This window comes from Aplidium turbinatum, chromosome 1, assembly GCF_918807975.1.
Source record: "Aplidium turbinatum chromosome 1, kaAplTurb1.1, whole genome shotgun sequence".
Classification (NCBI taxonomy): domain Eukaryota; kingdom Metazoa; phylum Chordata; class Ascidiacea; order Aplousobranchia; family Polyclinidae; genus Aplidium; species Aplidium turbinatum.
In genome coordinates, this window is record NC_137472.1 from 15399546 (window position 1) to 15471634 (window position 72089).

General features: G+C 39.0%; 2 protein-coding genes across 3 annotated transcripts; both read right to left on the minus strand.

Annotated features, from left to right (window-relative positions):
* Positions 1–22579: 22579 nt before the first annotated feature.
* Positions 22580–31363, minus strand: LOC145782234 (C-type lectin domain family 4 member F-like). The gene is made up of 4 exons (XM_082594052.1): positions 31183–31363; positions 28296–28403; positions 24543–24711; positions 22580–22867 (listed from the first exon to the last, which is right to left on the minus strand). Exons 1-4 carry the CDS (start codon positions 31361–31363, stop codon positions 22621–22623), a joined length of 705 nt encoding a protein of 234 aa, XP_082450178.1. The 3' UTR covers positions 22580–22620.
* Positions 31364–37741: 6378 nt separating this feature from the next.
* On the minus strand, positions 37742–49882 carry LOC145778829 (uncharacterized). 2 transcript variants are annotated; one of them, XM_082590417.1, is made up of 5 exons: positions 49623–49882; positions 48652–48696; positions 48419–48439; positions 43616–43784; positions 37742–38103 (listed from the first exon to the last, which is right to left on the minus strand). In XM_082590417.1, exons 1-5 carry the CDS (start codon positions 49870–49872, stop codon positions 38055–38057), a joined length of 534 nt encoding a protein of 177 aa, XP_082446543.1. In that variant the 5' UTR covers positions 49873–49882; the 3' UTR covers positions 37742–38054. The 2 variants fall into 2 exon arrangements, with proteins under 2 accessions (XP_082446543.1, XP_082446546.1); XM_082590420.1 differs by lacking the exon at positions 48419–48439.
* Between the last annotated feature and the right edge of the window lie 22207 nt (positions 49883–72089).

The following is a 72089-nucleotide window of genomic DNA, read 5'->3' on the forward strand; positions in this document are numbered from 1 at the left end:
ACTCAGCGAACCTCACAGTCGCCGAGATGCACCGAAGCTGCATCGTTATCTTCCACCATGGTCAACCTCATGTCTGCCGCTACATTCCGACACTGGGTACACTAGTTGCTTGCGATACACCGACGTGCAACAAATTTGCACAGTATTTCCAGCATTCATCTGTACAAGACGTCTACTTATAGCTTGCATCCCTTCCAAGCTGGCCACTCATTCGTGTCGTGCTCATCATCAGTCAACAGACATAAACTGAACTGCTCATCAGCACTTCTGACATTGCCTCGTTCCGAACTCAACATGCTCAAACTTATACTGTATATTCGAAAGCAGTGAGCTCATTTGTCTAATGCTGTTGCTATGGCGATCGTGATGTATTCCGAGTGCGCGTAAAGACCCAAGTTCGTTTCCATTATACAGTATTCCCTCATACGCATATAACATAACCATTACAGAAATTATCTACAGTGGCGAGTCGACCTGTGGATTGTTTGGCCACATCCTGGCACAGTCGGTCCAAACTATGGAGGGAACGGAGGAAGAGTCAACAGATCTTTTTTTTTTCTTTTTTCCTCTTCGCCCAACGTTCAGAGCTCAAGGTGGACACCACTACACCTTGCAGATTTACAATTTTCCATACAAAATAGATTTTTTACCTGACTTATCATTAATGCGTCTGCTCCGGGAGCCGTCCACACACCTAAACACTCAGCAGGCACACCATACTTACATGGAAAATACCTACCAAAGAGGTAAGGGACTTGCTCTAACTGAAGCGACCCACCGCGTTAGATGGTAATCTGTGGGTATATAAAATGATGGTTATTGGCAGCCTCAAGCTTATCTATCTCTCTCAGTTTTACTTTTGCTGATGTTGGAACAGGCTAGGAGATGGCGGGTCAAGCTCAAGAACTAGCACGATTTGGTGGCGAATAGATTTTAACTTAATTTGAGTTTGTTTGTGTGTGTGCTTCTTCTTGATGCCCGCTTGTTGATGAAAGACACTGGCGTGTTAAAAAAAGTCACTGCAGTCTGACAACTCATTTGGCGGAGAAGCCAAAAAGGGGTGGCCAGAGGAAGGTATCTTTCGCTGATTTCAGAGTCTTTTTTGGATGGGTTGCTGCAATCCTGTCATCCCAGGGCTAGTGGGACGACGGAGAGGGATGGTTAAAGATTTCCCAGCTGCAATCAATCTTCCGGCATCGGGCCGTTTCAGTAAAATGAAAGGAACGGGTTAAAATTGGGTTGTTACGCTCTTGGCTGTCTAAACTTCTAAAGATGTTCTACGACCGTACTGAGTTAGTGAGACCCACTGCTTCAATCAGTCGTCCCTACAATCAAGGACGGCTAGAAGGGCGGTTGAAGAGAGAGTCTCGATTGGTTTTTCTTTCTTCTGACCGATGCTGAGGATTTATCTTTTACCACCCCGGGTTCTGATTAGTTCACTGGATTGCACTGCTAAGCTATTAGATGGCAAATAATGCTTTATCAATCATCACATAGCAATCATAAGTGATCTCAAGGTGAATTTACAAATATTTTCAACGAAATATATAAAACAGCAACAAATCATGGATTGTAATAGCGGCAAAAATTCATATACTATATATTTTTATTTTGTTTTCCATATTTTATACATCTGCTATTGTTACATTTTTTACAGTAATTTTTTACAGTTTTTAGATAAGCAGCTTCATGGCTAAAAAATGATCAATCAATGAAAAGTTGTTTACAAAGCGTCAATACTTGAAATACAAATATTTATGACGATCAACTCAACGTTTGTTAAATGTTGTTAAATTGACAATAAAAAGGTTTTTAAGTTCAAAACCAGGCGCTAGCTTTAACTGTAATGTCTATGATTAAGGCACACTTAGATATACTTGATACGAATGAGCATCAATATTGAAGTAAACAATTATACAAACATTTTCCAAGTATATTGTGTTGGCACAAAACAGAATTGAAAAAAGTAAGTTGATTGATTCATTAAAAAGCAAGGTGTCTCTCCATCTTACAATATAAGGTTGGAAATTTTTACATTGACCCATCGGAGTAAATATTCGCAAGCGACCTGTGGAAATTTTGTAAGGCAAATCTGGGACAATTCAAACTCTATATTTCTACCGCTAACCCTGACCATTGCGCCTGCATCAGTTGATATGAACATTTTTTAAACTTAAAATAACAAACCATTGCAGTATTTCGGCTTGTGTATTTTTGAGGGTAATAATGTGATTTGCAGACACGTTTTTTTTAAAATACATTTCACCGTCTTGTCGAATCCACTTACACAATCAAAATATTTTCTGAACTAAAACCATTTGACAACTACAGTATGACAAGTTGTAAGTTATGGCAAATCATCAATCATTAAAATGCCTTGTAATGTTATAAAGCGTTAAATCGGAGGTGATAAATTGAAAATCAAAAACTCAAACTTAAAGTGGGACTTGCAATATTGACTTGACATGGTTTCATTCTGAACGTTAATCATTTGGAATAAATTATGGAAAGACAAGAATCGTGTCAATTTTCAAACGTGCTAGGCCTGCGACATGACACAGTCACGTGGCTTTAGCAGTATATATCAACGTCTATTTGAACACTTGCCAAACGCTGTCACCACTCGGCCATGTAAGCGAGACCCATTTGTAACATGATGGGGCACATAGAATTTCAGTCGTCCTGCATATTTTCGGTTATTTATTAATTAGACCCAACGCATATAGTTAACCGCTTTATTCTCGTTGTGTTTCAAGATTGTTTTTGGTGTAAGGGAGAGTGGGGCTAGTCGGAAAGTTTTTTTTTTTAAAGTGAAATTTAAAACAATTGGTGCATAACCTGACAACTTTAAGCGGCTTAAATTATCATCTATGATGTCCTCTATCATACAACCAAAAATAAGTATTGAATCAATTCAGCTTTTAATGAAAATTTAAAATAAACAAACATACAATTGATTTTTCAACTAACCCCATGCCTGGGGTTAGTTGAAAGACGTCAGTTTAATGCCCACTAATGAACTGGATACTCTTTTTTCAACCAACAAACATTTACATGGGGTTGTAAGCAAATATGTTTACTTGCTTTAAAATCAAAATGTAACACCTAATCGTCGGAAAAACATTTTTTAATAAACGCATTGTTAAAACTTGTGATGCCGCATATATAGCACTTACCAAGTTATTCAAATTAAAATTTTACAATGTATGTCTGCTTAAAACAGGTACATTGGAACTTATACTACTTATTATCGTACCACGATGATATACTCGTAACATACTACATAGTCATACCGCTATCAAAACATTTTCCAACTAACCCCACCCACTATTTTCCAATTAGCCCCATTAGCATATGACTAACTATTTTCCTAAAGTATTCAAGCATGGTGCAATAAACTAAAATTTGTTTATTTTTTAGTGTTGTAGAACACCTACAGCTGACACACACCAAAAAACTTCTTCCTATCTTTAACGATATCGACGCATGAGATGTTTTTAAATGCGCTAAAAAATTTACTTTGAAAGTAAGAAAACACAAAATTGTCAGCCAAACAAAAATACCTTGACTCAACAAATCGAAACTAACATGGATTGTGTGTTTTTATAAACTACTTCACATGTTGGCAGTAAATATTTAAAAAAGTTATGGAGAGTTAAAAAAATGATCATTTTTCAACTAACCCCGCCTTCCAACTAACCCCACTCTCCCCTAAATTCGATATTATGTAGCCAAGTTCGTTGTTATTCAATCCCATCGCTTCTCACTCAAGGCTTGGTGTGAACCATCGTAACTTAGAAAGTCAGAGCCTACGACGGCACAATTGTGTCGAGTTCCACCAACTGGTTGTCCATAGGGTCCACATAAAGCCTCACCACCAGATACACGATTGCCATTGATCCATCTCCAGGTTTTTTCTGAACTTATATCGTTCATTCCAATGTACATATCGCCCACTATGATTTTTGTAGTCTGTTATGTCCTTTACTATTGAGCTTTAATTTTTCATCACCGGAGCTGATTTTTGTCCAAAACAAGTAGTTTGAAATTTGAGGTCCAATGGACCCCAACGGTAAAACTTGCATATTTTTGTTTTCGGTAGACAGAAAGTTAAATAAATACAAGAAACGATAATTGATAGAAATTATAACTTTGTAAAAAGAAAAACTTTCCAACAATAAAAGTAGTGATTTACCGTCAACGATTTCATTCGCTATTTTTTTTAACTTTTTCTCTCTTGCACTCTTTACGAGGGTTAGAAGCACTCGACTCAACTGCAGTCACCGTCTCGCTTTGACATTTTGGTGGAGATTCTGTGTCATCTCTATAAGTTCTGCAAACAGTCACTTGCTTCCCATGAACAACAACAACTGACATACAAAGTGTCAAAGTCAAAGATAGAGAGACACATTTCATAAACATCTTCATTTTCAACTGGTACAAGTTTTCACAAAGTGTTGTTTCAACTACGTACTTTATAGTCTACTCAAAAGCAAAAAAATGTAAAAATAATTGATTATGAAGAATCTGAAAAGTATATAGGCTATCACCGAATATATGCCACACAAAAAAAGAAATTTCGTCATTCACGTCATATCCTTAATGAAAGTGCATAGCGTACAACGCTGTCTCTTATGACGAAAATCATGATCGAATGTAGCTTTGTATTCACCTTTTACATAACGTTTCAGGATGTTGGTTTGATGTGAAGTGTTGAACGCTGATGCAATGTTGCACACTTTAGTCACGACGCTTTTTACATAGTTTGACTAATTTGAGCTTGGTTCAACATGAAAAAAGTTCACTCCAGTTCACATCGTTCATTTGCTCATGACTTGATAGGGACACAATTGTGCCATTTGTGCGTTTATAACTAATGACCGCCAAACCTAAGTGGCTCATGAATACTGAGGACAAACAACAAACTGAACAAAGAAAACTGAAACAAAATACCAACCCGAAACATGCAACAATAACGTACAAAACTTAAAATAACTAGAAAAATATTTTAATACCTAAAATGACCAAGTGTGAGCATTGCATAAATTGCGTCTACTGGTAGGAATATTGATTGCGTGACTAAAATAGTAATTTGCAAGCCTGTGATGTGCCAGAATATATTGCAAAACTCTTAAACTAAATTTTTGCAATAACTTAAATGAAGGCAATGAAACGATTTAAACTTAGCCTAAACATGACACAAGCTTGCAAGGGCATCTTAAAATCTTTTACGTAGTGCCTTAAACTTTTTGCCACAAATCTATCAGTAGCCTATGTGCACTGAAGTGACTCATTATCGGAGCTGATTACCTTGTACTTTTACCTTGCTGATTACCTTATCTTGACTCATTACCTTGTATTTGAATACAAGGTAAGTGAAACCTGTATTCAAAGTTCGAACGATATTGTGACCTGGTGGCATTGGAGACAGTGAGCCAAAAAGCGACTTCAGTGAAAACTTTGCTTTCCTCGCTAGAGCGAGCGAGTGAGACCACTATCTGACCAACTTTTGCTAGCCTTTTTAGACAAATAAATAATTAGAAAGTTTAGAAAATAGCCTAAGACAGCTAGATCGGTGGCCACCCCTTGCTGGGAACCACTGATCTAGGCGAGTATTTAGCCTTTTTTCCCTCCCTAGATTTTTTTTTGGAATCAGCCTTTTCCCCTTAAGAGAATTAGCTGATTGCCACGTAGACAGGTCAGGTGAGAATAGATAGCTAGCTACAGCGAGTCTAGACAGTTCGTGACCAGCTTTTAGGGCGTGGTTAAGCCAGAAATTAGCTAAGTTTTCCTTCAGAAGGAAAATTTACAACTCTCAAAGTTGAAATTCGGTAAGTCTGTTCATTTTATTTTGATACTTACCTAACTTAACATTCTTAAAAATTCTACTTACTTGATGAACCGGGCGACTCTAAGGTCAGTGAATTTAAGTACGAAAGAGCCTTGGTAGTGCAAGCTTCAAGCCAGACCTGGCTTGATGTAAGTACTTTCATAGAATTCTTCATGGAAAGATGGAAAGGAGCTAAAAGCGGTGCGTGCCAAGAGCCTGTGGCAGCACATTTTCAACGTTACTTTCTCAGCTTCTGAGGATGAAACAAAGTCCTTGCTGATGGAACAGCTGGCGCTAGACCATCAGTCACCCGTGACCTACAATCACAAGGGAATTGATTACGTAATCAAAGCATGGCGCCCTATGCCACCATGCGACGTGATTACTTTATATCCAATGCCAGGCGAGTGGCATCTGGATTTAATCACCGATTTTGCTTGCCAAGCGAAATGGGGGAAAGTCTACCAGATGACCAAAGGTAGACATAAGCAGCACCCCACCATCTGCAACGAGTTTCTGCATGTCTACCTGCAAAACACTAATCTGGAAAACATCCCAGAAAAGGTGCAGATGTTTGGTGAATGGATCTCCATCACCAAGCCTGGGCAGAGACATTTGCCACTCTGCCAGATCTGCAAAGTCTGGAGCCACCTAACGTCAAAGTGCCCCACGAAACCGAAAAAGACCCAGACCAATCCACCTCGATACCCGGCGTCCAAGGCCGATCCACCTCGAGACCGTTGCGTCCAAGCCGAACAAAAATCGGGCGCCTACAAGAAGATCAAAACGCTCTCGGGACAGGAGCGACAAAGCCTTATGTATGGAAACCGGTTTCCTTGTAAGACGAGTGGAGAAATCCAGACCGCGTTTTGCTGCATCCAAATCAAGCAAAACGTATGTGTCAGATTCGTCGCCGACCAGGCAACAGATCGCCTGTCCTGTATGCCGATCAACAGGCTGGCACAAACCTGATTGCAATGCAAAATCAAAGTTCCGGAAAAACAGTAGGAAGAAGAAGAACCCTACCACGAGCGACGATGGCTTTACCACCGTGGCAAAGGAGGGAAACACAACCCCAAAACCTCCGTGCGCAGCATCTTCTCACCAGATGCTGAGATATTGGATAATCCCCTTTCCAACACAAAGTCCAAGACATCGACTCCAAAAGAACCCTTGCTCAAGTGGAGAACGGTTTCCCAACCAGCATCTCCCAGGACGACGAATCCCAGAGACCAAAACGGATGCCACGCCAGCTCCAAGGATGCGCCGGTCGCAGTTGACAATGACAACTCGTCAACTGACTCGGAGTCCGTTTCTTCGAGAGAGTCTCTGCGAGCTGGACTGCCCTGGACCTTTCCTCCCCATCGAAATGTCTTCAGTTCGATGGGTGAGTTCACGAACTCAGACGGCGACCCAGCCATCTACATGGTCTAGTCCAACCTCACTTTAACCTGCTTTATCTCTATCTATAATCATGTTCGCAGATACGGAGAGTGACGATTTGGACGCCGGACTGGGCAACCTCAAGGTTGGCTCAATGAACATCAACGGAAAATCCAAGAAATTGCGAGATGTCGAAAAGTTCTTTACATCTCACAGACTCTCTGTACTGGCCATACAGGAAACACACAGAACCCCCACCGATCGACTCGAGACGTGGGCTCAACGGTTATAGGTGAATTGTTTGTAAACAGTTGTTCGTAAAGCAATTGTTCGTAAACAATTGGTCGTAAAATCAATTCTTCGTAAAGCAATTCTTCGTAAAGCAATTCTTCGTAAAGCAATTCTTCGTATACATCAATTCTTTGTATAGGTGAATTATTCGTAAACAGGTGATAGGTGAATTGTTCGTGAACAATTTTTCGCAACAGCAAGGTTTGTCTTGCAATTTCCGATGAAGGTGCGTAATGCAAATTTTCCTGAATAACCAAGTTACGACGACACAAAGAAATAAGCACAATGAAAAAGCGCATTTTATGTTATTTATTGGAATACAACAATTGTCTGTGTTTAGCAATTCTTTGCTTACACTACCAATACTACTTTGAGTAACTTCGTACAAATTGTCCACGAGCCAAGTTTAGTATGAAGTATTGTGTGCAATTCCACGCAAGTAATCACAAATTTCATCATCTTGAAAGTCTTGACGCCAAGTTCGGACGACTCTAGTTAGTCTTTCTGCACTGTCCTTGTACTTCTTCTTTGGAGGGGGTCCTGCCTGGCCACTGACATACTGTTCAATGCGAACCTCATTTAGGTTTTGCTCTCGCTTGATTGCAGATATGAGCTTCCAAATATCTGGATGATTTGTAGATACCTAGAACATGAACCCTCTCTGCCATCCATCAATGCTATTATTAGTTTTGGGAAGGCCACTGAGGACGCCATCATAGCAGTTCCACATTTGAATTGTAAACATTGGAGGACGGCGCCCTTGACGACGATCTGGGCGCCCAACCCAAGTGTCTTCAAAGTAGTCAATTACTGGCTGAGCAACATCTGGTAATACATTCGCATCAATGAGAATGTCAAAGGCCCGGCTGACTTCATCAATAGGCACAAAGGCCAGAGAGGACAACATGCGCAGCCTCAGAGCAAACTCTGCACTTGTCTCGTACTGCTCCTTCAGGCCACTTGATTGTGTCTTTCTCCAAATGCACTGGCACAAATGGAAGAAACAGCCACGGTGAGTTGAAAGTGGGTACTCTCTGCTTACTGCATTAACCATGGCCATCTCAAAGTCAGTCATCTGGTCACAGCGGTAAACCATAATCTTTTCGTGGGAAAATTGTAACATAAGATTTCCGGATCCGTTCGTCTGTATGTAATGACCGAAAAAGAAACACTTTTTCGAAACGTCTATTTAAAAAGTGTATTTCTGTAAAATTAGCCGGCGGCTATCGAAAATGGGGTGCAACGCGGTACACCACTAAAAACTTGTCACTACAATCCAAACTATTTAGATAAAGACGGAAATTTCGTTCAGCTAGCAAGCACTAAGCAAAACAGTTAAATATGCGACCAACTTTCAAGCTACAATTTTACGAATCAGAGAATAATTTGCAATATTCCAAATCGCACGTAGGCAGTTATGTAACGTAATAATGATAGGCAATGATAAGTTATTCAAGCACCTGTTCAAGCCAGGCCCACACCTGCTCAAGTCTAGCTCATACCTGCTCATTGCTCTAGTTTGGCTTACACTTGTTCAAGTAATTAAAGATTTAACGATGATGTAATGTTATCCTGCAGCTGCAAATGTTTTACAGGTCTTGCAAACGATTCTGCAATCTGCTCATTTTTAGCAATAGTCCATTACGTCAGACGCCAAGATTCAGTAGACCTGAACGGTTTTATATGACGTTTGATATGAAAATTGTCCGTAACAACAGCAACAGCAGGTAACAACTCCTTGATCTTTTGCAGCAGATGAATGTATGTCCCTCTCCTTTTGTCCCCCAGCAGGGCATACACCAGAGGCACTGAAGTGTTTTCCTTCAGTCCGTGTATTGTGTAAAGCTGTTCAAACAGTGAAGGCACTGTCTTGAAGGTGCCTTCAGCATACCAGTGCTTTGAACGGGCAAGGAGCTGCAGATTTCTTTCAGTGGCAAAGAGGACCATACGGTTATCTCCAGGCCCAGAATCTTAGGCCAAGAATGTTACACCAGCAAACGTTTGCTTGTACTCTACTGAAAGCACAATGTCACGGAGAGAATGTGGGATTGCCGGGCCTGCATTTTTCTTCAATTGCACTTGGGTGACTGCCCTTTTCATGCTCTTCACACTTGGCAGTTTTGCTGCCGTGGCTTGACTGAGTCCAATAGATTTTTCTGAGACGAGGTAACTTGGGGCATCACGACTGTCTTTTGCTGCACAACGAATATTTTCCATAACCTTTGCTGCTTCGACATGACCAGCATCTCCAGCATGATTGTACTTACCTCTGGATTGTACAATGGCTGCCATAGCAGTTGTTACTCGTGCAGGACATTTCTTATTAAAATGCTCACATTTCCAATAAGTAGTTGGAGACAGTGGGAATCCAAACCCGATCAAGGCAAGACGGTCAGTGCCCACTGCCTGTCCTGATTTTTGAATTCTTGGACTCGGATCCTGGATCACGAATCACTCGGATCCTGGATCACGGATCACTCGGATCCTGGATCACGGATCACTCGGATCCTGGATCACGCGAACCGTGCTTTTGCTTACAAGGCCCGGCTGAACTTACTTCCTTTGAAATCCAAACCAAGCCATGGTCGCCCTTATAAACCTGCCATATGTCGCGCGTGTGGGACAGCAGAAGAGACTCTCCCTCATATATTGAACCACTGCCCTACCGTGATGCCTGTTGTCACGGAACGACACAATTCAGTATTGTGGGAGATCGTGAGGCATGTACCTGCCGAATGGCAACCCCTGCTTTCTATAGATAGTACGGTTCCCCAACACGTGGAAGCGGGCGGTGCTGATCTGCGCCCTGACATTGTCCTGCAACGCCCTGACGGTGTCACGGTTGTATGTGACGTCACTTGCCCGTTCGACTACGGCGCGGATTCCCTTCGAAAAGCCGCCGACAGGAAACACGACAAGTATGGCGAGTTATGTGTAAACATATTGGAAGACAGGAAGCGCCCTTGCAGAGATGCCTTGTCACTTCCGTTCGTCGTAGGCTCCCTCGGGAGCTATGCTCCATTGAGCTCTCGAGCTCTGACGGCCTTGGGTGTTCCTGATCGTGGGGTAGCAGAGGTGGTTAGAAAAGTGGCCTCCCTCTCAATCGAAGGTTTCATCCGTGTCTGGAAAGCTTGGAACGCCGGGCTCACTCGTGGAGGGGCTACGTCATAGAAAAGACGATTCCATCGATCAAAAGCTCAATTCCCCAACAACAGAAGCTCTGCAGTAAGCATCCGAGCGCGCAAGAAAGCAAACCTCAAAACCTGCCAGCAATTGTGTGACGTCATAGTATGTTTAATCCATTGTTTCATTATCAATTTATATGTAAACAATTGTCCTTTCATCAGCAAGCTGCAGCTCGATGAAGAATGCAATCATCATCAATAAAAAAAATATATATATAGTAATAGATGAATAAAGTATATATTGCATATCGTGAATGGACTTATATCATCTCGAGCTCTATCAATTACGTAATTTCATTAACAACACTGGGTCTGTATTTTCATCTTTCAATATTTTAGATTATCACACACTAACTTCTGATATGCTGCTCTTGCCCGCTCGGATCAACCTCACGTTGCTTTTAATACAACGATAAACATGATTTCCCGATCAACTCGATTCAACCTCTAAAGTTTCATCTCACTATTCTATATTTTTCCTGGTAACGTAACCTAGTCATATCTACGCTTCGATCGCTAGTCCCCCCGACCCAGCTGGGCGAACCTGCTCCAACGTCTGGCCAGTGCACATCTGTGCTCGTTGGTTCAACGTCAACACTTTTCCGGTAGGTAAAGCATACAATACATTCCCACTTATCATCTTTTTTTTACACCAATTAATTGAGCCTTTGCTCCAGATTTTTATATAATTTTCGTCTCCCACGAGTATTTAAATTATCCTTGTTGCTAAGCTTCTCTTCCCTGTGGGAGACTCCAAAGTTTATCCGCTCTGCCTAAGGGCAGACCGGGTATAGGAGTCAAACGTACCTGCGTTGCAGTCACGTGATGGAGACGTGGGCGCTGCCCGGCTTTAAAACTTCTGCCGGTACCAGTCGCCGACGACACGACGGGCTGCCCGTCGTGAGCTGACCTTTTTGCGTTTACGGAAAGTTAAGCCCGTCTCTCTGGCCCGTTCCGCCATTCTAAATTTTGCGGACGAGTCGCACAAAAATTTCGATCCACACTTTCCTTCCACAGGTACCTAGACTCCCCAGCCTGGCCCCCGCGACCTAAGATGGTGGACTTCCCTTCCGGGTGCATCGCCACCCCATAATCACGTCGCTCCCCGCTTCCGCGGGGCGTGGCAGGCCGGTTCTTTAAAGTCTTTGACCTGGCTGTGTTTATTGTGTTCTTCTCGCGTGTCAATTATTTTGTACTCGTGCGTTGTTGACCAAAATAAAACAGTTCATCATCATCGACTGATCGAACTCTCGCAAGATGTCGCACTCAAGCGTAGAGAAGATTACAATCAGGCAAAAATATGCTCCACACTCTGGATGCTCATCCAAACCACGTCTTGGAAGAACGTCGACCGGAATTCTTGCAGAAAATCAACAACTTCTACGATTATAAAGCAATCGGATCCCAAATTAGATCCAGAACCACTCGGATTAGCGATGAAGAACCCTCCAAAAGCTTTTTCAAAGCAGAGGAATAAAATTGTAAAAGTAGCTCTATTACTGAGATACACGACACAATTCTCACTAAGAAAGAAACATACTCAAAGAAGTACACAGCTTCTACCACTCTCTATGGGGTATAGAAGACGACATAAACTCTCAAGAACAAAACAATTACTTGAACATTCTTGGAGAGGCCAAAATTGAGGAAGACACAGCTGAACAAACGGAACAGCTGATCAGTCTAAAAGAAGTAAAACCGCCATCGATTCTCTCAACAAAGACTCTGCACCTGGATCCGATGGTTTCGGCGCATTATTCTACCAAAAATGCTGGCACTTCCTGAAACACGACATTTTGGAAATGCTTACAAATTGCTACCTGAGGAAAAAAATGACTCCCTCAGTGAGAAAAGCAAAAGTGAAGTTAATCTTTAAAAAAGGTGAAAAAGAAAAGCTCAAAAACTGGAGACCGATCTCTCTACTCAACACAGATTACAAGATCTTGAGTAAAATCCTCTCCAACAGACTCACACCCATGATCACCCAAACCTGATCTAGCCCAAAAAGCTCAGCAGCTCTTTCCTGAAGCTGCGATCTTGAACAACATCAAGATCCTGGGCATCTGGCTAGGAACAAACAAAACAGAACTTGACAAAATGAACTGGCAGACCGCCATAAAAAAAACACAGACGATCGCCAACATCCACAAACCAAGAAGACTCTCCCTCTATGGAAAGATCTCCATCATCAACACGCTCATGGTACCCGTCGCTCTGCATCTGAGTAGAGTACTGATGCCAACGAAACAACACATCAAAGAACTCAACAAAACAACAAAATCCTCTTCGGCTTTCTCTGGCATCCTTCACCATTCGAACAACTTCAGAGAAGCAAAACACTTCCTCCTGTCAAAGATGGAGGCATCAACACAGTAAACATACAATCAAAATTCCAAACAAGTCACATCGACAGAATCTGGCACTTCTTCTCACTAGAAGATGCCACCGAAATCTGGCACGAATGGGCCATGTTTAATTTGAGTTACAGAATGAGGCACATCAATCCTCTTTTGTTCTCCAACAGCATTCCGCATGCTCCAAATCCAAACGAAATGTATACGGACATCTTCAAGTCCTTTTGCAAACTCAAAGGCTTAAAACATGATTGGGATAATACTTCCTATAAAAACATCTACCTCAATCTCAAAACGCAAAATGAAAAGAAGATCAACACGATTAACCAACACGGGAAAAAGATTCCTTGGAACGAAATTCTTCTAAGAAATAAAGAAATCAAATTCCTCCTTCCACCTTACCTATCCTCCACGTCCTTTCGGATCGCTCATGGAGGATACAAATGGGGAGAATTTAATAGATCAATACAATCCGATAGAATAAAAAACTGCAAATTCTGCAGAAAACCTGAAGACAATGTGGCCCACGTCCTAACCAAATGCTCCTTTGAGCTAGGAATATGGGAGCGCCTGAAACAACAATATTTTGACCAAACCAACGAAGACATGGAAATAACAAAGGACGTGATCCTCTACAATCAATTCCCTGACGGACAAAAGAACAACCCGATACTCTTAACCATGATGAATGTCGCCAAACACACCATCATCCAAAAGAAGATATCTCTGGATATAGGTGACACATACATACAGGACACAAAATGGTCCACCATACAAGCCCTGTGGGTGATCATGACAAAAACAAAAGACATAACACAAAAGCATAACATTCCTTTGTCATCTGACATTTCTACTCCTTCTCAACCTCCTCCTACGGTCAGAAGAAAGAAGAACCAGTCGAGATCCTCTCTTCAACTGCCCTCTCAGTCGTCCTCGGTGGTAGGGATGACTGATTGCAGCGGTGGATCTCACTAGCACAGTACGGTCGTAGAACATCTTTGAAGAAACTTAGACAGCCAAGGGCGTAAAAACCCACCTTTAACCCGTCCCTCTCACTCATCTGCAACGGCCTGATGCCGGAAAAGTGGATGCAGCGGGAGATCTTTAACCGCCCCTTTTCGTTGTCCCACTCGCCCTGGGATGACAGGATTGCAGCGGCCCATTCCAAGATGACTCTGGGGTCAGCGAAAGCTACCCTCCCTCTGGCTGCTCCTCTCTGGCATCTCCGCCAAATGAGATGTCGGACTGCAGTGGCCCGTTTCCCACACGCAGGTGCCCTTCTTCAAGCGGGCAACAAGAAGAAACACACACACAAACAAACTCAAATAAAATTAAAATTAATTATCTACCAAAACGCGCTAGTTCTTGAGCTTGACCCGCCATCTCTTAGACTGCTCCAAGATCAGCAAGAGAAAAGATGAGACAAGTGGATCAGCTTGAGGCAGTCAATAACCAAACATTTACATCCACAGATTGCCATCTACCGCGGTGGGTCCCTTCGGTCGTAGGAAGTCCCTCGCCTCCCTGGTAGGTATCTTACATGTAAGTATGGTGTGCCTGCTGAGTGTTTGGGTGTGTGGACGGCTCCCGGAGCGGACGCACTAATGACGAGACAGGAAACAAATCCATTTCATATGGAAAATTGTAAACCTGCAAGATGTAGTGGTATCCATCTTGAACTCTGAGCGTTGCGCGAAAAAAAAAAGAAAAAAAAATACTCCTTATGATGACGTTACTTTGTATATCAAAAGCGTTGAAAAAACGTGAGAGTTATAGATATCTCAATTTTGAAAATAGCAATCTAGGTATTTGTTAAAATGTCTTGCTCACATCAACCAAAGCGGTACCTGATTACATGTTTATCTTTTTCACAATACTCTAATAAAGCTTAACGTTTTCACGATATTTCTGGAATCAAAAGTAGTTTTGACAAATTTAAAGAATACAAAAAAAAACTTTCGCTTTGTGATACAGATCTACTTCAAAATGAATACGTACAGAACATCGGAACCAAATGCCAATTCATGTTTTTACGATATTTGTTTCAGATATTATTGCATCGAGATAATGTATTTAGTTACCACTAAATAGCAAGATATCATGGTCTGATGTTGGTGAACTGCGCAGACAGAGGGTTGAACTGCCGTTTCTTGATTTTGATATTTTTTTCTTCGCAGAGGCATAGTGAGCTCAATTGATGGATTTCAGGACACAGTCAAACAAAGCGAATATCATCTATTTATTGTTTATAACACTTTTGAGGTTCGGAAAGTTCTTCGTCGTATGAGCTGTTCTTCCGGACTATATGTTTGGGCATGATGTCATCAGCCACTCGACAGTCTCGTCATCCAGGGCCTTCAGTCCAAGCGTTCCATGTGGTGGTTGATGGATTGGGCAGTCATGGACGACATGATCTACTGTTTGGTCTGTGGCGCCACACTCGCATCCCGGTGAGGGAGCCAGACCCCATCTGCACATGTCTGAACGAAAGCGACCGACGCCGGTTCGTAGGCGGTTAAGCCGGACCCACGCAAGTCTTGCGAGGGACATTCCCGGAGGGTGGGGATCGACGTCGGGTAGGAAATCACGGAGTCGGGAGGTGTTCTGATTTAATTGTTCTGATGATGCCTAGGCTACACATAGCGATCTACATACATTATACACAGTGCGATCTGGAGGCCTGACTGAAGGCTGATGTAATTTTGATTTTGAAATCTAAACTAATTTTACTTTATATCCCTTTAAAATGGTACCTTAGAGAATGAATCTTAAATCGTTGCAAAACTACTAATTTTACGTTAAAAAATGACAAATTTCCTGCAATTACCAGTGTTGCCAGATGCTGTTTGGATTTCCAGCACAAGTGCCCAAATCTAGTCAGTTATTTGAATGGTAACAATAACACAAAAGTAACTCAAAATCACACAAAACATGTAAAAAGACTATATTTATTACCTAATACTCAAACTATTAACTTGTGCTAAACATTTAGGCTACTAACAGATCGACTTTTATTCAAATTTTAAGCTTCATCTTGTCATAGGCTGTGTATAAAAATGTGTCTACACATGTCGACAAAAATATTGTTTTTTTTTATACTTTTTCAAATTACAAAATAATTTAAGATAAATGTGCGGTAACAAATCTGAATTTGAGCTGCGATTTCTTATTTACTATCACGTAAGATTTTGAGATATGATAAAAATATTGTCGTTGTTCCAAAAGTTACATAATTGACGTTTCATTTACCACCTGTAAAATTTAGGATTTGAGCTATTTTAGTCGTATTTTGTGGAAATTGAGTTATCACCAAAAATATGTTGCCCGCTGTAATGGTTGGTAGGCACTTTAACGTAATACACTGTCCGAATTCCATGACGCAATCATGTGTGACGTACATGACATCACTGGTATTTCAGTTACAATTTTCCTTATTAACTCCATTGATTGCAGTCATTAAGATTCTTCTTGCACTCAGTTCAGTTGCAGAAGAAAAAATAGTATTAGCAGAAGGTGGGAATCGAACCCACGCAATCGAAACTACTACTCCTTTGTCCTAACCCATTCGGCCACGCAGGTTGTGGGGATGCATTCAGTTAAAATTTTTTGTAAATTTCTTTGTAATTTTTCGTTAAAGACGACCAGATTATCACGTGTTGAGTCCCATGACTGAAGTCAGCTGATTTGCGTGTACGTTTTTCGCAGAGTGTACTACGTTACGTGCCTACGGTAATGGTTAATGTCTGTCCCGGGAAAATTAGATCAAAAAAACGACTTAATTTTGCTGTAGCATACTGCATAAAAATAATGGATTAGACAAATGTAAAAAAAGTTTAATTTGCATTTTCTAAAAGTCGTATTTTGCACTTAAGTAGTTCTTTCACTCAAGTCTTCAGTAATTAATAAACTTCAGTTTGAGGTCTATAGACAATAAGAGCAAGATATTAGTATTACATGATCCAACATGGAGTGTTTAAACTTCGGTTTGTGCACTTGAGAAAGGTACTTTAATGATAACTTTCCATTGAACATAATTTACGACATAATGTAATGGTTTTCATCCAGTGATCCGTGCAAGATTGTCAGATGTTCCTCCAGTGGCGGCTCGTCCATAGAAACTGCAAAACTGCAGCACCCCCTGCACATTTCAGTATTTTTTTTTTAATAATTTCACGTTTTTTCTCATGTTCTCTATAGATCCTACCGACTGGAAGTTTCATAATTTCTGGATTTTAAAAAGTATTATGATTTTTTAAGTTCTGTATTTGGCAGCTCTGAACTGCAAGCAATGCAGTTGCGATCTTATAAAAGAAAAACAAAGAGAAATTATGACGTCATATTTTGGCTGAGGTTGCTTTAAATCCTACAATTTCGAACTGCAAATTTTGCAGTTGCTGGTCACGTGGTCAAGCTAGCTACTGTTGCAAATACTTCATTGTTTTCAAGCACGATATTAAGTGGCTGCGACTGATGTTGTTACATGGTTAGACTAATGTGCTTTGCTTTCTGCACAAAAAAATAAAGCTTAGAGACTAGGTTATCACTATTGTTGTTAAATTAAATTTTGTTAAGGTTCATTGTTAACTTACGATAATAAGTTAAGGCCAAAGGTCACATGCTAAAACAACCTATTTGAACTTGTTGAACATCAGGAAATTAAGTGCTCAAATAGCCTCAGAATTCATGAAATACCACTAAAATAAGGTAAAATTTTATGGGGGTCATGCCCCCAGACCCCCCTTGCTTGGCATCGCACCTTTGGCGCTCACTCTTTCACGTATACCTCCGGTTGCAGCACCCCCTGCTATAAATACCACGAGCCGCCACTGTGTTCCTCAATACCGTCTTGACTCTTCAGTAATGCGTCATTGTCATTACGTGGTGTTATATCACTCAATGATAATGATATGCAGATAAGAAGCTACTTACTGTAAGATAAATACCATACAAGTCTAGAATCTAGATACTTGCTAGTTCAAATTTGCCTACTCATTCTTGTGTTAGCTTTACATTGACTGTGGACTCCTGAAGGTGTTGCGTAAAAGAAAAGAGTAAAAAAGTAAAAAAACATTGACCCAGCAAAATAAATATTCGCAAACGACCTGTGGAAAACGTGTGTCGCTATTCCCGGCCAATTAAAACTCCATTGTTCTATTGCTAACCCTGGTCATTGCGCCTGCATCAGTTGATATGGAAATTTTTTAAACATAAAATAACAAACTATTGCAGTATTTTGGCTTGTGTATTTTTGATGGTGATGTGATTTGCAGACACGTGTTGCAAACAGGGGCTCCAAGAAGGGGGAAAGTCGGGCAACTTTCCCCCTAGCATAACATTGTAAAGGAAAAACAAGTAGTTTTTCATTTTTTCACGTTTAAGGGGGGCCATTTTTGCCACTAAAATAATAGTGTACCAACTTAAAAAATAAACAAATTTTTGAATGAAATAGGCAGTTCCAAGTATTTTTCGATCATGGTAAATGCTACTTCAGATGTTTCTCATCAAGAACAAATTATTCTTGTATAAAGGTAGGCTATGTTAAACTGCTTTAAAACGTAAAATTTGATGCTGTCAAGTCCACTGATTTCTGCATCATTAAAGGGTTTCTTTAGTTTTAAAACCTGGTGCTGCTGCGTTTGGCTAAGTGTGTAGCTTACTATTTTTGCTTGACCAACTGAACCTTGACTTCAAAAACTGCGTTGGCCAGGCATATTCATCCAACATGTCTGGAAAGGTTAGAAATGTTCAAACAAGATTCAATTTAAGAGAAGTAAACTCTTTTTGCCTATTGTCTGCTTATGGATGTCATTGCTTAAATCTGGTTGGAGTTCATAGTGTTGTTCAGATGTCATATCATTTTTAGAGTAATAGATCGACTGTAGGCTAAGCTTGTGCCATTTTTAATTGTAACTCGGCCAGAAAGGAAATTCTAAAGAAAGCTGTCTCATCCAAGCAGCCTACTTGAGCGATTTCAAATCTATGCTTCTTTGCATTTTGTGGTTTGCAGTTCTAAACAATATTCACTCGACTCACCTATTCATACAGCGATAAAGAACTGTTCAATGGATAGCTAGATATTCTATGGATAGATGTCTGCCCGATAGCTCAGTTCGTTAGCAAGTGTGACTTCGTGAACAAAGAAGCTTCAAGATCAAGCGGCGCTATTTCAACTCTCCGAGTGTGCGCTTGAGCAACGCATTTCTGTGGACTGCTCTCAATTCAGCGGCACAAGGCTGTGCCAAAAATGAGGTAAAAATTTATTTTTTGAGGTAGGATCTTTTAACTTTCCTAAAAAACATAAATGTAAAAAAAAAATGAAAAAAATGACGTCACACGGTCGCGCTGGGCGTTTTTATGGTAACCGATAGCCATTTTTACTAAACTCGCCATAGTTTAATAACCGCTTAAAGGCAAACTAAATGAAATTTTTAAACGGGAATTAAGCATTAAAAAGCGTAAACTGAACATTTAAGAATACATTTCAAAAAAAAATTACCGAAAAAAATTTGTTTTCAATGGCGCTGGCAAGGCCCAAAGTCCAATGTTTCATTTATTTTCATTTTTTTTCAAAATGACCAAAAAGTGCAAACACAGCTTGAGAATACGTCACAAAAGACAGCAATAACAAAAGCCACGTTACAACATCTGATGTTTTAACATCAGATCTGAGGTTTTGAGCAAACTGTCTGATGTTTTGACGTTGAAATCTGATGTTTTGATGTACATACATACATAGCCTACAGTTAAATCGCCGTCAGTAACAACTGTTGCCTGATCAGCTGATTGCTCGTCTTTTGTTACGTAGACTGTACACAGTGTACAGTCGCACACTTTGCTGCTCAGGCCCATCCTGGTTTTGAAAGCTCTGACAAAAGCACGTGCGCAATGGTGGTCAGACCGCAATGGAGCAAAATTTTATTGAAAATCGTTTTATGGTAGCAAGTTAAACACAAAGAACGTGGAAAATCGCCAAGTCAGGTTTTTCCTTTAGCAACCCTTTAAGATAGAAAGTTAAAACACGCATTTAAATCTGCTGAAACATCATGTTTATATATGCTCTGAAAGTACTTTTCCCTGTAAAAAGTCTAGAAAAATAGTATTCAGCAAAAAACAAATTTTAGTCAGAAATTGCGTAAAAAGAACAGTTTAAAACAGTCCAATATAACATTTTTTTGAAAAACAAAACATTTTACTTTTCACGTCTTGCAGGCAATACTGTTTAGCGTATCAGACATTCTTACAGTTAAGATTGCGGGTTTTCGTAAGCATATAGCATAATCCAAAAACAGAATCAAGAGTAACTGAATCATGATCAGGAATGATCATGATTCAGAATGATCAGGAATGATCATGATCAGGAATGATCATGATCCAAAAATACATGCCAAAACTTTTAAGATAAGGACAGTCCAAAATAATTAAAAACTATTCGACATGCGAATTGCATAATTTGTCAGATTAACACTTAAATAATTTCACTTCAATTACCATGTAAAGAATACGCTCTTACATTCACTTTCTATTGAAACTGCTTAGCTAATCAAATGATTATTCAACCGCATACAAAGTAAATAGCTTGCAATTACAAGATTTTAGCACTGACAACAATGTTTATTCGTTTTAGGTCCATCAATAAAGAGTCTACATGAAGCAATACTTCGAAAATGTGTCTTTGGTATTTGTCACCTCAACTCCAGTTATAATCAACAACGGCAATGACTTTTTTAGTGACCTGCTCTGATGATGTCGCCAAACTTCCAAGCTTTTCTTTCACACCTTTGAAGTAAATCCTTGAAGGACCTATTAAACAGTAACGTCCAAGACCTATTATACAATGAGTTAAGGAACTTGAAGAATTAACTTTTGTACGTTTTAAAAATAAAGCTTAATTTTCTGAAGAAATGAGAGATAAAAAAGATAAAAAATGTCTAATAGGTCCGCATCTCCCCTACTACAACAAAATTGTAAAATTTAGTTTTTTGCTTATAAAATTTTTCAAGTGGTCCTACAATAAAAAGTGTTCTTAGAGCAGCTATAAACAGGCCACATCTGCAGCTTTTAATGCCACGTTCATCTTTTTATCTCCAGTGGAAACTTTCGAAACACTTTTCCAAATATTTTTTTGTTTTGAAAGTTTTTGACATAAACTGGTACCTCCAACGGTTGCGAACTGAAAACCTAATTTTAGGGCACAGAAAATTTGTAAAAAATAAAGAATTGTTTACGATTCACCACGACTCAAAACCGTGGCCACGTTTAAAACCGATTGAACAGCCTATGCATGATGTGCATTAAATCAGACGTTGCAAAATCTTTATTACTTGACGGTGTGACCCGCAACTTTGCATTGCCAAAGGTCCGAATGGATTGAATGCTTTGTTGAGCTATTTTCATTGCCTGTATTGTGTGCTTATAATTTTTTCTCCACTTATACTAAAGTTACCAGCTAAGTTAGATTTGCATCATGATTGGAACAAATAGGTTACTGGCACGTAGACTTGTCAAGGAGAGGAGACGTCATCACCGACTCAACAACAGCTCTTCCACGATTCCATTCAACAAACAGACAAAAATGGATAACAGGGTCACAGGCAAACACGCCCGCACTGCCCAAACACTACATAGGCAGGGTACTTTCAGCAGTCCTAGATGCCCACACTGCGAATCCATCATTCAGGACGTCGATCACCTGGTCAAGGATTGCCCAGTCAACAAAGTCAGTGTTGGATATGGAGCAGCATGTGTAGATGAAAATATATGGCAGTATACGACTCTATAATTTTTTCCTGGACAAAATAGTAAACAACCTTAGCAATTTTGCTGCAAGCGTAGTCAAGTGATTTTTGTTGATTTTCATATTGAAAGAAGTTTTTTTTTTCATATTGATACGTTGTTAACATCTAAACATAAATAGAATTCAATTTTACGCTGAGGAAAGTAGACCAAGTTTAGCTTAAAACATATGATGCAACGTATGATACAAATTCGTTGCTATTATTTTTGCTGAAAAAAAAATTGGGGCCCGTTTTAAAAATTCTACCAACTTGTCGAATCCACTTACAATCAAAATATTTTCTGAACTAAAACTACTTGACAGCTACAGTAACAAGTTGTCACTTATGGCAAATGATCAATCAGTAAAATGCATTGTAATGTTCAGAAGCGTTAAATGGGAGTAGATAAATTGAAAATCAACAACTCAAACTTAAAGTGTGACTTGCAATTATCGACTTGACATGGCTTCATTCTGGAGGTTAATCATTCGGAATAAATGACGGAAAGACAACAATCGTGTCAATTTTCAAACATGCTATAGGCCTGCGATATGACACAGCCACGTGGCTTTAACGTTATTTACCAACGTCTATCCGAACACTCGCTAAACGCTGTCACCACTCGGGCACGTAGTCGAGACCCATTTGTAAGATGATGCTCCACACAGAGTTTCAGTCGTCCTGTATGGTTTCAATTATTTATTAACTAGACCCAAAGCATATGGTTAACCGGTTTATTGCCGTTGTCTTTCAAGATTGATTTTGGTGTAAATTCGATATTATGCAGAAAAGTTTGTTGTTGTTCAATTCCATCGCTTCTCGCACAAGGCTTGGTATGAACCAGTGCATGAAATATCGTAGCTGCGGAAGTCAGAGCTTACAACGGCACAATTGTGTCCAGTTCCACCATCTGGTTGTCCACTGTGTCCCCATAAAGCCTCACCATCAGATACACGATTGCCATCGATCCATCTCCAGGTTCCTTCAGAACTTATATCGTTCATTCCAATGTACATATCGCCTGCTTGAAAAGCCACGTCTTTGATCGTTCTAAAAACAAAATCGAAACCTGCAGCTCACTACAACAAGCAGCATAATCCGTACGAAGGAAAACAAACAGTTTACTTTCAGATGAAAATTTTTTTATAACTTGCGTTAAAATGTTTAAGAGTAAAAGATTAAGTAATTAAACCTTTATCTTTGCAGTTCAAGGGTACTTGTAGATATTTTGCATGTATTAAGTCTGAAACACTTAGGCAGGCCAACTCCCCGAGATCGACAGAGAAAAGTTATCTTTTGGTGTTATTGCCTAAAAACGATTCCAAGTAGGGATGAATGGAGAAAACTGGCACAAGTTTTTGACCGCAATATTACTTGCTTTATTCTGTTGCAATGTTAGTATTTCTGCAAAGCAAAGCTTAAATGGAACGTGAAGCGTCATGTGTTGTGCAATGAGTTCTCACTTCACTAGTGTTAACTTTTTTAACATTAGGTTTTTTAGCTATCATTTCATGAACGTGATAATAACGGGTAGAATTAAAACAATAAGTTGCCGTCATCATGTGAGCATCTTGGGTTGAGGGTCTATCCTTTTTCAACCTCAGATTCACGATGTTTCCCGACTAAGCTGGAAGGCTACAAAAGAGTAGCCAGTTTTTTGTGTCATCATCCAAGACACGCAGACCTTTCACTCCATTAGGTGGATTGAAGATAGTGCAATCGTTGATGATGTGGTCCGCGATCTGTTCCTCAGCACCACACTCACAAGAAGAGAAAGAAGCCCTTCCCCATTGGTGCATGGTCGAGCAGAAAAGCCCGATGCCAGTACGGAGACGGTTGAGGCGCACCCACGCCTGCTTTTGTTGTGTCAGGCCGGTGAGACGGGTGTCGGCATAGGAGATGAACGAATGAAGTCTGGTGGTGGTTGACTTCCAATTAGAGTTCTAATTATGGTCCCCCCCAACTATCTACAGAGATGTTTTTTCCATCAGCTTCATTGATCAGAAGTTGAGCGGCTGGCACGAATTTTAGTTGACGGGGGTGCTCGTTTAGGGAAGCAGAGATCTTGAAGTGAAGAAGATGGTTGGACTTCATTGCCAGTTGACTGAGAGACAGAGAGAATTCTTCGTGACGAAGCTTAACAGGTTGCATGCCAGCAAGAATGGGAAGATTGTCCAATGGTGTGGATTTTTGCAGAAATGGAAAAAAAATTGTATGCCATTATTGATTGTTTTGAGGAACTCGTAATCAAAATGTATGTCCTGAGTCAGTTACTGATGATAAAGAATGGCCTAATCCTCAGTGTCCAATTTATATTCAGAATCTCTTAAAATGCCCCCCAAATGAAAAATGTTTCCTGAAATGAGTAATTCCGAGAATTTAACTCAATTTCGAGAGTTTAACTGAATGCCGAGAGTTTAATAAATATTATTTAATAAAGTGTTTTCATGATTTTAAAATAACTTTTTCAGAGATGAAATGTTGACTCTTAGCCTACAATATTTCAAATCAACAAAACAGCAAAACAACAAAATAAAAATTCAATTGGTGCACTTCTTTGTTTTGCATTTGAGGTCGCCTCAGGTCACGTTGCCCAGGCACAACAGCCAATGAATTGTGTGCACTTAAATTACGTTAAATAGTTTTGTTTAAAGAAGCTTTTAAAAGGTAATAAAATTGTTGAGAGTGTTTGAGCGAATACAGCAAATATTAATTGTAATCTCACCTTCTGTTTTCAATATCTCGAATGCCATAAACTGCTAAATCAGCTCCATTACTTTTGCAAAACCGTCTACTCGCTTCATAATTTTGAGTTTGACTCGATAATTTGTATTGATAGCCGTTGGACAATCCAATCCACCCGTCGTTTAATCTTGTCAATGGAGGTCTGGTTCCTAAATACAACAGAAAATTAAAAGACATGCTCATGGTTATAAACCACAATTAGTAGGAAATATTCTGTTATTATTTTACAGTATCATATTTTCTTGTTTTTTCTCAATCTAACCATCCTCTTGTGTACTCAAACGTACTACCTAGTGCAGCAAGTGGTCTTTCAGTATGCAACTCTGATGCAGAAGAATGTGGCTATAAATATAGACTATCAACAAATCTTGGAAGATTTGTTACAAGAAAGAGATAATTGATTGAGGCGGATGAGCTGTAAGTGAAATAATTCAAAATTATTGCAACAGAGACTTTTGGGCCATCATGTTATACTAATCATGAAACTTGGGCTTAGCTTACAGTAACATAATTCACAAAAAAATTAAGGCTTTTCAACTCTTATGCTACAGAAGTATACCAAAACAATCATGTAAAAAATTCATTACCCAAAAAAGCAACAACTACAAACAGATTTGGATTGCAAAATAGATGAGCAAACGATTTGATAGAACAACACAAGATGAAATTTGCAGGACATAATTTGAGAGGATCGACAGCTACATCAAAATGTTGTTGAAGGAATGGTGAAAGGAAAGAGGTGCAGAAGAAGAAGGAAACGAACTTGGGGAAATGATGTAAAACATTGAGCTGACTTGTCAGTCAAGCTTTGGAAGCAAAAAGATTAGCCAAAGGGAGTGACGTGGACACTGGACAGCCAACTTTCAGCTCAGAAACGACACATGATGATCATGATGATTATGTTAAAAGATGGCCGGATGAGTTGTTAGTGAAACAAATAAAAGTAATTGTAACGGATTTTTGAATTATTGAAACTGAAACTTACAAATAGTTAAAAGATTTATACAACTAAATCTAGTTTTAGAATACCTTTAATATCGTATCGAAAACTAAACCTGAACTTTGTCAGTTCAGTTTTATTTAGTTGCCGACCATAAAAGCGATAATATTAGCCTACTTGCCCTAACACTATAAGGGTCTATGAAAAATTCAAGTAAAAATATTGACAAAATAGGCTTACTATAATCTTAACAAGTGCCCGATACTGAAATAGCATACTAAGTAAAAAAGATTTATTATGTTGCAACAAAAGTTTCCTGATTAATTTGTTACTTTTCACAATTGTTACGTCAAACACGTTTTAAAAAGATAAGTTTAACCTGCTCTCGATTGACTAGGGAAAGAAGAACAGTCACCTTCACGCAGTCCCCTTTGTAAGTACCATCATAGAAATGCAAAACAAAAACTTTCGAAAGCGAATATTGCACAATACCGCTCAGCACAAGACCCCACGGGAACCGTTCTTTTCAGAGCGCGGCAGATCCACTTTCGACAAGTACCGTCGTCCCACCATCTTACAGCTGAACACTGAATGTATCACATCCAGTAAATTCAATGTCATCGAGCAGTGCTCTCATAAGAACCAAGCTGTAATCCTTCTCCAGGAGACCCATTGCATTTCCGCACACAAGCTAGTAATTCTACATTGCTCACTAGCTGGGTCTACCCAAAGCAGGAAGCATGGCCTTGCCACGTTTGTCCATGAGAGTTTGAACTGGACGCTTGCAAACTCTTCCGCCAATGAGGAAATAGAGCATTGAACATTACAACATCATCCGTGTGTACAGGTCACCATCATCACGCCTGAACCCATCATCTATATTCTATACCTACATTCCCCTCAACCAGTATCTATGCTGGTGGCTTTAACCGCCAGCACATCGACTGGGGCTACAAAATCAACAGCGACGGAAAATGCCTGGCTGCTTAGTCTGCGAACAACAACCTCGCCTTTCTTTACAACCCAAAAGATCCTGGTCCGGACGCTGGGGAACGGGCACAAACCCCGATCTGGCCATTGCAAGCATGGACACAGACATCTCTTTTCATGACAGACATGTGCTGGAGAAGTTCCCACGTTCTCAACATCGACCTTCGCTTATCACTGCCGCTAAGCTTGTCTCTCCCATCCCAAGTGCCCCAGTAAATTGATGGAATTTCAGAAAGGCCTCATAACCAATCAAACCGAGGTGGAACTATCATCACCTTCTACCGCCAACATGGATGAGGCCTATAAAGGCTTCGGCCCTTCCATCAATTCCGCAGCTAAACAAGCTATCTCTCGCGGCCGCCGAAAGAACCACACGCCGTGCTGCGATTCAGAGTGCGAAACTTTATACCGCTCCTATGGCCGTGCCTATCCAGGTGCTGCCTTTTATCTCGACCGCAACAAGACTGCTCGATCGGCTGTACTCACGGAGGCTAGAGCGATGAAAACACTTCGCTAGCCGGATAGCATGGAGTACTGTCAACAACCTTACAGGCCATTTAGCACGCTTTTCCCGCCAATGTCCCTTTACTGCCATTTGTATCGCATCACTAGTGAAAAATGGGACCTATGAAACAGGCGACGGAAAGCTTTCCAAACTTGTAAAGAAGGAAACCGTTTGATCTCTGGAAAATTCCAATACCAGACAAGGAAAGCATTCCTGGTAAATTAGTATCGGATGGGTACGCATATCTCTCCAATCAACTAAAACCTATAAGGCCCCTGGTCCGAACTTGTACTCCAAGCTGGCACTGCCATGAAGTCCTGGCTGCGCAAATTCCTGTCTTCCTGCTTATGCCAACTCAAAATCACCAAAATCTGGAAACGAACCAAAATAGTTGCAATCCCTAAGCCTCATAATCCGCAAGAGGATCCGAAGAGCTATCAGCCTATATTTCTTCGTATTTATTTTAAAATCTTTGAACGTCTTTGAATCTTTGAAAAATTGTAGCGTGATGATTTATGACGTATTACTCTTTTGCATTTGTTTGTGTGCTGATAAATCTTTGATTTCCATTTGCAAACCAATTTTGTCTTTTCGGCATCATCAAAACAAAGTTCTGTCATCATAATCAGAACTTTGAGGCTTTGTGCCCAAAATTAAAAATTTAGATTTAGTGGTCGAAAAGGCAAGGACGCCAATTTTTGTGTCCGTCTTCAGATATAACAATCTATATAATTCCCAAGACACAGTCGCATGTTCTTGTTCGATATTGGACCGGCGCCTTTTTTGAGTGTCGTAGTTTCCTGGGGCTTTCATCATTAGACTAAGCAGAAAACATAAGATCACATTGAGATTAAATATCTCAGCTAGCAAACCAATTCTTTTCACAGTGATACAACGTTTGCAGCTGTTTAACCGATGTAAAAAAGAACGAATGTATTGTCTGAGATCTCTAAAGATGCTTTTATATGATCTCTAAAGTTTGCTTCAGTTTTAAACGTTTCAACATCGAAGTGCTGTGATCGCTAGCGATACACCAACAATAGATATACGCAATTTCCATGAATTTAGTCTTCAAGTGTTCTTCTGCAAATCAACAATAATCGTAGTCCGCCTTTTTTAATGACTCTAACTTCGAACGAGCGAAAATCCTTCCGACTCCACGACTCCGACGCCACAGCCCTGATATTAACCGACGAGGCCTCACTGCAAGGTAATACTGGCATTATACGCTACTGCACAAAATTTATAAAACTACCATCGCTTAAAACGTCATAAATGCTTTGGAATTCAATACTCACGTGCAGTCGAAGTTTCATGGCTTGTGACTGCTTCAGGAAGTTTGCGCGTCACTTGCTGTATTTTCTCAGACAAATAATCAAGCCTCGTCGTGAAATTCCTGAAGAATTCTAAAACGGTTTTCAAGTTTAATTTTTTGAATAAACTATTGGTTAACTTGTGGTTTGAATATAGGCTACAGTAGGCTAGAACTCTTAATCGAATTCACAACTTGAGGTAGGCGAATGTTGAAGTAGAACACTTTAGTTATAATTTTTCAGTGTATCAGTAACTCATGCATGTGTTTGTTTGTGCTTGTAATGTACGTTCTTTCAAACGTGACCACTGCTCAACAAATCTCATTCAATCTCTGTCACCTTCTACTTGATTCCCATCGTCAAGCCATGCATGCTTACGTGCGTGCTGAAGGCAATCGAGGAATGCGTGACTCATCAATTAGCTCGTGTGCAGTGAAGCACGACACAACATTGTTTTACTTTTTTCTTCGAAATAAGAAAGTCAACTTCACCCGGGAGGGGGCAGTCATTTTCAAGCGGACCCTCCTGTAAGTAGTGCGAAAATGCAAAACAAAAACTTTCGAAACCAAACCTCGAGCCGGAACGTTCAGCAGACTTCACAGGAACCATGCTTTTCAAAGCGCGGCAATTCTACTGTCGACAAGCAAGCGTGCAGTCGTCCCACCATTTTTTAGCTATACGCTTAAGCAGGGCCATGTTAACCGCCTTCAGTGCCCTTTGGCCCGATGAGGACGACGGCGGATTAGGGGCCCACTCATTTTAGTCTGTTTAATGTTGTTTGACGGTTTAAAAAATAAAAAAATTTCTACAGAAGCCCAATGTTCAATAGCTTAATTTATGCAAAGCCGTATTTACAGTACTGTTTTTTAAACTCCCGGCTGGGGCCCACCTCTCTCTAGGGGCCCACTTAGCCTATATTTAGTTTGCGGCAGCATTATTTGGCTTGTAACTTTACATGTACGTATAACATTTGCTACGTTGTTTTTTTCATTTTTGCAAAATTTTCTCGCTAGCTTTGCTCGACCAATCACATTATGTTCACTGGAGCGGACATATTGGTCATGCATAGTTTCAAAAATAGACTTAAGGAGTACAAGTTTTTTATGTCCCAAACAAACTAATAAAATTATGAAATATTTCAAAGTAAACACTGCTCACTCAAATAACTTATTTAATTAAAAATTAAATTCATAAATTGCAATGTTAATCGAGATAGGTTTCGAGGATCAATGTGCCGTGAAAATGCTATCAATGAAGATGTCGACTGAAGACACCTCACATAGATTTTTGAAGTTTTAGTCTGCTGAAAGCCTACAGCACACTAGTCTACGTAAGCTTTTAAAAAATAATTCATTGAAATCCTTCTGTGGTCGTAAATGAAATTGTTTTTGAGATGGTAGGCTTGCTTAAAATTTTAAACTAAAACTCCTACCTCAATCCAATTTTAGTTTGATTAGCTTGGCTACATACAAGCTGTGTATCCTGATCAATAAAAAAAACTTCATTGCCCTAAAAATGCCCAAAAACTGACAAAAACAAGATTATATTTGTCCAAATTTTCTGGAGGGGGAGAAAGCCTCCCATATCTCATTTCAATTTTTACTTTTCGAGCATAAGTTTGCATTGTTGATTTATCTTACAAATTTACCTTTGTTAAAACTCTGATCCTTCTCTAACTTTTTTCTACTTCCGCTACTGCATTTTTGGCATATTAATTATTTTTTAAGTTATTAGAAAATTTAAGAGTTGTTTACACTTTGCTAAAATGATTAATGTGAATTTTTTCCCTACATTGAAAAAGTTTTTAACCCTTTTTGTCGTATTTTTAATCACCATCACTAAACATAGGGTCATTAATAGATTTCGGAGAGAGGGGGAAAAATAATGTTCACACGGCCCTGAGTTTAGGCCTCTAGGGCATCACGCCAAGCAAGATTGATGTGATCGAGTAGCTTGCTGATAACAACCGAGCTCTTGTTACCCTACGCTAAACCGCTTGCACACTGTCGTCGAACTATTTTGATCTAACATGCACAAATACGGGGTAGCAACATCAGCGATATGTGAGTGTGGCAAGGAGAAAAAAACCATAGATCAGCACCTCATCTGCAGCTGCGCCAGCTATCATGCGCTAAATGGTGTGCGTCTTCTGCGAATACTGGATGACGAATCAATTCAGTGGCTGCTCGACACCTTCTTATACATCTAGGCTAGCCCAAATCACCGCCACTACTCAGGGGTGGAAAAAGACATAACCCCACAACCCCTTGGAGTGAAGAAAGAAAGTTCTTACGAAGAAGAAGAATAAGAAAGTAGCTAGAAAACCTTGAATTAGAAGCATCTACAAGCAACCTATGCAAAACTACCAGGATTACGTTTTCAGAAAACTTTTTTGTTTCAAGGGGAAAATATTTCAACAATCAATCAATACTGGAAACATATTTCATCACCAATGTGATCAATAGAATGTAGTCTATCTACTTTTACTGTGACTTCTGAGTGAGCAAGAGATGATAAAAAAGAAGAGGAAAACCGAAAGCAAGATAGCCACATGATCAGAACAAATTAGCAACATTCGGATGACAACCGCAAAATGAAATGTTGCTGATAATTAATTTTTGAAAACCGTCTACCAACGGTGGCATGACCAGTTGGTGTGACTCGATTGAACGACTAAAGTGATAGACTAGCTGATAGAAATTTATAGTAGCATAGCAGATGTTTAAAAACATAAGTGTTTTGAAAAAAAGATTTTGACATATAGGAGAGTTAAATATATGTACAGTTTAAATAAATACAAGAAACGATAATTGATAGAAATCATAAGTTTGTGATAAGAAAAACTTTCCAAACAATAAAAGTAGTAATTTACCGTCAACGATTTCATTCACTATTTTTTCAATTTTTTCTTTCTTGCTCTCTTTGCGAGGTTTAAAAACACTTGACTCAACTACAGTTACCGTCTCGCTTTGACATTTTGGTAGAGATTCTGTGTCAGCTCTATAAGTACTGCAAACAGTCACTTGTTCCCCATGAACACCAACAACTGACATACAAAGTGTCAAAGTCAAAGATAGAGAAACACATTTCATAAACATCTTCATTTTCAACTTCTACAGGTTTTCACAAAGTGTTGTTTCAACTATGTACTTTATAGTCTACTCTAAAGCAAAAACTGTAAAAATAATTTATTATGAAGAATCTGGAAAGTATATATCACCAAATATATGCCACACAAAAAATAAATTTCGTCATTCACGTCATATCCTTAATGAAAATGCATAGCGTACAATGCTGTCTCTTATGACGAAAATCATGATCGAATGTAGCTTTGTATTTACCGTTTACATGACGTTTCAGGATGTTGGTTTGATGTAAAGTGTTGAACGCTGGTGCAATGTTGCACACTTTAGTCAAGAACTTTTTTAAATAGTTTGAGTAATTTGAGCTTGTTTCAACATGAAAAACGTTCTCTCCAGTTCACATCGTTCATTTGCTCATGGCTTGATAAGGAAACAAGTGCGCCATTTGTGCGTTTACAACTAATGGCCGCCAAACCTAAGTGGCTCATGAATACTGAGGACAAACAACAAACTGAACAAAGAAAACTGAAATAAAATACCAACCCGAAACATGCAACAATAACGTACAAAACTTGAAATAACTAGGAAAATATTTTAATACCTAAAAAGACCAAGTGTGAGCATTGCATAAATTGCGTCTACTGGTAGGAATATTAACTGAGTGACTAAAATAGTTATTTGCAAGCCTGTGATGTGCCAAAATTTATTGCAAAACCGTTAAAAACTAAATTTTTACAAAAACTTAAATGAAGGTAATGAAACGATTTAAAGTTAAACATGACACAAGCTTGCATCCCGGGTATCATAACTCTTTTATGTAGTGACTTAAACTTTTTGCCACAATTCAATCAGTATGTGCACTGAAGTGACTCATTATGATGACGTTACTTCGTATATCAAAAGCGTTGAAAAAACGTGAGAGTTATAGATATCTCAACTTTGAAAATAGCAATCTAGGTATTTGTTAAAATGTCTTGCTCACATCAACCAAAGCGGTACCTGATTACATGTTTATCTTTTTCACAATACTCTAATATAGCTTAACGTTTTCACGATATTTCTGGAATCAAAAGTAGTGTTGACAAATTTAAAGAATGCAAAAAAAAACTTTCGCTTTGTGATGCAGATCTACTTGTGATTGTGATGCAGATCTACTTCAAAATGAATACGTACAGTACATCGGAACCAAATGCCAATTCATGTTTGTACGATATTTGTTTCAGATATTATTGCATCGAGATAATGTATTTAGCTACCACTAAATAGCAAGATATCATGGTCTGATGTTGGTGAACTGCGCATACCGAGGGTTGAACTGACGTTTCTTGATTTTGATTTTTTTTTCTTCGCAGAGGCATGGTGAGCTCAATTGATGGATTTCAGGACACAGTCAAACAAAGCGAATATCATCTATTTATTGTTTATAACACTTTTGAAGTCCGGAAAGTTTAATTGTTCTGATGATGCCTAGGCTACACATAGCGATCTACATACATTATACACAGTGCGAACAGTAAGCCTGACTGAAGGTTGATGCAATTTTAATTTTAAAATTTAAACTAGTTTTACTTTATATCCCTTAAAAACGATAGCTTAGAGAATGAATCTCAAATCACTGCAAAACTCCTAATTTTACGTTAAAAAATGACAAATTTCTTGCAATTACCAGTGTTGCCAGATGCTGTTTGGATTTCCAGCACAAGTGCCCAAATCTAGTCAGTTATTTGAATGGTAACAATGGCACAAAAGTAACTCAAAATCGCACAAAACATGCACAAAATCTATATTTATTAACTACTGTAATACTCAAACTATCAACTTATATGCTAAAGATTAAAGCTACTAACAGATCGACTTTTAGTCAATTTTTAAGCTGCATCTTGTCGTAGGCTGTGTATAAAAATGTGTCTATACATGTCGACAAAAATTCTTTTTTTCTTACTTTTTCAAATTAAAAAAAATAATTCAATGTAATTTTGTGGTTGCAAATCCTCATTTGAGCTACGATTTCTTATTTGCTGTCACGTAAGATTTTTGAGATCTGATAAAAATATTGTCGTTGTTCCAAAAGTTGCATAATTGACATTTCATTTACCACCTGTAGGAATTGGCTTTAGGAATTGAGCTATTTTAATCGCATTTTGTGAAAATTAAATTATCACCAAAAATATGTTGCATATGTTGCCTACTGTAATAGTCAATGCCTTTGATTTTAAATACGACTTAATTTTGCTGTAACATACTCTGGTGTTTGCATAAAAAAATAATAGATATAACAAACAAAAAAAATTTAACTTGCTTTTTCTCAAAAGTCTTATTTTGGACTTAAGCAGTTCTTTTACTCAAATCTTCAGTCAATAAACTTCAGTTTGAGGTCTATAGACAATAAGAGCAAGATATTAGATGATCCAACATGGAGTGTTTAAACTTCGGTTTGTGCACTTGAGAAAGATACTTCAATGACAACTTTCCATTGAACATAACTTACGTCATGCAGACGTAAGTTATGTTCAATGGAACTCTGAAAGCACTTTTCCCTGTAAAAAGTCTAGAAAAATAGTATTCAGCAAAAAACAAATTTTGGTCAGAAATTGCGTAAAAAGAACAGTCTAAAACAGTCCAATATAACATTTTTTTGAAAAACAAAACATTTTACTTTTCACGTCTTGCAGGCAATACTGTTTAGCGTATCAGACATTCTTACAGTTAAGATTGCGGGTTTTCGTAAGCATATAGCATAGTCCAAAAACAGAATCAAGAGTAACTGAACCATGATCCAAAAATACATGCCAAAACGTTTAAGATAAGGAAAGTCCAAAATAATTAAAAACTATTCGACATGCGAATTGCATAATTTGTCACATTAACACTTAAATAATTTCACTTCAATTACCATGTAAAGAATACGCTCTTACATTCACTTTCTATTGAAACTGCTTAGCTAATCAAGTGATTATTCAACCGCATACAAAGTAAATAGCTTGCAATTACAAGATTTTATCACTGACAACAATGTTTTTTCGTTTTAGGTCCATCAACAAAGAGTCTACATAAAATAATACTTCGAAAATGTGTCTTTGGTATTTGTCACCTCAACTCCAGTTATAATCAACAACGGCAATGGCTTTTTTAGTGACCTGCTCTGATGATGTCGCCAAACTTCCAAGTTTTTCTTTCACACCTTTGAAATAAATCCTTGAAGGACCTATTAAACAGTAACGTCCTGGACCTATTATACAATGAGTTAAGAGACTTGAAGAATTAACTTTTGTACGTTTTAAAAATAAAGCTTACTTTTATGAAGAAATGAGAGCAAAAAAGAAAAAAATGTCTAACAGGTCCCACATATCCCCTACTACAACAAAATTGTAAAATTGAGTTTTTTGATTATGAAATTATTCAAGTAGTCCTAAAATAAAAAGTGTTCTTAGAGCAGATATAAACAGGCCACTTCTGCAGCTTTTAATGTCACGTTCACCTTTTTATCTCCAGTGGAAACTTTCAAAACACTTTTCTAAATATTTTTTTGTTTTGAAAATTTTTGATATAAACTGGTACCTCCAACGGTTGCGAACTGAAAACCTAATTTTAGGGCACACAAATTTGTAAAAAATTGTTTACGATTCACCACGACTCAAAACCGTGGCCACGCTCAAAACCGATTGAACAGCCTATGCATAATGTGCTATTGTGCATTAAATCAGACGTTGCAAAATCTTTATGACTTGACGGTGTGACCCGCAACTTTGCATTGCAAAAGGTCCGAATGGATTGAATGCTTTGTTGAGCTATTTTCATTGCCTGTATTGTGTGCTTATAATTTTTTCTCCACTTATACTAAAGTTACCAGCTACAATAAGTTAGATTTGCATCATGATTGGAACAAATAGGTTACTGGCACGTAGACTTGTCAAAGAGAGGAGACGTCATCACCGACTCAACAACAGCTCTTTCAAGATTCCATTCAACAAACAGACAAAAATGGATAACAGGGTCATCAGCAAACACGCCCGCACTGCCCAAACACTACATAGGCAGGATACTTTCAGCAGTCCTAGATCCCCACACTGCGAATCCATCATTCAGGACGTCGATCACCTGGTCAAGGATCGCCCAGTCACCAAAGTCAGTGTCGGATATGGAGCAGTATGTGCAGATGAAAATATTTGGCAGTATACGACTCTGTAACTTTTTCTGGACAAAATAGTGAACAAGCTTAGCAATTTTGCTGAAAGTGTAGTCAAGTGATTTTTGTTGATTTTCATATTGAAAGAAGTTTTTTTTTCATATTGATACGTTGTTAACATCTAAACATAAATAGAATTCAATTTCACGCTGAGGAAAGTAGACCAAGTTCAGCAACATATGATACAACGTATGATACAAATTCGTTGCTATTATTTTTGCTGAAAAAAAGAACGTGGGGCCCGTTTTACATATTGTTTCCCGACCAGTCCTGATTTCTCTCGGAGGCCCTGGTTGCAAGAGTTAAATTCTACCAACTTGTCGAATCCACTTACAATCAAAATATTTTCTGAACTTAAACTACTTGACAACTACAGTAACAAGTTGTAACTTATGGCAAATCATCAATCAGTATAAGTGGTCATCTAGGATATCTATGAACAACTAATACAAAATTGTGATGATGGTTTTGTTACATGTAGTATCTTTATTGATCTTGCTAAAGCATTTGACACTGTTGACCATGAAATCCTTTTAAAGAAACTAGATTATTATGGCATCAGAGGAAATGCTTATAATTTATTAAAGTCTTACTTAAATCACCGTTACCAGTTTGTGCAGTTTGGTACTACAAATTCTAAATATGAAGAAATCAAATGTGGTGTTCCCCAAGGCTCAGTTCTTGGTCCACTGTTGTTCATTATCTACATTAATGACCTTAATCATGCTTCTGAATTTGAGACTCGTTTGTTTGCTGATGATACACTACTATGTATTAAGGATAAAAGCCCTACTAGATTGCAAGAAAAAGTGAATTCTAACCTCCTAATGATTCAAAACTGGATGCATACAAACAAGTTAACAATTAATGTAAGCAAAACCAAATACATGTTGTTTGGGTCAAAGTTTGTCCGAGAAAATTCAAATCTAGAAATAAGTTTTCAAAATACCAGATTGCAACGCACAAACACCTACAAATACTTAGGAATAACATTTGATGAGTCGTTATCATGGAAACAGCACATCAATATAATCTCAACAAAACTTTCTCAAAGCTGTGGTGCTCTATATCGATTAAGAAAGTACGTAAATTCCCAGACATTAAGAGCAGTTTACTATGCTCTAGTTCACTCCCATCTAATGTATGGTATTATCTGTTGGGGTCGTGCGTCTAAAACGGAACTGTATCCTTTAAATCTAGTACACAATCGCATCATTCGCTGTTTAAACTTCACCAAGATTAAGGACAGAATTCCCACCAAATCTCTTTTCAATAAAAGCAACTTGCTACAAATCGAAGACATGTTTTTAATAGAAGTATGCAAGTTTGTTTATAAAAGCAATAAAGGACATCTACCGGCAATTTTTTTTGAGTACTTTCGTCCTAGTAAGGAAACTCATAACTATAATACCAGAGGTGCTAAGAAAGATATGCTTTTCAAACCAAGAATGCGTACAAAGCTTGGTCAACGCTCAATTAAATTTCTTGGAACAAACACTTGGAACAAATTACCGGAACAGCTAAGAAAATTTCAAACAATTAGTATGTTTTCTAAAAAATTAAAACTGCACTTAATGTCTGAGTATAAGTAACTGATAGCCTATAGTACCATCAAACTGCTTCTACTTATTCTCACCGTATCTCGCTAATTACTGTATATTTGCTTTTGTCTTACCAGTATGCTGTGTTGTATGTATATTGTATATGCCATTTTGTATTTTTGCATCATTTCTAGTAGTTCTGTTTTTTTTTTGTTTTTTTTGTATATCGCACTGCTAAATTTCGTATGTGTATTGTTTTTTTATGTTGTATATAATATATATCTATCAATCAAATCAATCAATATATCAATCAATCAATATTTGCGTTCAACTTCGACACCGTTCCATTTTAAATAAGCCATGACACCACTCAGGTGTGGCAGACTCGATGACCAGTTCGGTCCTTCTGTCACTCCCATCGTCATCAGCAAACAACCTAGCTCACATTGTAATCTTGTATTGTTTTGTTTTTTCGCATGTGCTGATGATGCAAAATAAAAGAACTTCTTCTTCTTCTTATTCGAACACTCGCTAAACGCTGTCACTACTCGGCCATGTAGTGGAGACCCATTTGCAACATGATGCTCCACACAGAGTTTCAGTCGTCCTGTATGGTTTCAATTATTTATTAACTAGACTCAAAGCATATGGTTAACCGATTTATTCCCCTTATCTTTCAAGATTGATTTTGGTATAAATTCGATATTACTTTTAAAGTCTATCTAGTTTATTGTTGTTCAATTCCATCGCTTCTCGCACAAAGCTCGCATTGAACCAGTGCATGAAATATCGTAGCTGAGGAAGTCAGAGCTTATAACGGCACAATTGTGTCGAGTTCCACCATCTGGTTGTCCACTGTGTCCCCATAAAGCCTCACCATCAGATACACGATTGCCATCGATCCATCTCCAGGTTCCTTCAGAACTTATATCGTTCATTCCAATGTACATATCGCCTGCTTGAAAAGCCACGATTTGATCGTCCTAAAAACAAAATCGAAACCTGCAGCTCACTACAACAAGCAGCATAATTCGTACAAAGGAAAACAAACAGCTTACCTTGACCTGAGGAAAATTTTTAATACTAACCTGCGTTAAAATGTTTAAGGGTAAAAGTTTAAGTGATTAAATTTTTATCTTTGCATTTTAAAGGTACTTGTGGACATTTTGTATGTATTATGTCTGAAGCACTAAGGCAGGCCAAATCACCGAGACCGACAGAGAAAAGCTTTCTTTTGGTGTTATTGCCTAAAAGCAATTCCAAGTAGGGATGAATGGAGAAAACTGGCACAAGTTTTAGACCGCAACTTGCTTAATTCTGTTGCAATGTTAGTATTTCTACAAAGCTTAAATGCAACGTGAAGCATCATGTTTTGTGCAATGAGTGCTCACTTCGCTGCTGTTAACTTTTTTAACATTAGGGTTGTTTAGCCATCATTTTCTAAAAGTTATAGCTTGGGTAGAATTCAAACAATGACAGTAAGTTGTCGTCGTCATGTTAGCATCTGGGGTTGAGTGTCTATCCTTTTACCACCTCATATTTACGATGTAGCCTACCCGACTAAACTGGAAGGTTACTAGAAAGCAGCCAGTGTTTTGTTTCATCATTCAAGACACGCAAACCTTCCACTCCATTAAGTGGATTGAAGATGGTGCAATCGTTGATGATGTTGTCTGCGGTCTGTTCCTCAGCACACACATTCATAAGAAGAAAGAGAAGCCATTTCTCATTGGTGCATGGTCGAGCAGGAAATCCGACACCCGTGCGAAAGCAGTTGAGGCGCACCCACACCATTTTTTGTAGTGTCAGGCCGGTGGGACGAGTGTCGGCATCGGAAATGAACAAATGAAGTCTGGTGGTGTTTGACTTCCAATTAAAGTTCTATTGGTGTTCACCCAATTATCTACAGAGATGTTTTTTCCTTCAGCTTCGTTGATCAGAAGTTAAACGGCTGGCACGAATGGGTGTCTCAATTTCATTGTCTTAATTTCAGGGGTGCTCGTTTGGGCGAGCAGAGATCTTGTAATGGAGAAGATGGCTGGACTCCAATGCCACTTGATCGAGAAACAAAGGGAATTCTTCGTGACGAAGCTTAGCAGGTTGGATGCCAGTAAGAATGGGAAAACTGTCCAATGGTGTGGATTTTTGCAGAAATGAAAAAAATTGTAGGGTCTATGCATTTATTGACTGTTTTGAAGAACTCGTAATTAAATTGTATGTCCTCAATCAGTTACTTATTGATAAAGAATGGCCTAATCCTCAGTGTCCAACTTCTATTCAGAATCTCCTAAAAAGTCCTGCTAAATGAAAAACGTTTTTTGAAATGAGTAGCCTAAGTGTGAAAGTTTAACTAAATTTCGAAAGTTTAACTGAATGCCGAGAGTTTAATAATTATTCTTTGATAAATTGTTTTTTTTTTCGCAAATGCAATCGCTAAACTAAATAGGTCATCTGGATTGTTTGAACTATTTTAATGATTTTAAAATAACTTTTTTAATGATGAAATGTTGACTCTTAGTCTGCAATGTTTTAAATCAATGTTTAAATAAACAACACAGCAAATTAACAAAATCTAAGGGGTGCACTTCTTCGTATTGCGTTTGAGGTCCCGCAGGTCAGGTAAGGTCAAGTTGCCCAGGCACAGCAGCCAATGGATTGTGTGCACTTAATGACGTTAAATACTTTTGTTTAAAGAAGCTTTAAAAGGTAATAAAATTGTTGAGAGTGTTTGAGCAAATAAAGCAAATATTGGTTGTAATTGCACAAATGCCTGCAGTTAGCATGCTTCCTTGATTACTTTTGCACTCCTTTTGTCACGTGTACTCCGCGAGGCAGTACTCTGTTCTATTCGTATCATTTCATTCTGGCAGGGTAGCGAACAACAGCTTCGTTTGTTCTAGTTCTAGTGTTGAGTTTAACAATCTTACGTTGTGTATTTTGTTGCAGAAATTGCGATTCGATCATTTTTCTTTTGTTAATACATTTAAGAAAAATAACCGTCTTTGTTCATGATCGAATCGCAATAGGATAAGGTTAATCTAAAGAAATTTGTGGAATGGTGGTGATAACATGCGCCTTTCCCAACTGTAATTTTGAAACAGCCGACGTGCCCGAAGCGGTTGCTTGTGTGGTGCTGCAAAGTCACACGTACAGTCATGCTGCTACGACGCGCAACGTTCCAGCGCCCGAAAACCTTGGTCCGAAGCTTATTCGACCTACTGTAGACATTGGAGTTTCTCCGGAAGAATGGAACGTGTTCACCAGAAGATGGAAGGCTTTCAAAGAAGGTTGCAGAATTTCTGATGAAGCAGCTTCAGCCCAGTTATTCCAATGTACCGGCCAAGCCCTAGGGGACAGCCTTCTCCAAGCTGACGCTGAAACAGTGAGTAAACCTGTAGATGACCTTTTGCTTGCAATGCGGCAACTGGCCGTTATACCTGTCGCCACAGGGGTGTTACGGACAGAGTTTATGGCTATGCACCAAATGCGCGATGAAAAATTTCGCGCTTTTGCAGCTCGTGCTCGAGGAAAAGCGGATATATGTGCATTTACTACTACATGTTCTTGCGGCCTGACAGTCAGTTATACAGATCACATGATCCGAGACACACTACTCAGTGGAATTTCTGAGAATGAGATTCGTCGCGACATGATGGGAATGGACAAAGTATTGTCGATTCCCATTAACGATATCATCGCCCTTGTCGAGAATAAAGAAATGGCTCGCAATGCGGTACCATCTCATGACGTTTCGGCAGTGTCGACTTTCAAGCGCAAGAAAATCCAAAGCCCTATTCCAAGAGACCGTGGACACATCCAGGCAGCACCCTCCTCTCCCAATTGGTCAAAACAAACTCACTGCCCTAAATGCAATAGATTATTCAATCGTTACAGAGAAGGCCCCAGAGGTTGGAACACTACGCCTTATTCACTTTGTCTCGAATGCTTTCGGTCATCTCGTCATAAAAACAAATGGGGCGCTCCTCCTAAAGATGCATCAGTCGGAGCACTCTGTGCAGCACCTACTGTACCTCAAATAGGCACATTTGCCTCAACACAAACTGACATCGTAGCCCGAGACCCAATGTGCTCAACAATTCGTGGTCCTCACTACACATTCCAAAAAGGGCATTGGACACCATCCCGCATGCGAGAACATCCCACAGTTCGGGTAGACATATCTATGGATGACTCATGTCATCATGGCAGTTACACTAGCGTGATAGCACAAGCAACAGCAATCGCAGATACTGGTGCCCAAATAAATGTATGGTCACTGAAGAACTTTGTGCAATCCGGCTTTGGACAAGAGATCCTTGTACCCGCACCAAACCTAATAGCTGCAAATCGCTCTACTATTTCCATTACAGGAGCATTTCGTGCCATCATTCGGGGTACAGCGCACGGCTGCAATGTTGAATGTCGGAGCATGATTTACATCAGTCAAGACGTTGACAAGTTATACTTATCTCATGACACACTATTGCATTTAGGTGCCCTATCCCCGAAGTTCCCAACTCTAGGGGAACATCAATGTAGCAGAAATGGCGCTGGTTACTACCATACAGGCAGATGCCGCCCATACCTTTTGCTTGCAATGGTCTGAAGTCGTTCGGGAAACAGCCGCCGATCCAAACCTTAGCAAGTTAATGGTAGCTATTGAAACGGGATTCACCTTTCCCAACACCGGTGACATTCGCCCATATCTCCCCTATCGTGACGGGTTCTTTGTTGAAGACGACGTTATTCTGTATCATGATCGTATTGTTGTACCACCATCGCTTAGGCCTAGAGTACTCTCAACGTTGCATGCTGGTCATCAAGGTGTGTCTGCCATGGAACGACGGGCACGTGCTATAGTATTTTGGCCCGGTATGACTAATGATATCCATGCTATTCGTGATTCGTGTACATCATGTAATCGTAATGCTCCATCTCAAGCAGCTCCTCCCCCGACGCCATGTGATCCCCCAGCTACACCGTTTGAGAAAATTTTTGCAGATTATTTTGACTATGGGGGCCGTCACTTTTTGGTCATTGGGGACAGATTCTCGGGGTGGTCGGATGTATTTGCCACGCCATCAGGATCGAGTGCCGCAGGAGCAGCTGCTTTGACTCAACTTTTGCGCTCGTACTTTGCCACGTTTGGTGTTCCTGAGGAAATATTTACGGATGGGGGTCCCGAATTTACTGCTGCCGTTACTGAACTCTTTCTTAAAAATTGGGGTGTGCAGCACCGCATATCGTCATCTTACTTCCCTCAATCTAATGGTCGAGCTGAGGTGGCTGTCAAAACTGTCAAACGCTTGCTCATGACTAATGTGAGTCCAAACGGAGACCTGAACAACGATTCCTTCTTACGTGCATTGTTACAGTTGCGTAACACACCTGATCCTGACTGTGATATCTCTCCAGCAGAGATCGTGTTCGGTCACCCTCTGCGCGACGCATTCGGTTTTGTAAACCGCCTAGTCAAGTTCTCCAATCGTCACATTCGTCGTACATGGCGGGATACATGGAAGGCAAAGGAAGACGCCCTTCGTCTGCGAGCTGGTCGAACCGATAAGGCGCTGTCTCAGCATACTCGTCCTTTACGTACTTTACAATGTGGAAACCGCGTATTTATCCAAAACCAAAACGGTAACTATCCTCGAAAATGGGACAAAGTGGGAATGGTTGTCGAAACGTTGCCGCATGACAAATATGTAGTGAAAGTTGACGGGTCGGGCAGAATCACAAAACGGAATCGACGTTTCTTGCGAGTAATTCCACATACTAAAGCATGTGCCGATCCCATCCCTCTTCAACCAAACATCAATGCTCACCCACAGAGCCTCCCATCATCTTCTTTTGCCCAGCCTCCTGAAATGGACTACTGCCCTGCCCACCCTCCGCATCTCGAGATAGGCCCTAGCCCAGAAATTGGAGAATCACCGATGTCGCCTCTCGATGCAGATCACAGTCCGCCTGCACTCTCCTGCCCCACACCAGCCTCAAGCCCGAAGCTTTGTGAGCCACAGCACTCACCGGAACCTCCAAAGCAGCCGCTACCTTTCGATTCAGTGGAACCAACCAAACCCACAAGTGGAGTCCCTCATATTGAAAAATCGCCTGTTTTGCGCCGTTCTACGCGGTCCCGACGGCCGGCATTGGATTTAGACGCATCCTCTGGTCAATGGGTAATCAAGGGTTCGAGCTCGTAAGTCTACAGTTTCGCCTTACGAGCTGGGGGGGATGCACAAATGCCTGCAGTTAGCATGCTTCCTTGATTACTTTTGCACTCCTTTTGTCACGTGTACTCCGCGAGGCAGTACTCTGTTCTATTCGTATCATTTCATTCTGGCAGGGTAGCGAACAACAGCTTCGTTTGTTCTAGTTCTAGTGTTGAGTTTAACAATCTTACGTTGTGTATTTTGTTGCAGAAATTGCGATTCGATCATTTTTCTTTTGTTAATACATTTAAGAAAAATAACCGTCTTTGTTCAGTAATCTCACCTTCTGATTTCAATATCTCGAATGCCATAAACTGCCAGATTAGCTCCTTTACTTTTGCAAAACCGTCTACTCGCTTCATAATTTTGAGTTTGACTCGATACTTTGTATTGATAGCCGTTGGACAATCCAATCCACCCGTCGTTTAATCTTGTCAGTGGAGGTCTGGTTGCTAAATACAACAGAAAATTAAAAGACATTCTCATTAGGGTGGCTCGTTTTTGAACTTTTTTTTTTAATTCTCCCGGAGTAGTGGGGAAATGGTGCCAATGAGTGAGAAAACAATCATGACAACATTTAAGATTCGTAACAAATTGTCTTCAGCCTTCTCATGGTGCCCAAAAATCGAAAAATGGGGTCAAAAACGCAATATTTTTCAAAAAATTTTTAGTTTGGGTAGATACAATATTGTTTAGATATATCTAAATAACCTTTAAAAAAAATTGAAGTCATTTGAACTATTTTTTCAGCTTCCTCACAGCTTCTGAAAATTTTCATTTTGCTGAAAATCTCGCATTTTTGTTTGTGGTTACATAACTATACAAACTTCGTCAGTGACGTAAATTTAAATAAAAGACGTCACATTTTTCTACCAAATTAACCCAATTTCATTAAAAAATGACGCAACAGCTCAGGGCAGGTCTATAAAGAGAAATACAATGACGTTTTATAGCTGGAAAAATGTCCAACGCAATTATGTATCATGTAACCACAAACAAAAATGCGAAATTTTCATCAAAATGAAAATTTTCAGAAGCTGTGAGGAAGTTGAAGGAATAGTTCAAATGACTCCAATGTTTTTTTTCTCAGGCGAATTAGATATATCTAAACAATATTGTATCTACCCAAACTAAAAATATTTTTGAAAAAAAATGCGTTTTGATCCCATTTTTCGATTTTTGGGCCCCATGAGGAGGCTGAAGACAATTTTTTACGAATCTCAAATTTTGTCATGAGCGTTTTCTCACTCATTGGCACCATTTCCCCACTACTCCGAGAGAATTTAAAAAAAAAGTTCAAAAACAAGCCACCCTAATGCTCATGGCTATGTACCACAATTAGCCTAGTAGGAAATATTTTGTCATTATTCTAAAGTATCATATTTTGTTATATTTTCTCAATCTGACCGTCTTCATGTGTACTCAAACGTGCTGCATAGTGCAGCAAGTGGGTCTTTAAGTATGCAACTCTGATGCAGAAGAATGTGGCTATAAATTAATACAGACTATCAACAAAATTTAGAAGATTTGATAGAAGAAAGAGATAAATGATTGAAGCAGATGAGCTTCAGTGAAATAATTAAAATAGACTTTGGGTTATCATGTTATGCTAAACCAATCATGTCATGTAAAACTTGGGCTTAGCTTGCAGCAACATGATTCACAAAAAAATAAAACTTTACAACTCTTATGCTGCAGAAGTAGGCTATACCAAAACAACCATATAAAAAACTCTTTATCCAAAGAAGCAACAACTACAAAAAGAATTGAATTGCAAAACAAATGGAAAAACGATTTGATAGCAAAACAAAACATGAAATTTGCGGGACATAATTTGAGAGGATCGACAGGTGCAGCAAAAGGTTTTTAAAGGAATTGTGAAAAGAAAGAGGTGCAGAGAAAGAAAGAAACGAGCTTGGGGAAATAATGTAAAACAGTGAGCGGACTTGTCAAGCATTGGAGAAGCAAAATGTTTAGTCAGTGTGCGTGACGTGGACAGCAGGGTGATGACTAAAAAAAAATTTTTTTGCCTGCTATGGGAATCGATAAACTTTTTTATGTGTACCAAGAATGTGAAATTTTTTTTTGAAAATTTTTAAAAAACCTCCCCCACCAATTGATATTTCTGACGTCACCTCGGTATATTTTTCTCCTTTTTTTATTCCTCATACATTGTTTAAACTTGTTACAGACTCCTTACCATACTAAAAAGGTGGCCCACAGTATGGTGAAGATTTTGAAAAAAAAATTGTCGAAAAAAGTCAAGGGGGTTCTGAGATTTTACCCTTTTCGTCATTATTTTTCGCAAAAGCGCCTCTAGCGGAAAATTTTTAATTAGTGCAACTTCAAGTATTCTTAAGCGATTTCGGTAAATTTTTTTTATCAATAAGCTTATTTTCAAAAAAATGAGTCAAAAAAGGAGTTTCAGGTGGTTTGCCTCCAAAGAGAAACAAATGAGGTCAAACTTGGAATACTAAAGTGCAAAAGTGGATCTGCTCAAGATATTTATAATGAATTGAAACAAATTTTGAATGAATATGAAGTCTGGTCCAGTATCAAAATGATTATTTGTGACACAACCGCTGTGAATACTGGTCGACTAAATGGTGTAGTGGTGAAATTACAAACAAAAATGGTTGAGATGGAACTGGATCGACCACAATATATTGGTTGTCAACACCATATACTGGACAGAATTCTGAAGAATGTCTTGGATTTTTTTGTCAGCAAACATTCCACCAAACCAACTCTGAGTTACAAGTTTATTGATGATATCTCCGAAAGATATGAAGAATTGCAGAGATATTACAGTGGAGAAGTTTGTGTCAACATCAATGAAAATCCTGGTTGGAGAGATGACTTCAAATTCTTATATGAGCTGTGTCGTTCTTTTCAATTTTATAAGGTGAGCTAAAATTTGAACATGCTGTGCTGTAAGATTACTAAAGATACATCTTCTAATAAATCAATTTAAAATTCATAATTTTACAGTTGCATCATGTTTTTCCTCAAATAAAATGGAGAAAACTACCTTCTTTGCACAATGCTAGATGGAATTCAAGAGCAATTTATACTTTAATTGCATACTTCTTGATCCCGCAATGGAGAGGAAAATTAGAAATCCCATGTCACTTTATTGCTAATGGATGGCAAGAGCAATGGTTTTCTGATCAAAGATACTCAGAGGAGGCATACCCAAAATTGTTATTGGCTGTTGAAGGAATCAACGTAAGTAAAACTAGTGATATTTTCAAGTAACTTTATGGTACCGGTACTATTTATATCATAAAAGCATCATTTTCATCAAATTTGTACTCTTGAATAGCCAAAACAATGTTTATGAAATAGTTCAAGGTTATACCGGACTACCAATACCAACAGTAAATTAGGCTTTAACAAATATGTTTTATGTTAAGTGTGACAGTGCACTGAAATGTTTGAAAACACATTGGAACCAGGATTGCTCTGTTCTCGACATCCCTCGCTCGAATATGATTGCTGAAAGAGCTGTTAAGCTGATGGAAGAACTCCATAAGAAATGCACCAAAGAAAAATATTTGAGTGTGAAATTTGTTGCATGCAACAAATTGTGAAGCTGTTAAGGACAAAATATTGTGTGTATTAATACTTTGTGCACCTGTACTGCATCTAAATGATTTTGTCACAATAATACAACTTGCCATTCATATTACTAAGTAACTGATTGTGAGTCATGTGTAGTAGTGTAGTACATTAGAAAAATAAGTAGTGTAATTTTTACTGATTATATTGAAATATTGCAAAAGAACATGGAAATATACGATAAATATGGGTATCATGCAGTCGATTTGAGGATTTTGCAAGTTTTACACTAAAAAAAAACAAATTACTGCCATCTAGTGGTAAAAATGTAACAACTAACAAACTACCAAGTCACCTGGTAGCCACTTTAACAAGTCGAAATTCTGCCACTGAAATTGACTAGAATGAAACCGCCAACCAATCATAAGCTACGGTTTAAGTGACGTAAAAAATAATGACAAAAAGGGTAAAATCTCTGGACCCCCTTGACTTTTTTCGACAATTTTTTTTTTCAAAATCTGCACCATACTGTGGGCCACCTTTTTAGTATGGTAAGGAGTCTGTAACAAGTTTAAACAATGTATGAAGAGTAAAAAAGGAGAAAAATGTACTTAGGTGATGCCAGAAATATCAATTGGTGTGGGAGGTTTTTGAAAAAATTTCACATTCTTGGTACACATAAAAAAGTTCATCATTTCCCATAACAGGCGTTTTCGATTTCCTCAAAAAAAATTTAGTCATCACACTAGTGCAGGGTTTCCCAAACTGTGGTCCGCGGACCATTGGTGGTCGGCAACGACTGCACAGGTGGTTCGTGGCGATATGACAAGAAATTAAAACGTCACACATATACGTTGTGTAGTACTTACCCTGTCAAAGATAATTGCAGCAGTTCTTTACAACTTAAATGATTTCGAAAGCTTTTGCTATCCAGTATAGTAAATCTTACTTGTTGCAGCTTCGTTGCAGTTAAAAAGTTATTTACAAAAAATTAGTGGTCCGTGGCCCAAAAAATTTCACAAATAATGGTCCGTGGGCTAAAAAAGTTTGGGAAACCCTGCCCTAGTGGACAGCCAACTTTCAGCTTAGAAACGACAAATGATGATTATAATGATTATGATCAAAGATGGCCGGATGAGTTGTGAACTATTGGAAATGAAACTGACTAATAACTAAAAATTTACACAACTAAAACGAATTTTAAAATACCTTTAATATCTTATCGAAACCGGAACCCTGTCAGTTCAGTTTTATTTTGTTGCTGATCATAAAAGCGATATTAGCCTACTTGCCCTAACACTATCAGAGTCTTTGAAAAATTAAAGTAAAAATATTGACAAAACACTATAATTTTAATTAATTGACTCGTTATGGTCTACTGACAAAATACTTTGCCAGTAGACCATAACGAGTCAATTGACCCTTATTCATAATAAATATTTTTTAACTATTACGACTTATAATGTCAACGTTGTACAGAAAGAATAAAAATAATCTACATGCATCAAATTTAGTCATTTCTTACCACCACTGGTTTCCATAGTTGCTGAAAATGTTAACAAAACAACAATTAGTTTTAACACTACATTTTAAACTCTGTGACGAAAAACTTTCCGTGAAAAATTTAAGTAGGCTACTCGTACTAGCCTAAGTCATTTGATAAATCAAAAACTCATTAGGTTGATGAATCATTAGGTTGAAAGGAAATAAGCAAACTTTAATTTTAGTATTCTAAACGATTTGAAATATTAATGTTACTTGTGTGTCGTGTCTCCACTTGTCTTCTTAACGTTGCTATTTCCTCTGAAATGAAATTTGCTTTGGATTATTTGCATAATAATAACGAATGTAACATATTGCTTTTCCCATCGCTATGCCATAAATAAGTGGCTGATATTAACAATTGTCTCAACTTTAGTTGAGACAATTACCTTCTTTAGAAGAAGTCAAAAGATAAAGTTTGAAATAAAACATGTAGATTGGTTTCAGTATTGAGACTATTTGTAGGAGTTCACTCTTTTTACTTCATTTTTGTGAATTTTGTTTTATTCATTTCATTCGTTTAGCGTATTTCTGAAGAATTGTACATCAACGTTTTGCAAATATTTAAATAAAAGCTTTATGATGCTTTTGAAGTATCAACATGCGGTTGGAAGAAAAAAACAAAAACTCATCACCCCTTAATTTTGTTTTCATTTAAAATATTGTTTTTTTTTCGAATTATTTTTTTTAAATTAAAACTATTGCCCATTACCTGTAAACAAGCAACCAGTAAACCTATAATTTATTAGTGGCATTTTGTCGTTCATACTATAGTGCCGAGTGACATAATTGGTAACTTTTTCTTTTTGGTCAAGAAAGTGTGGGGAAAGGCCTTCAAGTATTCTGACGATTTCACGTCAACTGAGATCCATTGAAAACATTTTACATTTTAAAAATTTACTATCAGTAGAAATTGTTTTTATTTTGTACGATGCACTACGATAATGTGTCCACTGTCAGGTGTCCACTGTCAGGTGAAACACCAGCTATGAACAGGTTTAATAATAACTCCGTGTTGACGCCTATTGAATGAGAAATTATTTACCACAGCGTTTGAACTCCAAGCAACGTTTAGATAATGGGGATCTAAAATTGGACTTCAATCTAATTTCTGTAGAAGATGCTTTTCATTCGGAGAAGAATATTATTCAAACAAAGACCAACTGTAGGCCTACTGTATATGTCACCTCTTAGTTGTTCCAAAACGGCATTGTCTGGAATGCCAGGTTCTCCTTTGTTTCCTTTCTCGCCAACCCATCCCTTTTCACCCATAACGCCTCTCTTGCCCGGAGGACCTTGCATGCGCCCTCTAGTGATATCATTTTCAAGAACGGAAGCTCCGCTTGAAGACGTACTTGATCGCAAACACGTTAACTGTTCTTGTGCGCAGCAATTTAAAACAAATAAAGAGAGGAGTGCAAGAGATTTAAGATACATCACTACTGTAGATTTATCTGCAACAAATAAAAATCAATCTATGCATGTTTTTGTCTTCATGCGATAATTGCGATAAGCCAAAGCTTAGATTATTTATTTTTATGTTGACCCACTTACAGTAGCTGACGTTTCAAGATCTTGTTCCTTGAGAAAAATTCAGTTTAAATGACGTAACAAGTAAATAAAATCAAACCGGTTCGGGAACTTGAGTAATTTGTTGATAAAGCTTTCACTGCCGCCAAAGGCGGCTTCTTCAGTATCGGTATCTGGAAAAGCACAAGAAAACAGAAACATTGGTATTACTTGCTAAAGATCAACTAAGCATTTTTATAGTGCTCTTGGTTGATTTTACCGGTTAATTTTTGCACAAGTAGATTAATTAATAAAGTAATGAAATTTAACTAGTGGAATCAACAAAAGCACAGTAAAAATACTGAGTGGGGTATCACGACAATTCAAAGCCAACAATTCAAAGCCGATGATTAAAAACGAAGGGTTAAGGTTAGGGTTAGTATTAGGGTTAAGGTTATTGTTTTTATCGTAATTATCTGTATCGGCTTTGAATTGACCGCTTTGAATTGACACATGAATTGCACAAATCTCCAAATCTGACTGGTTTTATTCAATTGGTTTGTTGAATAATCTAAGCGAAGTTGATGATTTTGTAGACACAATCAAATAATATTAAAAAATAAGTGAAGCAAAAATTGTTTATTTATTATTTAACTTTTTCAGCTTCTTGGGGATTGAAATTGTTGATTATTATGATCACACATGTCAAAAAATAAAAGCTGTTGTTTTTTGTTGTTGTTTGGACTTACAAAGCTGAATTGAGTTACTTTTGGAAAGGTGAATCCGAATCTGAGCTAAAATTTCTTTCACCACATATGATTATTAGATATGACAAGAACATTGTTATTTTTCCAAAAAGTTACACAACGGACGTTGCATTTACTATCTTTAGGGTTTGAGCCTGATATACTGTAGGCTACAGTGCTATAGCGAAGGAAGTGGTAAACAATAGCTTGAAAGGCTCACCTTATGCTGCAGTTTTTGTGATTTGAGGCAAATAGCCTATTATTGTTTTTAGCTTGTCATTTGTTTTTATTAGTAGTTTGCGTTGACAATAATTTATTATTCAGCTATTTTACCATTTCTGGCGCAGATTACTGGGTCTACAGTACTACAATCGCTTATGTGTAAATAAGACAACGTCTTATGCAACTGACCTCAATCAAACCATTTCATGAAATAAATCTGGCTTCATATTTTGATTTAGCAACCCCAAAATATTCTAAACCTGTTTTCAAAGTTTATGCAGAAAAATTCTTTTCTAAGGTGTTGGTTCACTATTGTCATCAATGCATATTAAAACAAACTCATTACTGTAGGTCACTTTGAATTACTTGCACAAACTAACGAGCAAATACGTTGCTTTTTGTGTAATAAACTGAAAACAAATTACCAATAAATGTTCTGCTTCTTTATATAATAAAGTAGACAAAGTAAAGGTTCGCCCTGATAGACGAGTTGAAAAACTTTAGTCCAGGCCAGCGATTTTCTAAGTGGATTTCATAAAAATCTTAAGGATTTGATGAAATACTACGTAGTTAATACAATAAGAAAGTAAAAAGCCAAAAATGTAGATACTAAACTCATGTTCAGCAAATGTTCCAAAACTATACTTTCTTCGTAATGAAATAGTTCTTGAAATGGTCTCTTTCTTATGTTCTTGTTTCCCGATGTTATTGAGGATGAAAAGTTATACAAGGATCCTAGGATACAAACGAACGATTAAGCATAATAAGTAAATAAGGTCAAGCAAATTGGAAATTTGTATAATTTATTGATAAAGCACCGTAAATGCGGCTTCTTCAGTATCTTATTCAAATATGACGAAGATTCAAATATGAATAAGATACTGAAGATACCTTTATTAATAAATTATACAAGTTTCCAGTGGCGCGGGAACTATTTTTCTCTAGGGGAGGCTGAAGCTGCCGTAGTGTTGTCAGCTTCTGGGGGGCTTAGCCTCCCAGACCCCCCTTATGTGTGAGAGGATTTCAACCTGGTGGTGGGTATTCGGTCCCTCCTGGGTAAAAATCGACGCCAAAACACACACATTGTAAATTGTAACAAATGAAGAACGGCAACAACAAAGCAGCTGTTCAGAAAATTAGAATGAAAACGAACAATTTAGAAAGTGATTGAAAACGACAGTTTGTAGAAATGAGCTCTCATACGCTTCCGAAGATTGATTTTTGCTCAGGTGTTTTCTCTATGAACTGTGTCTTGAGTTCTTTGACATCTACAGTGTCCAAAGTGTTTTGGTGGACATGCATCAACGCAAGATGAGTAAGTCTTTTTTGTGTCATTGAGCTTCTCAACCACGTTTTCAGGCGTCTTAGAGAAGAAAAAGAACGTTCTGATGATGCATCTGTAACCGGTAGGCAAAGGCAGAGCTCCACGAATTTTCGCGTTTGTTTAAAAAGATCTAATGTTTGATGGTTTAGTTGCGATAGTACCTCAGCAACCTTTCAACGGAGTTTGCATTTTTTCCACTTACATCATCGCTGAGCATGGTAAGTTCCGTTTTTAGGTGATCTTTTCTAATGGCATAGGGTAAGCTGATCTCAGTATCAGATTAATCCTCACCGTTTGCACTGTTCAGAAGGGCTTCTTTCTGTTGGCTGCTGTAAGCAGATCCGCATGGTAAAATCTTCGATCAAGCTCAGCTCTAATCAAGAGCCTAAATAATCAAATCAAGAGCCAAAATAAAGCCGCGTCGTGCGTGCTTGTTTTACCAAGCCGAACATCTTTGCAAGTGCTTCTTTTATTATTGCACTATCTTCTATCTTCAGACATGACAAAGCAATATCATGTATTATTGTAATATTCAGAAGTACGCGTGAAATGTAACTATTGCAGATTGATGTCCAATGAACGATGGACCGCCGTGTTAGTAGGGAGGGTGGCTAGTACCGCTACTGCAAGGTATAGCTCCCTGTGATTAACGACATTTTATTGCGAATGATGAGCGCGACCACATGTAACAGAAACTCGATTCATCGTAGCAATTATTGTTCAAATATATTTCTGAAAATATGTTTTGTACCTTAAATTGTCAACATTTTCCAGGGGGGGGCTGAAGCAATTATTGAAAATTCCAGGGGGATGAATTAGCTCTAAGGGGGGCTGCAGCCCCTTGAGCACCCCTACTTCCCGCGCCCCTGCAAGTTTCCAAATCCGACTGATTTTATTTACTTATACTCTCTTCATCGTAGTTTCAAGCAAAAATGGGTGAATATGTAAGTTAAGCCTTTTCTCAAGTAGAAGCATGAAACTAAACATAAATATTCTCATATCAACATACGAAAACCACATGATTGGTTCCAGGTTGGACTCTGCATCATATAGAAACCTAACAATCACATATTAAGCTAAACTTTTCAGAGTGGTTACATTAAAAAAACAAATGGAATTCCTCTCACTAAAACTTCTTGTTTGCTGTTAAACTGTTTGTTGTTATTTCTATTTTGCTTGATTTTGCTCAAATATAAACAACTTCATTAAGCACAATTAACATGAAAAAACGCTTATATTTGCTTGATAGTTTTGATGCATCATGGTGGTTTTCTTGTCAACTTAAATAACGTTAGTGTTCCACGAACAAAAAAGTTTGGGAAACTACTTGTCTAGACAATAGAAACAAAGATATTGATTGCTCAATCAAAGATGGTTAAGTTTAGTATATGCACTTCAGAAATGTACTTCAATTTCAACTTCACATTGAACATAACCCACTGTAGGTCATACTGTTATGATATTTAACCAATGAACTGTAAAACACCAGTGTTCCGTGCAAGATTGTCAGGTGTTCTTCAATAACGTCTCAACTCTCCCGTGATACATCTGTCATCGCGGTGGTGTTGTATTACTCAATAATGATAACATACAGATAAGAAGCTACCTGCTGTAAATACCATAAAAGACTACATATTTGGTAAAACAAATGTATTAGTTTTTCGTAATGTTAGCCAAAACCTTAATTGTACAAGCATGAAGGTTTAGCGTAGCAGAAAAAAGAGTAAAAGTACTTACCCCGCGGAGTAAATAATCGCAAACAACATGCAGAAACTCTATACGGCTAACTCAGGTCGCTGAGCCTGCATCAGTTGATGTGAAAGTTTAAAATAACAAACCTTGCAATATTTTTGTTTGGATGTTTTTGACGACGATGTAATTTGCAAACGCGTATTGCTGTACCCGGACATTTGGCCGAAAGACATTTTGCCAAAACCCATTTTGCCGAAAGACATTTTGCCGATTGGACATTTTGCCGAAACTCTTTTTGCAGAAAGGACTAATTGACGAAAGGAATAAATGCCGATTACCAGTTCAAAGGCACTGCTTGCATAGTAACGAGACTTGGGGGCAATTAGTCCTTTCGGCAATTTGTCCATTCGGAAAAATTTCCTTCGTCAAAATGTCCGCTCACGCGTATTGCAAATGTGAGCTTTACAGTTTAGTAGCGTAAAGCAAAGTTCCTTCTTGTCGAATTCTAATGCAAACAAGAAGTGTTTTCTGAATTGAAACAATAAAAATTTTGATTATTTTATTTAAACTTCTAAAAATTTTCAGATCGTCAAACTATAACTTGCAGTTAGCTAAAATGCGTTTAATGGGATTTGATAAATTAAAAATCGACTACACAAAAATACTTTTAGTGTGACTTGCAATAGCGTTTTTTTTTCTTTTATCGAGCCTTCTAAGTTTGATTGATACACCACAGATCAACAGATGCTTTTGCAACAAAGTTGTATATTGAAATGTTGCACTGGGTAATAAGCTAAGTGCACACAAGAAGATGGTCTGCTGTTTGGCGCTTGGTGCAACAGATACATGTAGAAAGACAGGATACAACAGGATACAAGAGGATACAACAGGAAACAACAGGATAGAAAGACAACAAATTTATCAATTCCCATACATGGTAGCAGGGAATGGGATGGGATGGGATGGGATGGAATGGAATGGAAGATGGAATGGAATGGAAGACATATTTTGAGATGGAAGATGGAAAATGTCAAGGATGAAAAGGAATGGAAGATCTTGATGATAGGATGGAAGACAATCTTCCATTATTCCATCCCAATTCCATCATAAACTTTCCAACGCTTTATCACGACATGCAAAATATTACGTTGTTTGCTGAAATAATTCTATTTTCGGTTTTTATTAAACCAACGGGACTGTTGCCTGACGCGTATTCTACTACCATGCCGCTACCTGACGCGTATCCTACTGCCATGTCGCTACCCGTGATTAGGCTAATTTTCTTTATCAATATTAGTTACATACAGTAATAACTTACTTTGTAATGTGGCAGAATTTATTATCTTATCTCTTTGAAATCTCAACTTACTTGGATGAGGGTGAATGATTTTATTCGTTGCAATTTTAATTTCCTGCGTGTTTTTTCTTTCTGTTGCCATTAAGCTACTGATACATGCAATGCAGCTTATGCAATTTTTTGTGGCTGCCACCCATCAGTACTAGTGTTTTTGTTTGTGAAACTCAGAACTAGCTTAACCATATCACCCGATGATGATGACTTTAACTTCTGCTTTTATTGCACCAATTGTCCGCGATGCTTCTCAAGTATTTCGTTACTTTTTTATCTTCTTCAACGTAGATTACTACTACAGTTTCTTTAGCTTTGCTACGTGTTGTTTCTTTCTGTATTTATAAATTCAATCTACGCTTCTAGTTCTAACACCAAACGGTACGTAATCCTTAGGAAAATACTGCTGTTAAATTTTTAGCTTAAACTTGGCCTATGGTTTTTAGGTTTATTTGTGGCATATTCAACGCGGAAATCACAAAATGTAAAGATGGAATGGAAGATGGAATGGAAGATGGAATGGAAGATGAATGGAAGATGGAATGGAAGATGGAATGGAAGATGGAATGGAAGATGGAATGGAAGATGGAATGGAAGATGGAATGGAAGATGGAATGGAAGATGGAATGGAAGATGGAATGGAAGATGGAATGGAAGATGGAATGGAAGATGGAATGGAAGATGGAATGGAAGATGGAATGGAAGATGGAACGGAAGATGGAATGGAAGATGGAACGGAAGATGGAATGGAAGATGGAATGGAAGATGGAATGGAAGATGGAATGGAAGATGGAATGGAAGATGGAATGGAAGATGGAATGGAAGATGGAATGGAAGATGGAACGGAAGATGGAACGAAAGATGGAACGGAAGATGGAACGGAAGATGGAATGGAAGATGGAATGGAAGATGGAATGGAAGATGGAATGGAAGATGGAATGGAAGATGGAATGGAAGATGGAATGGAAGATGGAATGGAAGATGGAATGGAAGATGGAATGGAAGATGGAATGGAAGATGGAATGGAAGATGGAATGGAAGATGGAATGGAAGATGGAATGGAAGATGGAATGGAAGATGGAATGGAAGATGGAATGGAAGATGGAATGGAAGATGGAATGGAAGATGGAATGGAAGATGGAATGGAAGATGGAATGGAAGATGGAATGGAAGATGGAATGGAAGATGGAACGGAAGATGGAACGGAAGATGGAACGGAAGATGGAACGGAAGATGGAACGGAAGATGGAACGGAAGATGGAACGGAAGATGGAACGGAAGATGGAACGGAAGATGGAACGGAAGATGGAACGGAAGATGGAACGGAAGATGGAACGGAAGATGGAACGGAAGATGGAACGGAAGATGGAACGGAAGATGGAACGGAAGATGGAACGGAAGATGGAACGGAAGATGGAACGGAAGATGGAACGGAAGATGGAACGGAAGATGGAACGGAAGATGGAACGGAAGATGGAACGGAAGATGGAACGGAAGATGGAACGGAAGATGGAACGGAAGATGGAACGGAAGATGGAACGGAAGATGGAACGGAAGATGGAACGGAAGATGGAACGGAAGATGGAACGGAAGATGGAACGGAAGATGGAACGGAAGATGGAACGGAAGATGGAACGGAAGATGGAACGGAAGATGGAACGGAAGATGGAACGGAAGATGGAACGGAAGATGGAACGGAAGATGGAACGGAAGATGGAACGGAAGATGGAACGGAAGATGGAACGGAAGATGGAACGGAAGATGGAACGGAAGATGGAACGGAAGATGGAACGGAAGATGGAACGGAAGATGGAACGGAAGATGGAACGGAAGATGGAACGGAAGATGGAACGGAAGATGGAACGGAAGATGGAACGGAAGATGGAACGGAAGATGGAACGGAAGATGGAACGGAAGATGGAACGGAAGATGGAACGGAAGATGGAACGGAAGATGGAACGGAAGATGGAACGGAAGATGGAACGGAAGATGGAACGGAAGATGGAACGGAAGATGGAACGGAAGATGGAACGGAAGATGGAACGGAAGATGGAACGGAAGATGGAACGGAAGATGGAACGGAAGATGGAACGGAAGATGGAACGGAAGATGGAACGGAAGATGGAACGGAAGATGGAACGGAAGATGGAACGGAAGATGGAACGGAAGATGGAACGGAAGATGGAACGGAAGATGGAACGGAAGATGGAACGGAAGATGGAACGGAAGATGGAACGGAAGATGGAACGGAAGATGGAACGGAAGATGGAACGGAAGATGGAACGGAAGATGGAACGGAAGATGGAACGGAAGATGGAACGGAAGATGGAACGGAAGATGGAACGGAAGATGGAACGGAAGATGGAACGGAAGATGGAACGGAAGATGGAACGGAAGATGGAACGGAAGATGGAACGGAAGATGGAACGGAAGATGGAACGGAAGATGGAACGGAAGATGGAACGGAAGATGGAACGGAAGATGGAACGGAAGATGGAACGGAAGATGGAACGGAAGATGGAACGGAAGATGGAACGGAAGATGGAACGGAAGATGGAACGGAAGATGGAACGGAAGATGGAACGGAAGATGGAACGGAAGATGGAATGGAAGACGGAAAGGAAGATGGAATGGAAGATGAAAAAAAACGTCTTCCATTCTGTTCCATCCCATACCCTGCATGCTAGGCACAATCACCATACGACACAGACGCGTGGTTTTCACTGGAGTTGGTCAACATCTATTCGAACGCCTGGTAAACGCTATCACAGCTTGGCCAAGCAGTCAACTCATTTGTAACATGATGCGGCACATATATTTTCAGTCGTAGGCTGCTGTAGTTTATCGACCATTTACTTCTTCTTCTTCTTCGTCGTATGAGCTTTCTTCTGGACTATGTGTTTGGGCATGAGGTCATCAGCCACTCGACAGTCTCGTCATCCAGGGCCTTCAGTCCAAGCGTTCCTTGTGGTGGTTGATGGATTGTGCAGTCATGGACTACATGGTCTACTGTCTGGTCTGTGGCACCACACTCGCATCCCGGTGAGGGAGCCAGGCCCCATCTGCACATGTCTGAACAAAAGCGACCGACGCCGGTTCGTAGGCGGTTAACCCGGACCCACGCAAGTCTTGCGAGGGACGTTCCCGGAGGGTGGGGATCGACGTCGGGTAGGAAATCACGGAGTCGGGAGGTGCTGTTTTGCCACTCTGTGTTCCATGTGTAGTTCGGCCAGTGTGCCGCACTTATTCCAAGATCTTCAACGTTGTTCAGAAGCTGTCGTGCGGCTGGCACAAATAGGCGTCTTAATTTCAGTCGCTGCTGTTCTCCAGGTAGGCGCTGGAATGTACTGTGGAGGAGGTGATCGGGGTCCAGTGCGCGACGAGCAAGGGAAATCATGGCTCCTTTACGGCGAAGCTCAGCAGGTTGGATGCCTGCAAGGATGAGAAGGCAGTCCGTTGCAGTGGGACGCAGGCATCCAGTCACAGTGCGTAGTGCGTCGTTGATGGCGGTGTCAATGTGGCAAGTGTGAGAGCTGCGGCACCACACTGGTGCGCAGTACTCAGCAGCGGTAGAACGGACGAGGGCCAAGGTAGTTGTGCGAAGGGTTTTCGCGTCAGCTCCCCAGCCGAAACCCGCCAGCCGCCTCAAAAGTGCAACGCGCGCAGATAGTTTTTTTGCGCAGTGACTCCAGGTGTCGTCGGTACGTGAGTGACCTGTCCAGGGTTACACCGAAGTAGGTGGGTTCGGCGCAGTATGGCAGGTGTTCGTCATCGGTGGTAATGTTGACCATTTACTAAAATAAATAGACACTTTGTATACAATATTTCTAAGCTTTTATTCCAGCTTGAGCAATTATGTTATCACTATACTGCTAATCGCAATCGCTAAGACGTTTGTGGTTAGTTTTTTTTTTGCTTTTGCAGTGAACGACTTAGGTTCGACACCACATTAATTTAATACCTAAAACCTTCAAAACTAGCTTCATCATAGAAACCTTTCATTGTAGGCGCTCAGAATAAAGAAAAAAACTACAGAAGTGTCGAGTTGGTAAAGCGTCAGAAAAAAGGAAAATCGCTAATGTAGCGTATATTGCACTTGGAGCAACTGTCATGTACTGTTTGCTTCCTGGTGTATTATATACAGAAATAACAGATACTTTCCACTATTATAAATTACTGACAACAGAATGCACATTCTGGTTATTTTCCGATGGTCATCAAAGACAATATGGTAACAGACAGTATGGTTAGACAATATGTTTAGTCCGTCCAGTTAGCTCAGTTAGTTACGTGCCAGGCTCAAGATCACGCGGCACTGGTTCGGCTCTCGGAGTGTTCGCTTGAGCAACGCATTGCAGGACTGCTCTTCATTCAGCGGCAACTAGTGGATGGAATAATTTCCTGGCAACAACACTTCAACAATCGGAAACTTCACTGGGGTTTATTTACAACAAACGAGATACAAATTTCCAATTTCACAATTTATATCGAAATTGTTTCACTGCATAGAACAGCGTCTACTAATTTAAATGCAATCAAACATAATCAAACAAGTTGATTATATTAACTTATATTCTTTTCGACAGTGTTGTGGGAACAATCATTGTGATTACACTGGGGTTTAAAACTTCACTGGGGTTTATTTACAACAAACGAGATACAAATTTCCAATTTCACAATTTATATCGAAATTGTTTCACTGCATAGAACAGCGTCTACTAATTTAAATGCAATCAAACATAATCAAACAAGTTGATTATATTAACTTATATTCTTTTCGACAGTGTTGTGGGAACAATCATTGCGATTACACGGTTTCTTATGTGGGGTTAAATACAAGACAAGTGTACCGCAATAGTTTCATATATTGAGAAAATTTTATTAAATAACAGGACAAACCTTCTGCTTTCAACGTGCTTTCGGTGTTTTAATTAATCTAACATAGTCAATCAAAGACATTACTACCGGTACACAAACATTACTACTTTTTCCAAAACAATCCGCCAACTTGTGTTACATATTGAAAAGTCAAGGTGCAAACTCACAACCTATGTAGAAGGTGACTGATGTCAAAGCCATCTATGACGGTGCCTGGAATTAGTGGTGGCTTATTCATAAGAACTCCAGGTGCTACGGTCCATTGTTTTGGTAGGAAAATGTTGTTTAAGTATTATTCTACATAAATTAAATAGTTGCTATATTTCAAACAAAATTTCATTCTTTTAGTGTTTATCTTCATTGTGTGAACCTTCCTCGCCGCTCCAGGGGTCGAGGAGCTCTGCCTTTTACCACCCTTGGGCAGTGGCCACGACTTAGTCTAGACAGAAGCTACTGAGTAGATTTGTCATCCAGTTCACGCAGACCCCGCACACCATTTGGCGCATGGTAAATGGCGTAGTTGTAGATGATATGTTCTGCAGTTTGTACCTCCTTGCCAGACTCACAGATCGCGGATGGAGCCATTCTCCCGTTTGTGCATGTTGAAGCGGAATAGTCCGTCGCCAGTGCCCAGGTAGTTGAGCCGCACCCAGGTCTTCTTTGGCAAAAGCATTCCGGTTGGAGGGGGCCGTTGCCGGAGATGAAACTTTAGAGTCTTGAAGAGTTCTTCATCCACTCTGAGCTCCATTAGTGGTCCGCCCAGGTAGCCGCACTGATGGATTGGCCTTTAGCGGTTTTCATCAAGAATTGTGCGAATGTGCGGTGTGTACAAATAGGTATCTCGATTTCAGTGGTCGGAGTTACTCGCATACAGACTCGTAGAGACTTGAGTAGAGCAAGTGGTTGGGGTTCATAGCGCGAAAAGAGACAAGATGGCTTCTTCGCGACGAAGCTCAGCTGGTTGAATGCCTGCAATGACAGGGAGATTGTCCAATGGTGTAGATCGCAGGCCTTCAGTCACAATACGCAAGGCGTTATCTATGGCAGTGAATGCTGGGACTCCAGACAGGTGTACAGTGTTCTGCTGGAGCGTGAACTAGCGCAATGGTAGCAATACGCAGGGTGTCAACTCCGGTTCCCAAGCCTGGGCCGACCAGACGCCTTAGCAAAGCTGTGCGTGTTGAGATATTTTTTTGTAGTAACTCCAAATATTGACAGTCAGTGAGTGACATGTCCATGACTAACCCTAGATATTTAGAGATTGGGCAGAAGGGCAGAGTTTTTTACATCGATGTTGATCTTGAGCTCACGCTTCGCTTCCCGGTTGTTTAAGTAGAAAGCTGTCGTAAATGTTTTGGTTTCGCTGACCTTCAATCTCCATCTCTGGAGGTATGCCAAAAGTGTCGACATGTCCTGGTTTAGAGTCCCTTCTAATATTTCCCAATCGTTCGACAGGTGTAGAATGACTAAGTAATCGGCATAGGTGTATTTTGCTGATATCGTGTTTGGCAGGTCGTGTGTGATATTATCCTATATCACTAGGCTCGACGCAAAGGCAATCCGACTGTTGTCGAATATAGATGGAAATGGTTTATTGAATTGGAGCAAAATTACAATGATACTTGACGTTTTTGTCAACAGTCTCTCAAACCACAATTCCGAGTGACTAGAACAGGAACAGTGGCAGGAAAAGTCGTTTTCTGAAATAACATAAAAGTACAAATCACGCATTTTCCTAAAACTACAACGCAATATTGATTAATGTGAGTTTTTACATTGCTACATCCATCGTGAATATGCGTCGATCTTAGCGCTTTATGAAGCAGATAGTGTGCACTTTGAACAACATTAAATCAGCAATAAAATTCACATCTTAAAATGTCCATATCAATTTTTTCCAAGTGAGTCGGAAATTTTGACAACAGCCACAGTCTGACATTCTTTACACAAGATTCCAATGCGGTTACAATTCAGCTTTTTACAGTGTTTCTCAACCTTTTGTGGTTCACGACCCCTTTTAGGTGTTTAATACAGCCTGCAACCCCCTTTCTGATTTCTTTTCTATAGATAAGCTATCACAAAAAATCAGTGACATTCGGTAGCTTAAACCGTTGGGAAAGCAACTTGGAAATATGCTGCAGCAAGGTAGTAGGCATGAAGGGCGTAACCGTCGGGCGAAGCCCGAAGGCGTGTTGCTGAAGGCAACAGTTTCAGCGGGGGGTCTGGGGGGCATCCCCCAGAAATTTTTGAAAAACACTTCCAATTTGGTGCGCTCTGAGAGCATTTCCAAAACAAATCAAAAATAAAAATCTATCAAATTGTGCTTCGCCTATGTCGTGATCATACATCTATTTAATGTTTAGAAGTCATGAACAATCTTAATTTTAACGTTTCAGGACCAAAATCCAGTGTTAGACAGGGAATAATAGTTGTCTAAATATTTAATTCGTCTTGAATGTTCATTCTCAGATATTCAGTTAGGCCTACACTACAAAAACTAACACTTAGGCCTAAACATTACAACCGCAAGCAATTTGTACAAAAAGCTGGATAAGTTTGCCTCCTGCGTATAGAAGCGGACTAAATATTGCATCCGCACCTGAACGTTCATTGGCGAAGTAACGTTATATCAACGCTGTAAACAGGGCAAAGGCATGACTATGAAAGCTAGTAGGCTAAAGCACATGGCGAGGAAAGATCAAAAAACAGCAACAATCTTTTCGCCTTGATGATGCTGTGCTGTGTACCGTGACGAGAGACCATTCTGTGCGTATGACAAGTTGGTCTAGCGAATGTACGCATTGACGTCACTGGGAAAGCAACTCTAACCATAACACATCTGATTGGCTAAGCAGCTGGTGACGTTTTGCAAAACGAGTGATGATTGGATAAAACGAAGGCGTTTTTTGACGTTTTTGAACGTGGGGAAAGCAACTGTGAAAGTTGCTTTCCTGGAGCCTCAGTGGTTGTTTCTGACAGGAGCGTTTGCGTTAATTGGCATTTATAGGCAAGACATGCGGTTTGGTGAGGACTTAGACCACTCACAAGCGTTACGAGTAATTCTAGTCACGAATACAGCAATTTTCAAGTTAAAATAGACGTGATAAAAATAATAAGAAGTTAAACCTAGAATTCAGTCATTATATTTTGCATAGATTTTGCTCAGGTAAGCACTGCTTTCCTTGCTTTCCCTCATTGATCGTCACTGCAAAAAATACATTTCAATAACATTTAATTTCAAAAAACTGCTAAATGTCACAATTTTTAATGTTTGGCGTTTCAAACCGGCCTCATGGCGTTGAAAAAAAATTCTAAATGCTTGCTGATGTAGTTGGAATGCTTTGTTTCTAAATGCCGTTTTAACTTTGATGGCTTCATAAGTTTACCATTGAGAACTACAGTGCATTGCACAAAACACATTGTTGAATTACGATTACTCCTGACTCACTAAACACAAGTGGACAATAATTAAAATCTGATTTAGACAAATGTTTTTTAACAACTTTGTTCTTCACTTTTATCGCAATTTTCTTCACTTCACCAACCAAGGTTTTTCGACAACTAACGTTTTGAGACTGTTAAACAGGCTTACTCAGCTCATTTGCTCTACTTGAACAAACGATGATAAATAATTTATCAGCTAATTATTAGCCTACAACTACGTTACAAGCTAGGCGTTCTCTTTCGTAACAGTGCAACCAATTAGTCACTTGCTACACCATTACTGTATACAAAGTGATTGCTGCAAAGATTTTTCATTTTTCCGAAATTCCTTGCGACCTCCATGACATGACCTTTGCGACTCCCAAGGGGGTCGCGACCCCCAGGTTGAGAAACGCTGAGCTATTACAAATGAAAATAATGCGTTACGATACGTCTAAAATACGTAGATCATGCGCAATAAAACTGTCATTAAGTAAGCCTTTCCCCAAGTCGACACAACGCGTATAAAGCTGATATGTAAGACGTTTAACACAAAGCGAAGCCAAATTTACAAATTAGCAATCAATTTGTACTCACATGAAGCAATCTCTTTAAAGCTGCTTGTCCGAATTCTACAAATCTTGACTTACTAAATAAGTCCGAACTGGTTGACAAAATCACGAACCAGGATCACAAATGGACAGAACTCTTGCCCACATATGGCTACAAATTTGTCTGATAATATTTCAGGCACAAGTGCACTTATTTAAGATATATTTTACATGTTTTGAAATTTCCAAGTTACAATAAAAGCAACAAATCGAAAACAATATTTTCGATGAAATCATGGAATGTAGTTTCAACAAACTAAATCCCAAGGGGCTATGATTTCAGTAAATTGTTACGTCACAATAAACTTGGAGCCACCATGTTTTACAAAGGCGTATGAATACACCAAAATATTTTTCAAACAAATTCTTTTTTCTATATTGTTTTAAACAAATAAACTTTCTTCGTTCTCTGGGGCCGAGGGTTTATCCTTTTACCACCCCAGAGACGCCCCGATGTGTCTCTGTTTGTTGTCATTGGCCTGTTTTGTGCAGTTACCAGGACTCACTGCGAGGAGGTTGACAACATGAGTCCCAAAACTATGCACAAGTGGGGTCTGGCTCCAACATCGGCCTGCGAATGCGGCAAGGTGGAACAAACTGCTGACGGTGTCGTCCTCGAATGTCCCATCTGCAAGACACCAAATGGAACGCATGGCATAGCAACGCTGGATGAAGCTACACTCACCTGGCTCTCCACCACCTGCCCTGAAATTTAATCTAGTCTCAAACAAAAGAAGAAGAAGAATTAAGAAACTTTCCAGTTAACCAATTGCAGTTGATGAATCGTCAGGAGAAAGCAGCTATGCCCTCAAAGAGGGCATTTATCAATATATTGCCACTCGTAAACACGTGAACTTCAAGAAACTTAGGCAGAGTGGAGAAAATATCTTACATCGTGGGTGTACAGTAAACGTTAAACAGAAGGAGAGCCAGGACAGATTCCTGAGAGAAGCGTCATTTTTAAGTCGTCGTAAGCTGCTTAGTTTACCACTTCCGGTATTGAGGATAAAGCTTTTGTTGTAAAAGAGCTCCATGATCATACATACCATGTGCCTGTCCGGGAGTAGGCGGAGCAGTTTGCAGGTGAAGCCTTGGTGCTATACGGTGTCGTAGGCGGCTATGAGGTCAAGAAATACAGCACCAGCCTTCTTCTTTACCTCAAAGCAGTCTGCGATGTCTTGAGTCATGAAAGTGACTTGGTCCACAGTAAATCTTCCACGTTGGAAACCAGCTTGCTCCCGGGGCAAGAGTGGATCTATTGGTTCGACTCGAGTGTACAGTAGATAAGACGTTCTAAGATTTTAAAAGAGATGCAGAGAAAAGATATATGTCGTTGAAGTTTTCGGTCCTTTTTATGGCTTATGAGGTTTCGGAATCGCAACTAGTTTGGCTCGTCTCCAGATTTTGGGGATTTTAATTTGGCATAGGCAGGAAAATAGGAATTTGCGCAGCCACGAGTTCATGGCAGTACCAGCATGGAGTACAAGTTTGGGGTAGTTGTTGTCAGGACAGTGCCCTTACGGGTCTTGATTGAGTGGAGGGCAGCGGTGAACTCATCCGATGTCAATTCATCGGAGATGCTTTCCTCGTCGGGTATTGGAATTTTCCAGAGATCAGACGTTTTCCTCTTTACAAGTTTGGAGAACTTGCGGTTGCCTGTTCTATAGGTCCAGTTTTTCACTATTTGTAATGCGATTGTATTGGCGGGAAGAGCTTGCTGAACGTCCTGTAAGCTTGTTGACAGTACTCCATGCTATCCAGCTAGAGTGTGTAAAGTCGATAATTTTCGCACTCTGAATCCCAGCACGGCGTGTAGTTCTTTCGGCGGCCGGGAGGAATGGCCTGTTTTGCTGTAGATTTAATTGCACCTTAGAAATCTTTATGGGCCTCATCCACGTTGGCGGTAGAAGGTGATTATAGTTCCGCCGCGGTTTGGTTGGTTATGAGGCTGTAGCAATTTCAATTGGCCTTTCTGAAGTTCCATCGCTTCATTGGGGCACTTGGAATGGATAAGATAAGAGATTTTAATTATAATTTATTGGATTATGAAAACATCAATGTAGGCAATTTTACAGACTTAACGTTTTCAAATTATTTTTACCCACTAATTAATAAACCTACTAGAATAACTGACACCAGTGCAACCGTCTTAGATAAAATATGGTCCAATGTGCAAACAGGTAATGAAAGTCGGTGTGGAATTCCAATTAATGCAATCTCAGACCACTTCCCAGTTATGCATTGTACAAACATTGGAAAACCCTCAGTTACGTCATCAATATACTAGATCATTTAATCTCTCAAACATACAAAATTTCTCAAATGCTCTGGAAAATGTGGACATCACTTGTTGCTTAAATCAAACTGATGCTAATAAAGCTTATGAGTCATTCATAGGAGAATATACCAGTCAATTTAATAAGCATTTCCTTTAAAAAAAAACACGTTTAAAAAAGAATATTTCTTGGTTTGATAAAGAACTACTACATCTATTACAAAGAAAAGAACGTTTGTTTGAAAAGTACATATCAAATAAAATTATTCACTCCAAAAAGAACTACACCTCTGCAAGAAACTTATACTTTCATACAGTTCAACAACAAAAAAAGAAATTTTATAAATCTAAATTTGAAAAGGAAAAGTTTAATATGAAAGCTACTTGGCAAACAATCAACAATCTATTAGGTAAATCCCAGTCTAAGACTAACCATGGCATCAAAATAAATGATAGTATAGTCACTGACAGATTAGCTATTGCAAATCACTTTAATGATCACTTTTCCTGTGCTGCCTATTCCCTTACAAGAAAAATTCCCAAATCAAATACAATATTTTCAACATATTTTGATTTTCCATGCTCTGAGACAATTTATATTTATCAAACTACTTTGAATGAAATAAACAATATTATTCATGCTATGCCAGCAAAAACTAGCAGTGGCATCGATGAAATACCATCCATAGTTGTAAAGTCAACCCCAAACAATATACTGCATGCTTTAACTCATATATTTAACTTATCTTTAAGAAGTGGAAAATTCCTAATTCATTTAAGTTGGGGAAGATGATACCTATCTTTAACAAGGGTAGCTACAAAGATTCAAACAACTACAAACCAGTCAGCCTACTACCTGTTTTTTCAAAGATATTAGAAAGAATCATGTACAACAGATTATACTCGTTTTTAATTAGACATAAATTTTTCTATAACAATCAATTTGGTTTCAGAAAAAATCATTCCACAAGCCATGCTGCTTTAATGCTAATAGAAAGTATCACCAGTATACTCAATGACAACCATCTTGCATTTGGAATTTTTCTTGGTTTATCTCAGGGATATCTAGAGAAGGGGATATGAAGGCTCGCAGCGATTGCCTTATTCTCATGACACTACCAGGGCGGTAGTTTGTGGTGCTTTAAACATGTGGTTCTTTTTAAAATTGTGGAAAGTTTTGTAGTGGAGCTGGTACAATGAGCTACAGAAGACAGTTAGCAAATGTTACGTAGAGTATATTTAAAGAATACTTGTTTACAAAGACAGTTGAAAAGTTACCAGTAAGCTGTTTTTTATAACAAAGCCTTTGCAGGAGGCTAGATGTAAAGCAAGTATATGGGTAGTTGAATTAACAAGCAATCACGAGCATGCTGTGAACATCCTGGCCTGATGTTAATAGCGCAATGCAAGTTATCATAACAAGATTTATTAAACTACTATCGGGGCCAATTGTCATTTTACGATAAACACAGGTTATTTAAGATAAACAAAAGCCCTTCTATTGTCAGACGTAATAAAAGCTTCGCATCCCCTTCTTTAGATATCTCTGGTTTATCTAAAGCATTTGACACCATTCAGCATTAAGGCCTCGTACATTTCATGTGTCGATGGTGATTTCCCATGGTATAGTGTTGGGCCTTGAAGGTGCTTGTTGAAAGTTAGACATCTTTCCGAAGGTGGGCCGAGGGTTTATCCTTTTACCACCCACTCGGTGTTTATGCGGGTGTCAGCGCGCAAGCCTAGACGATGATTAGCTTCCTGAAAAAATCAGTAGGCTACTGACAGGGTGAACCGCGAGAAGGTTATTGTCTTTCCGACCCCGCTGGCCGGGGATCTCTGCTCAGCACACCACATCTCCATCGATTGCAAAACATCGCAAAGGTCAAAACAGAATGGAGATGCTATCAACCTTGTTGAAAGACTGATCGAAGCCAGCGGATGCCAAATGATTTGGCTACAGCACTGGCGGCGGAGACAGTTACAATAATAATAATAATTTGACACCATTGACCATAAAATATTGCTAGCTAAATTATATCATTTCGGAATAAGAGGCGTGGCCTATGATTGGTTCATGAGTTACCTGAGTAATAGAAAACAAAGAGTGGTTTTCAATGGCACACTACCTTCTAATGTTAACAACATATCTTTGGGTGTCCCACAAGGGTCTATCTTAGGCCCTCTTCTAATTCTGCTTTATGTAAATGACTTTCCTAACTGCCTTCAACACGGAACTGCAATTAAGTTTGCAGATGACACCACCATTATATATAAAAATAAAACCGTTTCTACTGTAGGTATATGATATGGCAAATCAAGAGCTTGTATGCATTGATCAATGGCTATCAACAAATCGATTGTCTCTAAATGTCACCAAAACCAAACATACATTATTTTCAAGTCAAGGAAGCAAGTCACTATCATGCAACCCACCCTTGAATATTCGAAAAAACAACATAGAACAAGTTGCCTCAATAAAGTTTCTGGAAATAATTGTAAACGAGCATTTGTCATGGAAATCTCGGCTCGGGTTCCAAATAGCGACTGTCAGAACAGCGACTGTCAATAGAGCGACCACACGACAGCGATTAATTAAAAACAGCGACTGTCAATAGAGCGACTACACGACAGCGATTCATCAAGAACTCGATTAATTAAAAACAGCGACCTCGAAATTTGGCCTCCAAGTCAAAACCTGCTGACTGGCATGATATAAATCCAAAAATTATGAAGTCGCTATTATGAAGTCGCTATTATGAAGTCGCCATTATGACAGTCGCTGTTTTGACAGTCGCTGTCCGGCCTGGATGCCGGAAATCTCATATAGAAATCTTGCTTCAAAAAATAAGATCAAAACTCTGCGTGACAAAAAAATTAAGCCTTTCCTAAACAAACAAGCACGTCTCTCCGTTTACCATCTTTAGTTGAGAGTCAGATATTATATTGTATCTCAATATGGTGTCATGAAAACAAAACCACATTGCAAAAGCTGCAACGTAGCCTACATGCAATAACTTTCTTCGTACTGTATTTGACGTAGACCGCAGAGAAAGCATAAAAGGTGTAATGGAACTCAATAATTTAAAATAAATTTACCACATGAAAAATACAGAGATTGCAACTTTCATGTTTAAATATTCACAAAAGCTACTTCCTACAACATTCAATGATATAATTATGTGTAAACAATGAAGTAGCCTAACAACAAGAAGTAACTCTCCTTATATTCCGATGTATTGCAGAATTAACAGTTGCAAACAATCAATACGGTACGCGTATTTGTAAAACCTACTGTTAGACGGCACCATAAGCAAATTGACCAATCAGAAACCATTCACACTTCTCCCAGGAGGAGAAAATTTATCCGGGAAAGAGTGATGTTTGAGCTTGAAGTAAAGTTGCCAGGTATAAGAGTATACTTTCAAACAATTCCAAAACAACAAATTTTGCTTCGATTGGTTTTTGTTTGGAACAATGCTAATGTTCAGTTATTGATGGATCATAATTTTGGAATTCTTGGCCTAATTTGAACTTGCAAGTATTAAGCAAAAATAGCTTATCGCAATATATCTGAGAATTTGAAGAATACCTGGCAACCGTGGATGAAATGTGAAACACTTCAAATTAGGCCTGTTATTTGGCTGCCCATCAACACTTTGTTTTAAAACCCATGTTAGTCCTGACTTTTGCAGTAAGTTTGAAGTGTTGTTTTCTGCTGAAACGTAAAAGTAGTTTTCCTTACAAGCAGAGATGTACGTATGCGCCGCAAATTCTACGCCGCATACTTGCGGCGTAGACTTTTTGTTTGCGCTAACGCTTGCGGCCACATTTTTTTGGATAGTTTGCGCTTGAGGATGCGCCGTAAAGTTTTCGCGGTTTTTTAGCGCATAGCGTCAACGCATACTTTTTAATGTCTTAGTTGTTGTTTGCAATTTTTTTTGTCAAACTGCGAAATGTTGACGTCTTGCAATTGCCCATTGTTCTAGTGTTGTGTCACAGTGTCATCTATTGTTCAGTCAGCTGGAGTTTGTTTGTAGGCTATATCGCACTACTGCCTTTGACGCTAGAGTCCCACGTGGAGACTGAAGTCTTGCAGAAAAAAAGAAAGAATTAGTTAAAAGAACTTAGGCCTACTGAGAAATTACTTAGTAAATTACGGGTCAGAACAGGAATGTAATGTAAGCAAACAAGTAGGTAGGTTGGTAATGTCGCTCCATGTAAAAAATGTAAACAATGACTTGGCTTCGTAGTGTGAAGTTTTTTTAGTCAAGCAGTGTTGAAGGCATTTGTAAGCAATTGTGAGCACTTTAATTTATATTAGTTAAGTCTTGCATTTTGGGGCAAATCAGAAACTTCTCAGGCAATGAGCAGTGCAGCCTATGTATCTAAACAAACTCAAATATTTGGTCTCTGACCGTGATTGCTTGCATGATGTTGTATTCTGTATGTTATATGTAGTACATTACTTTGCCTTTGCCGGTTATTCTTGTTGTAGGCTATGTAGCGTAGTAATGTGTAGGCCTACATACAGTAGGCTATCAAGCTAAGGTAATTTTTACTTAACAATTTATACAGTCTGTTGCGTAAGTATGTAATTATATATGTTTTGTAACTTGAGCAGTTTAGCAAAACATGCATCCAGGGGCCAATTGTGAGAGGCTTTTGAGTAGCCTACTGCTAATAACACTAGTAATGCTAACTATCCCTGAATGCTAATAACAATGAGTTGTGCAGTTCAGAATCTAAACTTGCTTGTGTCTGGCAGTTTTGTCTTCCATTAACCCACTTTTTAAAAATTTTATCAGAAAAAAGCATAGAGCTTACTGAGAGAATTATGGCATTAAAAGCAACATTAGTCTCATTCAAACGGAATCATTTTAAAAATAGTGTTTTTTATAATGGATTTTTAGGGAGCGACAGTTAGTATATATTACTAGGAGCGACAGTTAGTATAATACTAGAATTTTCTTGATAGGCATATGCTACAGTTTCTTACACTACACTATTGTATTCAGGGAATAACTTACGGTAATACTAATCTCCAAGTGAAATGGAGCATGATAATACAAATCCATGGCCCTACATGGAAAAGTATTTTAAGCTCTCTTCTTCGAAAGGCAAAAACTTAAATTTTCAATGCCAGATGTGCCTTCCGGCCAAAAAGATAATTTCTTGTAACGAGAAATCGCGAAGTGGCTTGAAAAGTGTGTTGTTTCGAATGGTTTATACCGTGTGAATATTTGGCACTTAGCAAACAAAATGAGTTTGCGCTAGAGTATGCGCTAACGCTGACGCTGCCAACTTTTTTTACAAGTTGCGTTGACGCATGCGGCGTATAGTTTTTCGAACGTTTGCGTTTGCGCTGACGGCGTCAATATTTTTTGTATGCGCGTACATCACTGCTTACAAGTTTCCAGAATGAGCGAAGGCCTAATGGCTAATGCTGCAATGGTTGTCAACTTATCCAATGTAGCTTAAAGGTTTTCTTTCTCCATCCTATTATTATGACTGCTCATCCACATTAATATTGGAACTGGCAAATGCAATCCACAACACTTTTCATTAGGCTGTCATTCATTACTACATGTGTGCTTCTCTCTGTTTTTGTTTTATTTTTTCTATTTGT

Coding starts and splice junctions, on each gene's coding strand:
- LOC145782234 (XM_082594052.1), bottom strand. CDS start 31,363: ATGTCAGTTGTTGGTGTTCATGGGGAACAAGTGACTGTTTGCAGTACT. Junction 24,712..28,295: donor CCATGAAACTTCGACTGCAC/GTGAGTATTGAA, acceptor TGTTGTATTTAG/GAACCAGACCTCCATTGACA. Junction 22,868..24,542: donor CGAGATATTGAAAACAGAAG/GTGAGATTACAA, acceptor TTTTGTTTTTAG/AACGATCAAAGACGTGGCTT.
- LOC145778829 (XM_082590417.1), bottom strand. CDS start 49,872: ATGTATCTTAAATCTCTTGCACTCCTCTCTTTATTTGTTTTAAATTGC. Junction 48,440..48,651: donor AGTGGAGACACGACACACAA/GTAACATTAATA, acceptor TAACATTTTCAG/CAACTATGGAAACCAGTGGT. Junction 38,104..43,615: donor CGAGATATTGAAATCAGAAG/GTGAGATTACTG, acceptor TTTTGTTTTTAG/GACGATCAAATCGTGGCTTT.